General features: G+C 52.0%; 2 protein-coding genes across 4 annotated transcripts; both read left to right on the top strand.

The window, feature by feature from the left end:
- Positions 1-6,610: 6,610 nt before the first annotated feature.
- Positions 6,611-13,489, top strand: SRSF6 (serine and arginine rich splicing factor 6). Of its 3 annotated transcripts, XM_074919992.1 has the most exons (9): positions 6,611-6,874; positions 7,199-7,305; positions 7,515-7,518; positions 7,863-7,898; positions 8,789-8,891; positions 9,121-9,323; positions 9,636-9,725; positions 9,843-9,899; positions 10,065-13,489. In XM_074919992.1, the coding sequence occupies exons 1-9, from the start codon at positions 6,768-6,770 to the stop codon at positions 10,204-10,206; spliced, it is 849 nt and encodes a 282-aa protein (XP_074776093.1). In that variant the 5' UTR covers positions 6,611-6,767; the 3' UTR covers positions 10,207-13,489. The 3 variants fall into 3 exon arrangements, with proteins under 3 accessions (XP_074776093.1, XP_074776091.1, XP_074776092.1); XM_074919990.1 differs by lacking the exons at positions 7,515-7,518; positions 7,863-7,898 and having other exon boundaries at positions 7,199-7,347; positions 8,764-8,891; positions 9,121-9,329; positions 9,843-13,475; XM_074919991.1 differs by lacking the exons at positions 7,515-7,518; positions 7,863-7,898 and having other exon boundaries at positions 7,199-7,344; positions 8,764-8,891; positions 9,121-9,329; positions 9,843-13,475.
- Positions 13,490-26,509: 13,020 nt separating this feature from the next.
- On the top strand, positions 26,510-49,799 carry L3MBTL1 (L3MBTL histone methyl-lysine binding protein 1). The gene is made up of 22 exons (XM_074920295.1): positions 26,510-26,619; positions 26,862-27,024; positions 29,150-29,373; positions 30,081-30,225; positions 30,379-30,517; positions 31,188-31,311; positions 31,896-31,983; positions 34,044-34,135; positions 34,779-34,883; positions 35,725-35,860; positions 36,821-36,921; positions 37,964-38,115; positions 39,102-39,178; positions 39,621-39,706; positions 40,281-40,391; positions 40,655-40,769; positions 41,014-41,113; positions 42,041-42,238; positions 42,564-42,610; positions 43,537-43,694; positions 44,537-44,599; positions 45,532-49,799. The coding sequence occupies exons 2-22, from the start codon at positions 26,889-26,891 to the stop codon at positions 45,664-45,666; spliced, it is 2,532 nt and encodes an 843-aa protein (XP_074776396.1). The 5' UTR covers positions 26,510-26,619; positions 26,862-26,888; the 3' UTR covers positions 45,667-49,799.
- Positions 49,800-51,561: the final 1,762 nt, after the last annotated feature.

Here is a 51,561-nt window from a genome sequence, read left to right on the forward strand (position 1 = left end):
AATAACTTCATCAAAATTTGCCAGTGTGGAAGATCTCCACTGGCCCTACGGCCAGTCAAACTGGAGTCCATGCTAACGTCCCCCAGTCCCGTTCTGCCTGCGGGGTACAGGATCAAATCAGAGATTTTCAGCAGGACAATCACTGAATGAAAAATAAGCTGAGAATCCTTGCCCTGCTTTTCTAGATATCTGGATAGAAAGCATATATATATAAAAAGAGACATTTCAGATCAGAGTTTTTTTAGCCTAAGTTCAGCCAAAGGTTTCACACGCATTCTGTGACATGTGTGTTGTGTGTCTGGGTTTAACCCCAGCCGGCAGCTCAGTCCCCCCTCTCTCACTCGCCCCAGCGGGATGGGGGAAACAATCAGAAGGGTAAAAGTCAGAAGACTTGTGGGTTGAGATAAAGTCAGTTTAATAGGTAAAGCAAAAGCCGCGCACACAAGCGAAGCAAAACAAGGAATTTGTTCACCGCTTCCCAAGGGCAGGCAGGTGCTCAGCCATCTCCAGGCAGGCAGGGCTCTGTCACATGTGATGGTGACTTGGGAAGACAAACGCCATCACGCCAAACACCCCCCCTTCCGCCTTCTTTCCCAGCTTTACACGCTGAGTGTGACGCCACAGGGTCTGGGGTAGCCCTTTGGCCAGCTGGGGTCGGCTGTCCCGGCTGTGTCCCCTCCCAACGCCTTGTGCCCCCCCAGCCTGCTCCCTGGGGGGGTGAGGAGCAGAAATGGCCTCGACTCTCTGCAAGCCCTGCCCAGCAGGAACTAAAACATCCCTGCGTTACCAACATTGTGTCCAGCACAAATCCAAAACACAGCCCCAAACTAGCTACTGTGAACAAAATCAACGCTGCCCCAGCCAAAACCAGCACATGGTATTAACCCAGCTATATCTAAGCACTTCATACAGATAGATCGATTGATTTTATATAAGTATACATAGAATGACCTGAAATGACAGGTCTTTATATACAGCCCCCAAATTGAATAGTAGAAGAAATGTGGGTTCAGGGTGTAATTAGTGCTTTGTCTGGGCACAGAATGGATGGCGTTCCTTCTGTAACCTTCCTCGGGGCAGGCAGTTCCTCCACCTGGAGTGGAGGGGGAATTCTTGCTGGAGTCTATGACCATGTAGGAGATGCAATAGTCCACATAACATCAGCCAGTGCTACTGGTAAGGAGAACAAACACTTTCAGAGCCCAAGGATATCCATTTCTCCCTGGATGTGTAAGCCCTAGCTGTATAAACACCCGTTCAGACTGACGCTGGGTGCCCCTGCTCAGATGGAGGGTCCATTTCAGAAGAGGGAGCAAGAGACTGAAAGCCACTAAAGCCCACATGCACCTGTGCTTGCCTGCTGTCCTGAACTGGGCACTTCAAAGACCATGCTCAGAGGGGACCCACATATTGAAAAAAAATCAGTAGTAAAAAAGTCACATTCTAGCCACTAATCCACAGAAACAGTCACAGTCCGTTCAAGAGGACCCGTTTTGGTCCAAAGCCCAAACTGGTGCTCGTGAGACAGTGGCTGGGCTGACTTCGCCTGGTGGCTCTGAAGGAGCTGCTAAGGCACAGCAGATGAATGAGCTGCTTGAACAACAGCTCCTGGGAGCTGTTAACATCTCCCGTGCCTTGGCTCACTTAGAGACATTTTTTAGTTTGTGCTGTGACTGGATGACAATAGCTCTTGGAGCTCTCATGTTTTAACAGGTTATTGCAGCTGGAGGACTAAAAATCCATAGGAAATCATCCATTTAAAGCATGCTAATTTGCACGGCCTGTCTCTCAGACAGCTCTTCTTTGTCAGTCTGCTTTCTTCCCCCCATCCTATCGAAGAGAATTTTATCCCCTGCAATGCTCCTTGACCCTGAATTTTGGGGAGGAGGAGCCATCTGCAAGGAGGACCGGTGTAGGCAGACCCTGCCAGACAGCCGCAGGGAGACCTCAGGCCCTCTGGTCTCCCTAAGCCTCTGTTCACCACAAACAGAATGAAGATGCAGGTACATTTGCAGCGAAATATCCAGTGATGATGGGTATGAGCACAGCAGCGAAATACCCGATGAACACAGTACCCAGATAGTCCTGCCGACGACCTGAGCTGAATCTGCCCACGTTTTGCATGTGAACCCAGACTTGCCCTCCAGTGTCAGTGCCTATGGGATTCACACGAAGGAGCTATGGGAAAACAGAAAACCAGCCAGGCTGCCAGCCTGCCCGTTTTTACCTCCTCAACAGCACCCGGGTTCAGAACGGGGTTCTCCATCAGAGAGATGTGACAAGCACGAGGCGATGGGAGAGGGAAGTGTAACAGAAACAGTCAGGCACTTGACAGCAGCATTCTGAGATGCCAGTCTTGCAACAAACAGCTGGTGCATAACAAATTCATGATATGCATATTTTATACTGTTTTCACAAGACACCCGCATATGGCCATACCCGCTGCTGGCAAGACTGGAGAAAGAACATGAATTTCACACTGAGGGCTCCTCTGACAACAGATTATAGGAACTAATCACTAGCCAAATATTAGCCCTCAACAAGACAGACAAATTACATGTGATACTTTTTATTGGACCAACAATAAAAGACCATAAAAGGTTACTAGTGTTCTGCTTCATATCTCACAGATTATGATTAATTACAGACTTCAAACCTTTGTAGAGAGAGATTAGAGCCTTTCACCCTTAGGAGGAAAAAAGATGAATTGTAATTTCTTACGATGCTCCCTCCCACCTTCCACTGTGGAAGTGGTACGGAAAGACTGTAATTCTTCTTTCTCCATTGTCTTAAGTGCCCAGGAAAAAGCACCAAAGGTCTGAACTACAGAGTTGCGATTTCCAGTTCTGCAGCACCAGCTCATTTGGCAGATCGGGCCATAAAATAATGCATTTTAAATGTTTATCCTGGGCTCCCAGAGGTCAGGAACACACATCCCTCGGTGTGTGAGAAAGGCTATTGATTCAGAGGCTGAACCTGCTGCTGTGTATGACCATGTACATCAGGAATAGGACTGTTAAATCAAGGGCATAAAAATAATAGGACACAACAGAGATAGACCAGGGAAATGGCCAGGGACCATTGATCCAGAGGATGAAGAAGATAACTGGATCTTATCTGCGCCTCCTTTGAGCAACATCCAGCAGCCTGCCTGGACTGCGTAAGAGGTGAGGGGTCATCTCTGGTCACTATGTTACTGTTTTACAGGCACTTCTCGCCTTCCAGGGTTACCAACAGACCATAAGGAAAGGAATGAGACAGCACAGGGCTGAGGCCATTCTGATTACAGCCATGGCTGGTCAGATAGGTCCCTAAATGTCCTTGGAACAGGGGAGTTTTTGTCATTCTCCTTCTAGGCACCAGGCTGGTCCTAACCCAGCCATCAAGCCCCCCAACGTGGAAGAAGGCTAGAGGAAGAAGAAACAATGTGAAAAACAGATAACTGATTATGGGGAACAGTGAAAAAAGGGCAGGGGGGTGAGGATTTCAAAGATTTGAAAATGGCTTGAGGGGCCACTGTAGGGTGACACGGAGCACAGCACCCAGTGAGACCCTCTATTCCTCCTCATGTACAGGAACAGGAAAATGAAACAAGGCTGCAAGATACTAATATGAATCCTCCCTTGCTTTCCATGTGGCCTCAGCAAATCTCCCTCTGTTGCCACCTGCCAGGAGTTTTGAGGCGTCCTCCCAGGGAGGGACATCATACAATGGGGGGCCTTGGAAGCCTGAAAGACCCACCAGCCAGCACTGTGTATCAGTGTCCCATGGAACATGGGGCTTCACATCCCACATGGCCACATCCTCTGTATACTTCTAAACAGCATATGAAGTGCAGTTACTTCTTTGGAGAAACGGGCACTGCACATGTGGAGATACCCGTGGGGCTCCTCTGGTGATGGATGTGCTCAGTACATGTACGATGGAGAGCTGGCCTGCAGGTCCCCGCTGCCCCAGGCCCAGGCGGCTCTGCTTGCCTCAGCAGCAGGATGTGCTGTTGCTAGTAACAAGCCAGACCAAGCAGACACAGAATCAGGCACCTGTCTCTCCCTTCCCTTCTTAGACACCCCCTTGACACAGCAAATTCATTCCTAGTGTCATTTGTCCCTTTCCCAACCCCTCTCTCTTCTGCATTGCTTTGTGTCTTACTCGCTTGCGGATTTTTTCCAACCCGACACTGCTTTTGGCAGTGCTTTTCCCTGACTGTCTCATTACAGAAGGACCAACTCACTCGTTTGCTTTTGTTTGCTCCTGCTTGTCATCCCAGTGCTCAGGATGGGTAGGTCCCAAGCTCAGTTCTTTGCATCCACAAAACCAGGCCAAAAAAGTGCAGGGACTGCCTCTGCTCAGTCATGTTCCATATGGCCCTTAGCTGAACAGACTGGTTTTTATCCATTTCTAGGGCATCATGTGGGGAAATTCTCCCAAGAAAAGGCAGTGATTATAAACAACAGCTGAGGTCTCAGAGCTCAGAGGATGCACGGACAGCACTTTTGTCATGAAGAATTTATTTTCCCTGTTGGAATGGGGAAAGAAATTCCTTATACTAAAGGGCAGCGACGTTGAAATGAGTGTCATCTCCTATGAGAGAGCAGCTTATATGGGCTATGAAGAAAATACAGAACTGCAGTTCTTTCGGGAAATGCAGTTATTTAAGGCTCTGATCCTGAAGAGCACCCACTTGAAGGGAATCCCTTAAGAACAGGCTTAGCTTTCCTTTCTTTCCTTGAACTTCAGTCCAGGAATCCACACTATCTTCAACCAAGCACAAGATGTTTTAGCAAGAACTATCTCCTTGGGTTATTTCCAGCAAGTCTTAGCATGCAGCTCTCATACTTCATAGGTGCCAGCACAGACAATTTCAGATGAATGCTCATACCCAAGGTTTTCAAAATTTGGGCCAGTGACTCATCATCCTCTTATGAGAACAGAAGTGGAAAACAACAGAATATGACTGTAGCAGGGAGAAGGCCTTTATAATCAGACATTATAACCTGCAGTTATCTCAGAGAAGACACAAATCACTTGAATGGATTTTTTCATATTGTAAGTTCTTGGTAGAAGCCATCCTTTAGTTTTGTGTACACAACACTCAGTGCAGTGGTATTGCTGTCATGGGAGAGTCTCAGAGATACTACTACATTTTAGCAATAAATAGCTATAATACTTTTCCCACTTTCTGAGAAAGCACTGGTGCTTCAGAACTTGTTGTCTAAACAGAACAGCTGAAGGTTGAAGACTGAGTGTGAGATACATCCCAACTCTTCCAGGAAAGCTTTTATTTCAGTAGGCTCAGGGCAAGGTACAGCATAGCTTGTGGTGTTCCCCTCTGTGCCAGGCTATTCAGGACAGAAAAAAACCCCTTTTGAATTCTCTACACAGACCTGATTAACGTTACAGCCTGGCTAATGGTTGAATTTACCTAAGTCAAAATATGTCCTGGTGATATTGTATGAAAAAAATGACATCGGGCCTGTAAGTCTTTCTAAAACAGTGAACTCATGAAATCTTTCAAGCACTGTCCACTGTAACAGAAGAGGTCGCTCACTGTCGCACTTTATGAATCAAGCTTTTATCAAATGAGAATAAATGAGACTCAAGAGACTTCCCTCACTTCAACTCAAACCCAGAAGCTGCTTTGCTACATGTTAACTGAGAGCCACATCCTGAAAATTGAAGGCAGTCACGGTGTCTTTGGTGGGCTGTTACCGACACTGATGCTCACAGTATTGTAGCATGAGGTGAACTCGAGCTGCTTTTTCTGTGGCTGGGAAAACTCCAGGAGTACGAGTAAATGTGCCCTTTCCACTCTAAATATTTGAATTGTATAGTGTACAGTACTAAAATATTGTATGTATTAAATATTTTACTTCTATCAATGTACAAATCAGAGTATACGCTATAAGTGTTAAAATGTGAAGCCCAGCAGACCGAAATAGTGGGTTTATTAATATGTCGTGAGGATTTTTCTAATTCAGAACATATATCAAAGGAAAACCAGGACACAGAACTCGGTAACTTTGGGCTGCTACGCCGGTTCGCTCCCATGCACCCGTGCCTAGAGAGCAACCCCCAGCAGGCCGGGCTGGAGCTGCCCGCCCCCGGCCGCTGCTCTGACCGCTGCCCGCCCGCCTTCCCGCCAGAGCCCGGCGCCGCCCAGCCGTCACGCAAACCTCGGGAGGGAGCGGGCCCGGTCCGAGCCGACAAAGCCGACCTCGGCCCTCACCAGCTCAGCCGCCACCCGGCGGGCGGCGGGACCGCTCTGGCCTGCAGCCGCGGGGCGGGGCGGCAGCAGCGGGCGCCCGGGGCTGAGCGCGGCGGCCCCCGCCCGGTGCCCTCAGGCCGGCTCTGCCCGCCCGGAGGCACCGCCGCGCACGCGCAGAGCGGCGCGGCCCGGCCCCGCCCCGCTCGCCGGAGCCCGCCAGCGCCCAGCGCGTAAGCACGCACGCACGCACGTACGGAGCCCCTCACGCACGCAGCCCCGCGCATGCGCACAGCTCCCCTCACCCGCTGGCGGAGCGCGATGACGCCGCCGCGCGCTCCCCGGCCCCGCCTGGCTCGCGCCGCAACTTCCGCACCGGGCCCCTCCCCCCGCTATAAAAGCGGCGGCGGGCGGCGGGCGCCATTGTGCTGCGGAGCAGGTCGCGGCGGTGGCAGCGTGCGGGCCTGCAGCGCCGCTCCCCGCGCCTCTCTTGCCGCTTCTTTCTCTCTTTCCCCCTCCCCCTCTTTCTTCTCTTCTTCCTCCCCCTCCCCCCTCCGCCGCGGACATGCCGCGCGTCTATATCGGGCGCCTGAGCTACCACGTCCGGGAGAAGGACATCCAGCGCTTCTTCAGCGGCTATGGCCGCCTGCTCGAGGTCGACCTCAAAAACGGGTGAGCGCTGTCCCGCGGCCCATAGGCCGCTGCCGCCCGGCGGGCGCCCCTTCGCCCCCCTCCTCACCCTCGCCCGCCCCAGCCGTTGCCGCTCCCGGGGCCGGGCGGGCCGCGCCCGCCGCTCCCTTCTCTTCCCCCTCCCCCATGTTGTCGGCCGCTCCCGCCCGCGCTGCCGCGTGGCGCCCGGCTCAAGATGGCGGCGGCGCGGGGGGAGCGGGGGCGCTGCGGCGGGGCCGGCTGCTATTGTCCCGGCCCGGCCCGCGCGGCCCCCCTGCCCCGGGAGCCGCGGGCGGGCGGCTGACTGGGCCTTTCTCCTTCCCGCAGTTACGGCTTCGTGGAGTTCGAGGACTCCCGAGACGCCGACGATGCCGTTTACGAGCTGAACGGCAAGGACCTGTGCGGGGAACGCGTGATCGTGGAGCACGCCCGCGGCCCCCGCCGCGACAGGGACGGGTACAGCTACAGTAGTCGCAGTGAGTACGGGCCCATCGTTGTGCGTGGTTATTCGGCTGCTTCGGGCAAGGGGCAGGAGGAGGGGAGGCGGCTCGGCTGTGTTGGCAGGGCAGAGCCGGGGGTGATGGAGCGGCTGGGACCGAGTCCCGTGGGGCGGAGGGGGGACGGGGGTCGCTATCTCGGGGAGCACGGTGGCGGGGGATGCCGGGTGCATCGCTGGGAGCAAGCTGTCTGCTGACTTAGTGCTGCAGACGTTTTTTCCCGGCACCAGCGCTGCACTCGGATATCCCCTACGAAACTTAAGAGGGCGAATAGCGAAGTAATTCTGGCTGTAGATATATGGCCTTCTAAAAATGGTTTCTTGTTAATTAGAAACTATATGCTCCCCTAATGTAAGGGCTCCAGTGTTCTTGGGAGCATTTAGATGAAACAGTGATGTTGCATCGCTAATGTTAATGAGTAAATATTGTTGCATAATTGGGGTAGAAGCACTCAGCTGTGAACTTTCATGTGAATGTTTCAGTTGAATATATAGGAAGGGTGGGGGGAGGTTTTCAAGCAGGAATCTGTTGTACTAAGTGGGGGATATTGAAAATATTTCTGTGTTCAGCTAACTTGTAAAGCTTCTTGAGCTGAACTATATAGAATTTAACTGGCCTAGTACTGTAATTAAAAGTACTGAGGTGCCTCTTTCAGTAATCTCTAGAAGCTTGGTATTGGGGGGGTGGGTATCTGTCTTTTTAAAAAGAATCAAATGTATGTTGTTTAAAACTGTTGCATGTTCAATTCAAACTTTTTAACAAGTCCTTGATGTTTCAATTTAAAAGTGACCAGTGGGGCTGAGGCTGTGTCCACTGAGGCTAAGATGACTGCCTTTCCTGATTGGCCATGGCTTTTCCATACATTGTGTGACCCTTGCCCTATGACCCTTTGGCTGACCTTACCGGAAGCCATGACGACAGCAGCCTTTTGCCATTAGACGCAGGGTGATGGTGAGGATTCCAAGGGTTAGACAAAACTGGTTAAACTGAACTAGGTGACTGTTACCTTGCGTGTTTTGTGGCCAAACCACCACCAAAAACCTCATACTGTGATGTAAGTACTTAGTGTAACTAGTAAACGTTTTTGTAAAATGTAGAAATGCATGTAATCAGTTAAGTTTTATATTTTACAATGTTCTGTAAAATAAAACTTAGCAAGGTGAATCTAATAAGGAGCAGTCACTCTCTAACAGATCTTAGGAGTTCAGACTTGTAGGATTTTAGTCTGTTTGATTTGCCATTAATATAGATTATGGCAAAATTGCGAAGTTTATTGGAGGCTTAGAGAAATAAAGTCCTACTCCAGTAAATATAACTGTTTAACTAACTTTTTCAGAACATTTAGTTTTCTTCATGCTAGGAGACAATCTAACTTTATTTCTTTGTACAATAAAGGTGGGGGTGGTGGCGGATATAGCAGTCGGAGACAATCTGGAAGAGATAAATATGGACCGCCTGTTCGTACAGAGCACAGACTGATTGTTGAAAACCTTTCCAGTCGCTGTAGTTGGCAGGATTTGAAAGTATGTATTGATGTTCTATCATAGAGCCTGTTGTGACTAGCAGGAAGCACCAACTTCCTTTGATATCAATGTTCATTTTGATTTAGATAGAAGTAATTGAAGTATTTGTGCATGAATGTTTGCGTGCAATTAGTGCTTCTTGTGTTTGCTCAGACTTGTCTTAAGCTAATGTACTTGCAGAGCATGAGCATGTGGCATGGTTATATAATTCTTCATCTACTCCCTGAAGGATTTCATGAGGCAAGCTGGTGAGGTGACCTATGCAGATGCTCACAAAGAACGTACAAATGAAGGAGTGATTGAGTTCCGATCTTACTCAGACATGAAGCGTGCCCTGGAGAAACTGGATGGCACAGAGATAAACGGAAGGAAGATCAGGCTGGTTGAAGACAAGCCACGGTCAAGCCATAGGCGATCTTACTCTGGCAGCAGGTCGAGGTAACTTCTGGGACACGTCAGTCTCAGCATCAGGGCTACTTACACTGTTTAGGAAGAAGAGGATGCCTGAAAACGGAGCAGGAATTATTTTATGTAACACAGCAAAGTCAGTTTGGGGGGGTTTCCACACATGAAACATAAGATACAATTCATTGACAGTATATCACATCTAAGTGGATTAATAGTGTGTCTTGATGTGATCATACTTGTTTTTGAGGAGTTGTTTAGCAGCTTTTTTCTGTTAGATAGCATAGTGGCCACACCAGACAAAGAGTAGGGGGCAAATTGCATTTTAAATGTTTCTAGGTCACGATCTAGAAGACGGTCTAGAAGCAGAAGTCGTAGAAGTAGGAGCAGCCGCAGCAGGTCCCGTAGTGTCTCCAAAAGCCGTTCCCGGTAAGTGATACGTTGTTTTCTGTTAGTACAGGAATTGCTACTTCTTTACTGATAGATGTTTGCAACTGCTCTAAGTACACTTTGGTACATGCAGAATAAACTGTCTCTTCTTGAAAGGTCTAAATCCAGGTCACGAAGCAAAGACCGCTCACGCTCCAGATCTAAAAGCAGGAAGTCTAGATCAAAGAGCAAATCGAAACCCAAGTCTGACAGGGGTTCACGCTCTCACAGCAGATCCAAGGAGAAGTCTGAGAAGTCTCGGTCCAGATCCAGGTCCAGGTCTCGATCTCCCAAAGAAAATGGTAAAGGAGATGCTAAGTCTAAGTCCAGGTCAAGGAGTAGGTCTCGTTCCAATTCTCCGCAGCAGCAGCCATCTGCCAAGGCTCGTTCTGAGTCGCCACCCAAAAGAGCTGCATCGAGGTCCCGCTCCAGGTCTCGTTCAAAATCTCGCTCACGATCAAGATCTAGTTCAAGAGATTAAGACTAGAACTCTCCTCTTATGTTGCACACTATTACGGAACATTTTCCTACTTGTCAGGCCATTAGTGTTATGTTAGTACTTCAGAAGTTGGTTTTTTCTCTTGCAGGAGTGAATGGCCTAAGAACTAAGTAATGAGGCATAAAGGTTTAATTTGTATCCCAAATTTGAAAATACAAGATCGGATGGTGGTACAAAGCAGGAAGTGTCCCCCTTTTGTAGAAATTCAGCTAAAACATTGATTTTATAGCATTTCTGCAGGAGTAACTTTACTCTTAAGTGCAAAGTGGTTTTTATATTAAAAATAAACAATATAAACAGGCTTAAATCTGGGCTTTTTTGAAAGTATCGTTTTTTCCTATTTTTTTTCATGGTTTTAGAACTATGGGTATCATTAGCTTACTAGGTTACAGCTTGCTACCAAAGGCAGGATTGCCTTGCTGGGCAGGTCAGATAATTTTCTGGTTTATCTTAACTTCTGGAAGCAGGCTGCAAACTGTATAAACCGGTAACAATACTAGGGAGATTTTAGACCAGCAATAAACTCAAGTTGGAGCATTTGTGTTTATCTTAACTTGCCAAAAGAACATTCCCCCCCATACTGTGACTGTATTAAAGGTACTCTGGAACCTGTATCATACAGTATTGCTGAAAAATCCTACGTTTCAAACTTGAAAGAATGAAAGCTTTCTGACATTTTCTTGCTTGAATATCAAGTGTCACTGTTGTCGGACACTAACGTGTCTCCTGGGTGTGGTCCAAGTCACTAGTATGTTGTATGGTTTGTCAGCCTCTAAATACCTATTGGATATGAAAACTAGGTAAATAAAACTGTCTTCCCTCCCTTTTCACTCACTTATGTTAACATTTTACTTCAGACTAGGAGAACTATAATCCTATTGTGTGTAAGTCTGAACTTTATTGGAAATGTAATCTCTTTGAGCTAGAGTTCTAGTCTTAACAAAGGCTTTGCTACATCACAGTTGCCAATTCACTTAAATTGTGGAATAGGACTCATCCTAAAAAGTCCCCTTTATAGCTAAATTGATTTTTGTAACATGCAATAGCAAACATTAGAACTGCCTTGTACTCTTTATACAACGTGTAGTTTGACTTGTATAAAATTAAATTGGTGACTTAAACTCTTTGTGTTTGTTGCAGTGTAATGGGATTCTTTTTCTGCCTCTCGTGCTGGGGAAATCACAATTTATCCTACTTACCTCTTTTGCTGGAGTAATTTTGTTTTAGTAAGACACTTGGAGCTCTTGAAGTGCACTTGGTTTTGTGCTTGGGAGCAGCTGGCCAGCCAAGCGCTGTCTGGCCCAGTACATTGTCCTTTTCTGAGGGGTGAGTGGATGTGAAGCAGCACCTCTGGTACGGATTTTACACCCCTGCTCAGGTGAATTCGATCGGGCACAAGGACCACAGCAAGTGTATGTTCAAATGTGACTTGATGCCACAACTTTTCTCTCCTAGAATTGCTTTATGATCTAAGCAGTTCTCTTGAAAGTTAATACTCAGTTTCTTGCCATTTCCTTGTCATATCTAGAAAGCTTTGTGTCTTGCATATGAGTAGCAGTGTTAGTAAAAGCAGGGATCTCTGAAGAGTAGAGTTAATTTTGCCTGATGAGCTCACATTCCGAAAGGAACTGGAATGGAACATGGTTACATGATCTCTGTTGCAAGAAGGGGGGGAAGTGTTGCCTTTATGTTGTATATTTTCCTAGACTCTTTATATCTCAAGTGGGGAAAAGTGGCTGTATTAATGCTGCCAAGCTTCCCTGTGATTATTCATAAAACCAGAGTCCTACAGGCACTTCTGGCATGGCTTAAGTCCATGCTTCTGCAGGGTGAATTTAGTACTAAAGTTTTACACTCTGCACCTGGAAGGAGGTGATTTCTGTTTAGTTAATTTGTGATAAGTAATTTTTTTTTCACACTGAAGCTGTTCTAGTTAAGGTGTACTTTAGCATAATGACTAGAAAAATCAGATGCTGTGATCACTGCAGGTAAGACCTCAGCACTGAGTTTCAAATGAGTACTGGGGACTCTACAGTAAAGACTCTGCAAGAATAGTTTAATGCAGGTTTACAGCCAAAAACTACACTTGGGGAAATATTTACCTCCCTTTAACTGTTGATACAAAAGCATTATATCCCTTTGACTTCATTTATGCTGGTCATGGGTAGGTCAGACCATGGAGAGCTGCTCTGTGATTGCCCTCCAGGGGTCTTCACTAACACGCTGTACTCCCGGAAATGAACTGAACTCCGAGATCAGTAGATTAAGAGGTATATACGCAAATTTTCAGTGTGTCTATATCTTTGCGGTAAGAAAACTTATGTTAACAGCTGCTTTTTTTCACATGCTTGTAGATACTAGTAACAACTTGTTTCTAAAACTGATTTCCAGTGTCAGCATGAAGAATGTCTTGGCCTTACAGTAACCGTTAGCACCCATCTTGGTTAACGATGCATAACGATGGCTTTTACTAAATATATTCTTAGCTTTCTGAAATGAGGTTGTTATGACAATGGTTATGTTTGAAATCATCTTTATTCATGAATTACAGGGAGGGCCTAGATTAGGTTTAACCAACTCGCCTGTACTCCTTCAAATACCGAAGATTTCTTTTTCTGTTACTGGAGCCTCGTGCGATGTCTCCCTTGCCTGCTGTGCAGAAGAGAAACGGCCCTTGACTCTGCAAATGAGGCAGGAATTGTTTGGCATGACTTGCATCCTTCTGGATTTGTTTCCTCTGGAAAGCCAGTCAGGTTTCGGTAGCACCAGTTACCGAGCCAGTGCAGGGAAGTGCAAGGTTTGTGATAACTCTGAAGAACCCACCAACAAGACCCAAACACCATAATCCCTCCAGCTCTGTCAGCACTGTTTTTTGTAGGAGTGGAAGACTATCAGTCTGGAACGTATTTGTGATCACAAGTGTGATTATTTCTGGGATCTCTTGTAGGTGTTACAAAAGCGTGGTTTGGATAAATGTCTTAAACTTCAAGGGAGAGTAGAAGACCGTAGAAGACTTGCATGCTTGCAGCTGTGGCATGTGTTTTGCGTTGGCCTGCAGTAGTAGCAATAGTTGATGGCAAAGCCATCTGGTGTTGCTCATGTCTCAGTTTTTAATCTAACTGCAGAGCCATCTTTTCATGGATGTGCTTTAGTATTAGGCATTCTTTTTTCCCTGGATTTAGTATAACCAATATAAATTTATTCTTAATAAAAAAGAGAAACATACCTTCTCATTAAATGCAGAGTGCAGGATTGACTTTAAATGTTAGTTTCCTATAGCAAATTGTGAAGGAGAAATCAATGCCATTAAAAAAAAAAATCTCAAACTTGAAATCTGGGTCTGTATTTGGGGCCTGTTCCTAGCTTTTTCCTGTATTTAAAAAAGTAATCTCTCTACAAGTTCTGTCCTTAAATCAATGACTTCCATGATGTAGAATACCTGCTTTAAGGTTAGATGTTGAAAACGCCTCTCCCCTTTAGTGTGTCTCACTTAAACCCTGGCAGATAGTAGGAAAGTGTTTCTGATTCATATCGGGGGGAAGTCAGTGCTCTTCATGAAGCCACCTATAACCTTGGAAGCAAATTGAAATCCTCCCACCGTTTCCCTTGGACAGCAGCGATGCTGGCTATCACACAAACGGAAATCTGCTATTCAACAAAGTTCATTTTTGCCGAGTTTCTGGGTGACCCATCACTTGTGTGCGTTGAACTTAATCTCCTTGACTACCTGCATCAAAAGGTCATGAGATGAGAGAGAATTCTATTTCCCAGCTCAAAAAGGTGTTTTCTTCCATGCTTTGGCTTCTGGCTTAGTGCTCCGATGGAGAAGAGAACAAATGCCAAATGCACCTCGTCTGGTGAGGAAGCAAGTGACAAAATGTGATTTATTCCCCATCTAGGTAGGTGCTTGGGTCCCAAAGTGGGAATGAGGTAGTGCTTGAGGGTTTGGGGACTGCACTGAGTATCTAGCTGGTAAGGAGGGTCATTTGATTGTCCCGAAAGTCAGTCATGGGGGCTGATGAATACTTCTTACCTTAGCCTTTACATCCACTACACGGGATTCTCAGAAACCGGTAACACTACTAGCCGAGTCCATGCAACTGGTTCTGCTTCAGCAAGTCCCTGTGGCACCCTGAAGAGGAATACAGTGTGCTTTAATAGGCAGACACGCAGGCCTGTTTCATACCAAGTGTTCAAAAATCTTAATAAAAGAGGAGCTGGATGAAGATGACTTAAAACATGCTGTTGCAAAACATACCCTCTGAAATGGCTATTTACATTACTGAGAGGAAACAGATATGCTATCTTAGCTTGCTGTAAGGAAGAGCACAACTTCTCTGTTTGATGTACACCAAAATAAGTAGCAATATCACTGTGCTTAGAGTGGAACTGTGAGTGGCTAGAATGGGTGGCACTCCTTTTTCCTACTATAACAGCATAGCTTTAGCATCCATTTACAAATGAGGGATTAACTCTGTCCCAAATGAGATTATAACCATCTCTGCATGAGCCATGGGGAGGGGCGTTTAAAAGATGATTGTGCTGGATTGTAAATCCACACATGGAATAATTTGAACTGTTTCCAATTCCTACTTAAATTTAGTTTGGGTTGGCATTGTCACATCCACAGAGCAAACGTAAGTCAAAGAACGAAAGCTGGGAAAGTAGGAGTTTGGCTCATGAGCCTGGAAATCCTGAAAATTTAGCTGAGCTGGTGTTTAGTATGTCCTTGGCAGATGATGCAAAATGCTGTGGTTATTTGAAAGAGACACAGTTCAGATGTTGATCAGATGGTAAAGTTCCTGTGACATAATTAGCAGATCTTTGCTTTGTTTCATGTGCACTTTGTAATGTCTATTTAATGTGAATAAGAATGCATTACTTTAAGAGGTGAGAAACAAAAGTAATACAAATAGTGCTTTGCGAAGTGGCCGCTATTAATGGTTCAAGAATTTTAACTATCTATTCTTGGAATCATAATGGTATCTGTTAACATCGTGATCAGCCCTTTTCCCCCATGTTTTGTTTTGTGGAAAGAATCAAATAGCAGAATGTGGGCTCTTAACTCTCAAAGCTTCTTCACTCATTACTATTTTTGCTAAATGTGTATGTAGATGATGGAGGGGAAGTTTTGGTTGTTTCTTGATCCAATAACAAAATGAAATAAACTGCTCTGAAGTGGCTCATAAACAATTACCCTTTTAGCTAGATCTGACCATGACATGTCTAAGTTGGTCGGATGAACACAGGTGTGCTCCTACATAAGAGGGAATGGATCACAGCAGTTGGCATGATCCAGACCACGGAAAAAGTAGTGGCAATGGGAAGCTGTCTGCAGCTAATACATGCTTTGGGATGTACTGTACAACGGTTTGCACTAATACTCAAGTTTTGAACATGATTCTGGGTGACTCTCTGACTTGAGGGCTACATCCTCTTTTCTCTTGTTCACAGAAAGTGACTTCTGCAGGGGGGGTCTACTTTAGAATATCTCAAACACTCATTTTTAAAAATCAGCATTTTTACTCATTTTAAAAGCAAATGCTTAAATTTTGTTCCAATGTTTTGCCTTTGGACAAGAACTGAGTATAGTGATTTCAGTCCAAAATACTGAAAATAGTGGAGGAAAACTGTTGGTGATGCCGGGGGGGTTGGAGGTGACTGGAAGATGCAGCCTGTGCTGTCATGTGGATGGAGTTGTGGGGGAACTGTTTGAGCAAATTTATTACTGGTGTGTGCAGCTCCTGGAGCAGGATTATCCTGTAAACATGAATAAGAAAAGTATGTGCTGTTAAGTCAGTAGGTGTAAATAGATCACTTCCGATCTGCCAGGTGTAATCACAACGTGCAGTTGCACCCAGGTGATCCGCTAGTCGAAGAGCAATGTTCCTCCTAGAAATGGGTGAAGCGCAGAATGCTTTCCCCTGCGCAGCATTTGTGTTCCTTGTTCTGCTCAGTGTCAGCATCCTTGCTCAGCACCAACTCGAGAGGAAAATAATACAGCAAACAGTCTCTCATCACCGTGGCCCAGCAGTGCTGCTGTACAATTAGCCTGGGGGCAATGGCAGGGTGCAAGAGCTGCCCTGGGGTGGCATCTCCTCTTCTGCTCAACTCTCTGGTACAAGCATGGCACTCAGTGTGTGGTAAGTGCTGAGAGTAACTGGAGAGATGGGAGAAAACACTTTGAAAGAGCCTATCCACTTACTTCATCTGTGTCTATTTGCTGATAATTAAGAATTAATGCTCTGTGAGCTGAAAGCGTAATCCCTCATTTGCCATAATTTAGATGTCAGCTATGTGTGTTTGACAACCCAGAGCAGAATTGGTTTGTAGTTCTCCGTACACAAAAGTCCCCTAGAGAGTGTGAAACTGAGGCACAGAATTGCAGTGACTTGCCCAGTGGGAATAGAAGCTACAAATGCCAGTTTGTACTTCAAACTTACTGCTGTTGCTTCATGTTTTGTAAGGTCTCTATCAGGCTTTTGGGTCAGATGAGCACAGGATGTGACTGCGGGTGAGGACAGGAGTGGCAGGCACAGCCACCTGCAGATGCTGCGAACCTGAGAATAGCAGAATACATGGGGATGAATCCTGGCCTAACGTGTCCCGGAGCATCTCTTGTTAAGTGCAGACCTGCTGCAGTCTGCACTAGTTAGGTCTAGTGGTATTAATGCCGCCGCAGAGTCAGATAAGCCATGTCAGAATAAAATAAGAGCATTACTAAGAGCTAAGTTTAAATAAAACTTAATAGAATCAGAGAGTCTATTCTCAAGTTGGCAGTGACACATAAGGATGATCGAGCCCAACTCCCTGCTCCTCGCAGGACTACCTAAAACTAAACCACACGACTGAGAGCATCATCCAGGCATGCCTTGAACTCTGACAGGCTCGGTGCTGTGACCACTTCCCTGGGGAATCGTTCCAGGGACCCACCACCCTCGCAGGGAAGAACCTTTTCCTAATGTCCCATCTGAACCTTCCCTGACGCAGCTTCGTTCCATTTCCTCGTGTCCTACCGCCGGTCACCAGAGAGAGGAGATGAGCACCTCCCCCTCCGCTGCCCTCCTCGAGGAAGTTGTAGACTGGGATGAGGGCACCCCTCAGCCTTCTCCTCTCCAGGCTGAACAAGCCAAGTGACCTCAGCCGCTCCTCCTAAGTCTTGCCCTCGAGACCTTTCACCATCCTGGTCGCCCTCCTCTGGACACCCTCTGGCAGTTCCCTGTGCTCAAGGTGGGGCTGTGCCCGTGCAGTGTGGAGTGGGACAGACACTTCCCTTGACCGGCCAGTGGCGCTGTGCTTGATGCACCCCAGGACAGGGCTGGGGCTTCTGGCTGCCAGGGCTCACTGCTGACTCTTACTCAACATCAACCCAAACCCCCAGATCTCTTTCCGTGGGGCTGCTCTCCAGCCTCTTATTGCTCAAGACTCTTCATAAACAGAGGTTGCAGAAATGGAAGTTGAGGCACAGGAGGGAGAAATGGTTTGGTATTTCATCAGCCAGAAGGCTTACTGGGAAGCCAGGGATGCCTCCTCTTTTTTTGCCTAAAGTACCTGTTTCCTAGGGATTCATCATTCTCAATTAATGATTTTTTTTTTTTTTTTTTTTATGGTAAGCATAACCAGGAACAGGAAACCACTGGGAGAAGGTGAGTGCTGGGTTGCTTTTCAAGTGGCTGAATTTCACTCTGCTCCTGATGTGAATTTGAACCTCCCACTGCAGCATAAAGGATTTATATGGGAAGAACTTTTTCTGTCTGTGCCACTTTATTTGAAAAGGGGGAAGAAGGCAGTAGCTGCAAATACCTGTTACTTACTTCCCGATTTTCAGGATCTAATTCTTTCATCAGTCTTTGACTTCATCTTTTCAAATGTATTAAAAATTTCAGAGTACAGAACTCAAGGTGATGAAAATCCGGCAGATACTCATGCTAGAAACAAAGAGTTTATTCCTGCACTCCCCCCCCCCGGGTTCGGTAGGGCAGGACCTGGCAGCTGCCTCTGCCCAACCAGTCCCACACGCAGCGAGCACTGGTCTCAGTGGCTCTTTGTACATTCCTGGTCCTTGTGCTTCCAGTCTTGGCTCCTTCCATTCCCACCTTCCGCAGGTAAGTGGGACAGACATTGTGCAAGTGTCTAAAAGGCACGTGTCTTGCGTGGCTGTAAAATACTAAAGGGCGGCCAGGGAAGCTGCCCTGGTTTTTGACCAGAGCACTCGTGCAGTGCTGCTCGGCACCCTGCAAGGGCCAGCGCTGCCTTGCCTCTGGAGAACGACTTCGAACAATCCTTTTGCTTCCCGGTGATATTGGGGATTTTGTTTTCTCGTTCTCTGGTGATTCCTCTAACCCGTGGTACGAGAGCCGAGGAGGAGAGGCTCTGCCCGCTTCGCCGGGGCAGACCGTGGGCCTGGGCAGTGGGTTTGGCCTCCGGGGCCACCCGAGAGGAGGGCACGTTGCCACCAGCGATGCAGCCCAATTGCTCCACGACCTGGGTGAGGTTAATTAATATCAGTGACCGAAAGCAGCTTCTGGCTGTCACGCTCCCCTGTCCAATCTAACCCGAGAAACAGTGGGAAATAGCGTTTCAGCCGCCCCGCAGCCCCACGCAAGGTGAGGGTGGGGGCCGCCGGCACCCCGGAGCTCAACGCTCACCTTAAGGTGCCCGGTGCCCGCCCCGGGCCCCTCGGCGCTGCGGGGACGAGCCAGTGCCCGCCCGCCCCGCCGCGGCCCGAGGGAGCGAGGGAGCGGCGGCCTTGGGGCGCCGGGGCCGGGGGGCTCCGCGGGCCGGGCGTTGCCATGGCCACCCTCCCCCCCAGCAACCCCGCCCCCCCGCCAGGCAGCTCCCCGAAATCCTGCGGCGGGATTAAACACCGCCACTGCGGCGTGGAGGAATACACGGGTTGCCATGGCGACGGCGCTCATTAAGTGCATGCATTTCCAACCTGCCCAATTACCGCCCCCTCCCCCGCGCACACACTCACGCACACTCACTCACACTCACACTCACACCCGGCCCGCGCCCCTCCCGCCGCGGGCTCCGCCGCCCCGCTCCCGTGTGTCCCCCCCCGCCCGGTGCGGCCCTGCTCGGCTCGCAGCCCCGGGCCGGGCCGGGCCGTGCGGGCGCCGCGGCGGCGGCCCTGCCGTGAGGCGGCTCCGCGCAGCGCACGCCGGGCCGGGCCGAGCAGCCCCGCCGCGGCTCGGAGCAGCGCCCTGGCCGGGCCCGGGCCGCCGGGCCCCCGCCGTGGAGGTAAGGAGCGCGGCCGGGCGCTGCGCACCGCGGGGGCCGCCTCCCCAGGCGAGGCCGAGGCCGGGCGAGAGGGGCCGGGGCTGGGACGGCGGGGCCGGGCCCGCTCCGCGCCGCCCCCTGCAGCCGGGGCGGCCCCGGGCCCGGCGGGGGAGGGACGCTCCGCCATTGCCGCCTTTTACCGAAAGCCACCCCGGGCGGGCGGGGCGGGGCGGCCCGGGCCCGGCGGCGCCGCGTCCTGGCCACGGCGGGCGGCGCGGGGAGGGGGCCGGGCCGGTGCCGGCCGGGAGCGGAGCGGGCCGGGGGGGCCGGGGGCGGCCCGCCCCGCGGGGGGATGGCGGCCCCGCTGCGCCTCGGCTTAGGACGGTAACGTTCGTGTGCAGCAAAATGTTTTTTCTCAAGGCAAGCCGCTACGCCCGACAGATTATAAAAACATATTTAAAAAAGAAGGGACGTGCGGGTGCTTATCTCCTTTGGCCAAGCGCTGCTGGTGCGGCTGCAGGTCCCACTGGGCAGACTGGTCCCCAGTGTGTGGTGCGAGGCGCTGGCCGGGCATGAACTGGTGGAGACGTGGCATGGAACTTGCCTGGCTTTCCCAGGGAATCCTCTCTGGGACAAACGGGGGTTGGAAGCCCCTGCCAAGGCGGACACTCGAGCATGTTCCTTCCGATGTTTCTCAAACCCTGCATGAGCACACGCTGTCCTGGGGCCTGGACGCGGCACCACTGCAACCCCTGGAAGGGTCCTGCTGCGTGGAGGGCATTAGTCCAGCCTAGCAGGACCAGAACAAACAGCCCAGGCAATGGAGAGGATGCTCCATGTGGTCTAGGCCAGGTTCTGAATTTACTTCTTTACCAGTTATAAAAGAAGATAAAAGACTGGACATTTTAAATATTTTGGGATCGTGTTTCAGTCCTCTTTGGACATTTTTGCCTGCTTATACGTGTGATTTGGACTTGTGGAAAGATGCCCTGTGTTGTGCCCTAACTCCGTGGGGGGCTGGATGCTGCTGCAGGGCCGGCACTATCAGTAGGCAGCAGAGTGGAAGGTGGGATGTGACTGTCCCCTTTGTGCCTCTCAGCGGTGGCTGGGGTCTGCACCCAGTCGGAGCTGCCTGGGCTTCAGGCTGCCTTCTGGCCTTGAGCTTGGATGGTGTCACCTTGAGCCCTTTGGGGTGGCACATGAGGTCACTGGTAACTGCTCATTTTCCCCACCTGTGGGTCTGAGCAGATCCACAGGCCCAAGAGCTAGTCCCGGTGGCAGTGACACTCCTGGGGACAACAGGTGACACCCAGCCTAAGTGTCTCTGCTCTGTTAGCTTTGTCTGACCCTAAAGCTGAAGGCACCCTGCTGCTCTCTTGTCCTTCTCCCACCAATCCCTGTCTTCACAGAATCTATTCGCTGTTTTGAAATGTACAACACAAACAGCCTCTTACTGGTGGAAGGACATGTCATTCTCTGTTGAGATGTTGGTAAATACCATGGCTGATTCCAAACCTCACCTCATGCTTCAGCAGAACCTAGGAGGACTTTGTGGCCCCTGGTTCATTCCAGAGAGGCAGAGGCATTGCCTCCTGGATGTAAAGCAACAGACACATTTGGAAGAGAAGAGGCGTGTTGTGTTTGCCTTTCTCTGCTGGACCACCTGCCTGTGCAGGGGGTGTTGCTGCGTGTGCTCCTGTGTGTACATGGAGCATATACTTTCTGCAGTGCCATCTCTTAAATGCCTGCCCAGTGCAATGCCAGAAGATGGGAAGACCCAGGGGAGCAGCTCCCGGCCCACCATGTCTCCAGTGCTCTGGCACACCACTTGCAGTCTTAGCATGATACTAGCTGGTCCTTTTCTTAAATGTCCAGTTTTGCCACTGGAGGTAATTAATAGTCCATATCTCAACTGTTGTTAAGGACGGGAAAGTCCTCTGTTACAGCTGAGGAAATTCTTGAAAAAATAATTGACAGAATCACAGGCTGGTTGAGCTCAGAGGCACTTCTGGAGGTGACTTTGTCCAGCCCTCTGCTCCAGCAGGGCCACCTAGAGCTGGCTGCCCAGGACCGTGTTCAGGCGGCTCTTGAGTATCTCCATGGGTGGAGCCTCCACAACCTCCCTGGGCCGCCTGTGCCAGCGCTCGGCCACCCTCACGGTGCAAAAGTGTTTCCTGATGTTCAGAGGGACCCTCCTGGGTGCCAGTTTGTGCCCACTGCTCCTGTCCCTGGGCACCACTGAGAGGACCCTGGCTCCGTCCTCTCTGCACTCTCCCTCCAGGTCTCTGTACGCGCTGGGGGGAGCCCCCTGAGCCCGCCCTGCTCCGGGCTGAACAGTCCCAGCTCTCAGCCTCTCCCCGTGGTGGATGCTCCAGTCCCTTCATCACCTTCCTGGCCCTTCGCTGGACTCTCTCCAGTATGTCCCTGCCTCTCCTGTACTGGGAGCCCAGCACTGGACCCAGCACTGCAGGGGTGGCCTCCCCAGTGCTGAGCAGAGGGGAAGGATCCCCCCCCTCCCTCCCTCCCACTGCTGTGACACTCCTCCTAACGCAGCCCAGGAGACCGTTGGTGCCTTTGCTGTGAGGGCACGTTGCTGGCTCATGGTCAGTGTTGTGTCCACCAGCACCCCCAGGGCGTTTCTGTCAAGCTTTAGCTTCCCAGCTGGGCAGCCCCCAGCATGTACCACTGTGGATTTCAGGAATGTTTGAAAATCTGAGAAGCCACAAAGCCAATAAACGTGTTAATATTTTTTGAAATACAGTTATTTTAAGCCAATTTTGTGATGAAAAGAAACATGTATTTTGACCAGACTGCATCAGACCAGTGCTGATGGGGCTGTACGGTGTCTGCTGGGAGCTGCTTTTCCCCCTGCTCCTCTATAGCCTGTTGCATGCAGCATTTCCCTCCTCTTTCGAAACAGCAGATCATTCCCTGGATTTGCTGGGGCTTTGCAAGGGGGTGGATGTGAGACTGCGACAGAGTTGGAGGCTTGTGTGTATAGCAGCCATAGAAATGTTTGCTTCCCAAGCCCCAGTGTCACTGGTCCAGAGTGCTGGTGTGCCAACACCCAATGTTTCTTGTTTGATGAGCAGAAACTTTGTGAGCAGCGTTGCCTTAAAATGTGTGGTTTGTAGCCAGCTTCCTCTGCACGTGTGAGTATGTGTGCACAGGTCAGCTGTCCCCAGCCACTCTCTGGTGCTGGGGAAGTTCAGCCCCTGCTCAGTGCTCATGCCTTCCCCTGCGAGGTGAGGGGCGATGCAGAGACCCTGCTCTCTGTGCAGATGCTTCATTTCCCAGACTTGAAGTTTTGACTCTGGTAGAGCCCACTGTTACAGAGACATCAAACCTTGCTGTCAGAACTGCTTGAAATAAGCTGGTGAGGTCTGACTGCAGACAGCCAGCCATAAGCACATACGTACTCATACATGACAAATGTGATTGCAAGAACTGCTTTAGTGGATCAAAGCAGGCCAAGAAAGAGAGCGCTTCTGGATGAAAGTTTTCTTGAAACATTCCTCCTTCCAGCCAGCATGTGGTGGTCTCTGGAGGGACCGCGGCTCAGGGTGTATGTGTGGCCAGGGTTTCCTAGCGTGGCTTTTCTCCTTTCTGGCTTCTCCAGAATGGGAGCCCGAGGTCCTTGGTTATCCCTCTGCTGAAGGCAGAAGAGAGGAGTGGGTGTGCAGAGTTTTAGGTCCCTGTGGGCCTAAAGGAAAGACTAAATGGCAGGCTTGTTGGGGAGGCAGACTGACCTACTTGCTCTGTAAGACATATGGAGTTACACTTCAATACCTGGAAAAAATTGAAAACTCAGGGCCTCACTGATAACTCTAAAATAACTTTCACCTTTACAATTGCTTGCTAGTTTCAAATCTTAGTGGTGAGGTTTGTGAAAGCTGCTAAGTGTTGGTCTAATTCTGGTCGTGTTGAGGCAAGCAGAGTTTTATCAGATGTCACTGGGGCACCTGTAGGCCAAAAGCTTTTTAAGATCCCAACTAAATAAAAAATTTAGAAAATAAATAAACCTTTTGTTCATAGTCTAGAGCGGTCACCAGAAAGGGAACATGTTACTTTGTTTTGCTACTTGTGCTAATTTTCAGGAAGCATGTTTTTCATCCTGGGAGGTTTTCAAGGCCAGACTGGATGAAGTCCTGAGAAACCTGGTCTGATCCCATAGTGACGCTGCTGTGAGCAGGACGTTGGACTAGAGACCTCCTGAGCTTCCTTCCAGCCTGAATTATCCTGTGATCCTTAATGGGTCCTACCAGAGCTTGCAGGAGACCCCTTGAAATGATCTCTGAAGTGGCAGTATCTGCCCATCTCTGGCTCCATGCACTGAAGCAACTGTACTTGTCCCAGCCACGGGCATCCTCTCCCTGACATGTCTTAGAGGTCCTGCTCTCAGGGAGCAGGGTTGTCCAAAGAGATGTGTGCCAGTGCCTTTTCCTGCTGTGACAGTGATGCTAGGGCAGATCATAGCTGTGGCTGTGCTCCCTTTTTCTCATATGCTGCTTCTGACCTGAGATATGTCACAGCAGGTTGAGCTTCCAAGGTTTTTTCTGCCAAGGTTCTGAAAACTGTGAGCTGCAAACAATGTCTCCAGTCCTGATTCTCACTCCTCCGGGTTGGGGATGGAGCTCTGCAGCCAGGTCGTTCCTGCATCCATCCCACCAGCAAGGTTCCAGAGCATTGCAGGGGCTTGGGGCTGTTTGTGCAGGGATTATCTCAAAAATCCTGAGTTAAAAGTTGAACGATGTGTGCTATGGTTGATGTGAGCAGTGTTGGTGGTAAATTGTTGTTTAACACTGTGGAAGCCCTTGATAAGAGGGAGGAGAACCCTGAGAGTTGCTGGGTTTCACTTGTGGCAACGATGTGCTTACAGGTTCACACCAACAATGTTCTTGCTGCTCATGTGTGGTCTTGAAACAGCTTTGGGCCTGTCTCCCCGCCATGGATCTTAAAAGGAGAGAAACATGACTTGAGATGTCTGTAAGCGTAAGGTTTTCTGGTGTCCAGGACCTCAAAGCCTTTGCTCCCCTGCGGAATGGAGCAGGACGCATGCTGGAAGGGCTGTTTGCAGAATTTGTGCTCCACATGTGCTTGAAGGGCAGGAGTTGAGGCAAGGTGTTAGGAAAGGTTTCTGCCAACAAGAAAGAGGTTGCTTTTTCCAGAGGTGCCAGGGGAAGCATGGGTACTGCTGTGGAAGGGCAGATAAGAGGAACAGGAGTGACTGTTGTAGGGCAGGGCCATGGTCTGGATGGGCTCATCAGCCTCTCTCAAGCTCCTTGGAGGGCTCCTGACCCTCTGAGGTTGGGGAACATGCCCCTTGCTGCAGTGAGGTCTTCCCCAGGAGGTTGTTGGAGGAGAGATTGTCTGGAGATTAAGTCCTAAATCTCAGTTATTTAGTTCTTCCACTTTAAGGAATAGTTCTGCAATCTATAATCCAAATTCATTCTGTTCACCCTGAACTCATAAGGCACAGGAGAACCAGTCTCAACAGCATCGTCAGGCAGCCCCGCAAGGATTTGGAGAGTGACATGTGGTAATTACTGCTGGTTATTTTCTGTGCAGTTATTTGCTTTTGTGTTCACATTATAGACTTCTGTACAGAAATGAGTTTGAGCATCACCCAGCTTGGGCACTGGATCTAGTTATTTCTCTTCCTTTCTAGGCATTTCCAGTTTGAAGTTCTGTTTAAATAAGAAGAAGCCAACAGCTCACACAAAATGAGCTATCCTTGAAACATTTGGCCGAAGTGATGAATCAAGGACAAATACCAGAGTGCCTAAGAAAGCAAATAGGTTCCTAGTGGGTATTAGGAAGCACCGAGATAGGTTGGCTGCCAAATTCCTTTTGGCTTTCAGTTGGAGTCTGGTGTCCAGCTGAATTACTCAGTTCCTTCAGTTCTCCTGACACTTAACAGTGCTTTTTTGATGTTGCACCTGGGGGGCCTTAAACGTCCATGCCATCTGTCAGTTGAACATCAGGTATTTCTGATCACAAACTGGCAGCACTGTAAGAGCAAGGAATGAGTAGGTCCTCCCCTAACATGAGCACACCATCCCACTCTTTACCCTCTGGTTGTAACACCTTTTTCCTAATGTCTCAGGTTTTAAAATTCCAGACTTCGCCCTTTGTAGCCAGATTCTTATTTAACTATGCTTCACTGAAATGATCATCCTGTTTTCCACATGACTGTCTTTCAAATTCAGTTGCATCAAAAGCAACCAAGACATCAACATGGTGCTCATAGTAGCCCTGCCTCCATCCTAGCAGCAAGTGCTTTGAAGAGAGTGTAGAAAACAGGGCAGGTCCAAAATCCTTCCTCAGCCCAGTGTGCTCAGACTCCAGCAGTCTCTGGGACATTCGGACCGTCATTTTCAGTAGGCATGGAGACACCCCCTTCCCTGAGCACATCTGATGATACTGCTGGTTTTCTGCTTAGCTCTGCCTGTCCATTGTGTTTTTCACTAAGGCAGAAGCAGCACCAAGAGCCCTCCCTCATCAAGGTGCTCTGGGCACCTGGAGGCAGTGCTGTTCTTCCCTCTGGCTTGCAGACAGGCCCTGGTCTGGGGACATCCTGGTGTAGACCGGATCCTGCCTGCTGGGACGCAGCAGGGGTCAGCTGCTGCCCCAGGGACAGGGAGCTGAGGGAGGCGGCTGGCAGGGCTGCTGTGGCCAGGTCCAGCTTAGGAGCTCAGGTCGTCAAGTCAAGGTCTGAGATCAAGACAGGATGCCAGCCTGGCTGGAGACCCACACTGCTGCAGCATGGCATAGACAGGCTGAGGGTGGGTTGGCGTGGAGCCTCTGGGCCCATGGGTGGGGGTCCCGGGGGGGCTGATCAGGGCCAGTAAGGGCCTGGCCTCATGCCTACTCCTTGAAATTATGGCTAGTGTTGAAATTGCCAGTTCTGTGAGAAACTCAGCTGCATGCAGTGGACTTTGTGTTCCCACCACCCCAGTTAACTCCTCTCACTTGTGAAATTCTCTCTTACAGCCAGTTAGAAGATCAAGGGACAACTGGAACGGGAACTTCAGAGACCTCAGACTCCTCCAGGGTGGGATTTGCCAACCCTCAGTCACAGTCTGTGTCAGAGTGGTGTAGGCCCCGGTGGGAGCCAGGAGCAGCCATAGCTTGGGGACCTGCTGTGCTGATACCATCTTATGGTGGTGCCAGGTAAGAAAAAACCCTCAGCACTTAGAGGCTCTGAGCTAGAATCTCGCAACAGGAGCTTTACTAGGTCATGTTGGTACCAGCTGTGACCTTCATAGTGTTCTCTGTTGGGTTCAATGAGCCTTTAATACATCTTACAGGGGTTTCTACTGGGAGATGGTGGAAAGGGAGGGATCGTTCTCCATGGTCTCTTTCTCTTTTGTTGTGTTTGTACTCGTACCCAACTTGATTTCTTTCTTGTCCAGTGTCTTGCTCAGTGCCCAGGCAAGGTGATGGACAGCAGAGCAGAGATGGAGGTTGTGAGGAGCACAAAGGGGAGTGCTGCTGGGGAGGTCAGCGTCCACGTGGTCACCACCGAGAGCACTGTGCAGAGCACCCACCTGCCAACAACTGCCTTCATCATACCAGGTATGCGGAACTGCGCTCTTAACTGATGCCTCCCCAGGCTTCTCCCACCGTGCTGATACCTCCCACTCCTTGTATATCTGTGCTTCTCCCAAACCTTGGGAGTCAAAGCTGTGCTGCTGTTGCCATCTTAGAGGTTCTCTGTGGCTATCCATCACTTGGACAATTTGTGACTGATCAAAACTTCTTAATTTTTAAACCAAAGCCCTGATGGCCTGGGGCCCTGTGCCAGTGCACCACAGTGTGTGGGGTGCCTGCTCTGCAGAGCATGTGGGCTCCTAGGTTGCTGCATTATCACAGAATTACAGAATATCTCGAGTTGGAAGGGACCCATAAGGATCATTGAGTCCAACTCCCTGCTCCTCGCAGGACTACCTAAAACTAAACCACACGACTGAGAGCATCATCCAGGCATGCCTTGAACTCTGACAGGCTCGGTGCTGTGACCACTTCCCTGGGGAATCGTTCCAGGGACCCACCACCCTCGCAGGGAAGAACCTTTTCCTAATGTCCCATCTGAACTTTCCCTGACGCAGCTTCGTTCCATTTCCTCGTGTCCTACCGCCGGTCACCAGAGAGAGGAGATCAGCACCTCCCCCTCCGCTGCCCTCCTCGAGGAAGTTGTAGACTGGGATGAGGGCACCCCTCAGCCTTCTCCTCTCCAGGCTGAACAAGCCCAGTGACCTCAGCCGCTCCTCCTAAGTCTTGCCCTCGAGACCTTTCACCATCCTGGTCGCCCTCCTCTGGACACCCTCTGGCAGTTCCCTGTGCTCAAGGTGGGGCTGTGCCCGTGCAGTGTGGAGTGGGACAGACACCTCCCTTGACCGGCCAGTGGCGCTGTGCTTGATGCACCCCAGGACAGGGCTGGGGCTTCTGGCTGCCAGGGCTCACTGCTGACTCTTACTCAACATCAACCCAAACCCCCAGATCTCTTTCCGTGGGGCTGCTCTCCAGCCTCTCATCCCCCAGTTTGCGCGTGTAACCGGGATTGCCCCGTCCCAGGTACAGAATCTGACACTTGCTCTTGTTAAATTTCATACAGATGGTGACTGACCATCTCTTTAGTCTATTCAGATCTCTCTGTAAGGCCTCTCAACTCTCAAGGGGGTCCACAGCTCCTCCTAGTTTAGTGTCATTGCCAAACTTAATGTGCATTTGACTTCTGCAACCAGATCATTTATAAGAACATTAAAGAGCACTGGCCCTAAAATTGAGCCCTGTGGAACCCCGCTGGTGACTGGCTGCCAGCCTGATGTCACCCCATTTACTGTAAATCATTGAGCCCAACCCATCAGCCAGTTGTTCACCCATTGTATTGTGGACTTGTCTAGCTGTGTGCTGGCCATTTTGTCCAGAAGAATACTGCAAGAGACAGTATCAAAAGCTTTGCTAAAATGAAAAAACCCCACATCTATTGGCTTTCCTTGGTCAACTTTTCATAAAAGGAAAGTTAGTTAAGCAGGACTTTCCCCTCGTGAACCTGTGTGGCTATGACCAATGACTGCATTGTCTCTCAAGTGTTTTGCAGTAATTTCCAGAATAACCACCTCCATAGTTTTACCAGGCACTGAAGTGAGACTGACAGGCCTGTAGTTACCAGGGTCATCCTTCTTACTCTTCTTGAAAACTGGAACAACAGTTTTCAGGCCAGCTGACCAGTGTCTTTCAGGAAGTGTGTGAGCAAAGCATAGATGTGTGTGAGGTCAGATCAGGGGTGTTCTTTAGAAGCAAGTCTCCCATTTTCTCCTGCTCCCAGTGCCTTCGTTCTCACTGTGGAGAGGCCCTGGGCTGCACAGTGTGTTCCTTTGAAAAGGAACAAAACTGGAGGATGCAGTCCAGAAGCTCGCCTTCACAATCCTGCCACATCAGAGCATCCTGATCATGGGAACAGTCTGAGATTATGCTGAAGTCGGAACCCTTGAATGTGGATAGTGTTGGTGCCATTTCTGGCTGCAGATGTTGTTGGGTCATGCTGCCTGCTTGTGGGTTCTTTAGCCCACAGCACTGAGCCCTCGACTGGGAGACAGTGTCCTCTCTATCATTTTGTGCTGCCTTTGAGCCTTATTTGCGTCAGTTAAGTGTTCTGTGTATGCCTCTGGTTGTTTGTTTCCTTTCTTCCCTTCTCAAGCAAATGCCACTACCATCAACCTTCCCGCGAGCACCTTAGAAATTCAGCGATTTCCCCGGGAACCACAGAGAAGCACAGGGGCTGAGAGGCCAGAGAGGGGAGCAGGGAGTGAGCCCATCACAGCTACTGTCATTCCCCAGATCAGCGGGGTGCAGACCTGCAGCACAGTCCGTGTGCTGGAGTGGAAAGATGGAGTGGCCACTTTGCCTGGGAGTAACCTGCGGGTAAGTGTCTGCCTGTCCCCAGCCCTCCCCACAGCTGCTTGCCCGTGTAAGTGGTAGTGCCCCAGCGTGTGCCAGGCAGGGACCACCAGGATGTGACGTGGCCCCTGGCAGTACCTGTGCCCCAGCTGGAGGATGCTTTGGCTGTTCTGGGTGTGTGAGGCTCTTCTTGTGCCCCATCCCTTTGCCCCTTCATCTTGTGAGCTTAGCAGAGAGCACACACATGGTGCCTGGAGGGCTGCAGCAGCTCTGCCCTGCACAGGGAGGCAGAGGGATGCCATGTGCTGTGCAGGGCATCTTTCCTTTCCAATCTGTGCTGGAGCTGACTCTCACCAGACTCCTGCACTCACCCTGTAAACAGTGACCTTGTGCTCATCAGACAGTGGGTACCTTTAGGTGTACCCCTGAAATAGCTTGCACAAAGTGCACTGATTTCTCAGCTGCTACTGAGCCTCAGGGCACTGCGTCCTCCTGCCATAACCCTGCCCCTTGTGCTGCCAGCCGGTGCTGGGTTCACCTGGGTGCAGGTAGTGTGCTTGCCCTGGCAGGCTCAGCGGTGGCTTTGGTGCTGTGCTCGCCTCTGTCATTGGAAGAGCTAATGACCAAATCATGTCTATCTCATTCTCACAGCTCACATGCACCTGCTAGAGTCAAGTTACGTTTCTATCCTTGTTAACTATTTTTCCTTGTTTTCTGGTTCCATGACATAGTTTCGAATAAATGAGTATGGGACGCTAAAGGTGGTGAGTGCTGATAAGATGCCTCCAGTGGAAGCTATAAAGGAGGGTCACGTGGAGAAAGATGGGGACTCAGAGGTGGCACCCACCAGCAGGGACAATCCTACTGTGGCTCAGGGTAAGGGCACTGTGGTGGCACTTCTGGGGTGGGTACCGTCACCCAGCAGGCATTGTCTGGCTGAGGCCCTGAGTGAAGCAAATGTCTCCTGCTTCCTGCTCTCCATTCCTGGGTGCACTTTGTGCCTCACTGCTCCTCTTGCCTCTGACTCAGATGTACCCGAGCAGACCAAGCTGCCGTCAGCAGAAAGCATGTGCCACTGTGATACCTGTGGCCGGAGACACGTGTCGGACGGTGCCCGGGAAGGCAGGGGCTTCTGCAGCGAGCACTGCCACCAACAGTTCAAAGAAAGGTGAGGGAAGGGGAGTCTGCTCCGTGCTGAGCCATATCCATCTGTCTGTCTGCTCTCCCTCCCCTGGCTTTCTTGCTCCGGTAAGGGATGCAAGCAGATCTGTCTCTGGCAGGTGCTGGGGACCCCACTTGTTTCCCTCTTTCCTGTAGGCAGAGTGCCCTGGCTGCAGGGGGCAGATGAGGACTTGTCCCAGGGGACAGCTGCAAGCACAGGAGCCAGACTTTTCTCCTGCCCAATTTGTGGCCTCATAAATATGTATCTGCTGGTGCAGGGCCACAGTGGGTGCTTCCAGGCTGAGCAGCAGTGGGAGGCATGGGTCACAAGGGCATTTCTGCCCCTCTGCTTACTGATGTGTGACTCCTGGGACTCATTTTCCAGCATCTCTGTGTAACTCTGATGCAGCTTAGAGCCCTGCTACAAAACTAGCTTGCTTTTGATCCATCCCTGGGTTCAGGTTTCTGACACCCAAGAGTGTGAGGGTGTTTCTGGTCTGTACCCTTGTTCTAGCCTCTTGCCAACTCCTGCATTAAGAGGAGCATGTACATTAGTCAGCAGGCATGGGAGCATGCGTGAGTAAGAAATGGGGGGGACAGGGATTCTCCAGCAGCCACTCCCTTGCTGAGACTCCAGCCATTGCCACCACAGTGGTTACTCTCTTTCCTTTGTGCAGGTCCGTCATTGTGGAGAACTCTGCCAGCAGTACCAATACCACTGAAATCCTCAAGCCGGTGAAGAAACGAAAGAGGAAGGACTACCAGAGCCCTTCGGAGGAAGAATATGAATCTGAGCAAATGGTAGGAAGAGGACAGGGAGTGCATGTGGGTGCCCATGCTGATGTCAAGGGTGAGCCATGGGACACTGCTGTATGCGCAGTTCTCATCCGTGCTTCTCAGCGCTACGTCAGCTGTATGTTGAAGGGGTAACCTCTGGGCTGTTAATGCCAAAAAAGACTTGGATCTGTGGAGCATGAGGGCTTCTAGACACTTGGCTGGCTGTTTGGCACGCCAAGCGTCTCAGATTGGGCAGTGCTAGACACGTCCTGACTGAGCTGTAGGTATTGGACGCGTTCAGCTGCTCTCTTGACTCTGGGCCACTAAAGTAAATGTTGGAGCAAGAGAGTGTCTGTGTGTGTGATGTGTATCTTGGGGAAGGGAGAGAGACTGGCAAGTCAAGGAAGCTCTACTTGCCAGCTGTGACTAACAGATCCACTCCACATGTGATTTTCTACCACTCAGCACCAAGATCTGCCTGGGCCAAGCATCAGTCAAATCATGGATGTTGCAGAGCACAATATGGCCCTTGGCACCAACACACAGCATAAACCTCTGTGCAGACCTCCAACTTGATGGGTTTCTGTTTTGTTTGATCTCATGTCTAGGAGGAAAAGCAGGAAGAGAGGAAAAACTCCGCGGGAGACTCGTCCATCAGCAATCCGGAGGCTGATGCGTGGAACGGGAGTCAGCACGGTATGGAGGGCCAGGCGGGCAGTGGGGTGTGGGGTCCTACTGTGGGGCTGGGCCAGCATTTTGGTGCTCCAGCAGAGTCAAACTCCCAGTGCAACGCACTGGTACATGTTCCTGAAGGCTTGTGAGCTCCTCTGCTTGCTTGATCCTGCTCTCTCTGTCCCTTTCCATTTCTCTCCTTTCCTCTCTTTCTATCTGTGGTAGGGTGCACCCTTACAGATACAGCTATGCCTTTTTCAGGCATTGGGCTGTACTGTACAGTGCTTTCTGGTCCCTCCCCTTGGGAGCTGAATGCATTACTTGCTTGTGGATACCCGTGTTTGCTCTGAGAGGCATTATCCTGAGCGGTAACATGATTCTGTGCCACGTCTGGCTTTGCCCTGCCTTTGGACAGTCTTAAAGGGAACTTCCTTCATGTAATCAGGAGCTCACAAGTTTGGGAGCTGCCTCTGTAGGTCTGGTGCCACTGGAGCTGAGAGATTTGGGGTTGTCTCATCTCATGGGGATCTATTCCTGGACTGTATCAGAGAAGATCTCGAACACAGAGCTGTCAACACAGAGGAAAGGGAGACAAGCTGAGGGATGCAGTGTTTGTGTGTTTGGGTTTTTTTCCTGCAGTACGGTGGGGGCAAGGGAGAAGGAAAAGTTGGGAAAATACTGAAAATAAACATTTAGGGGAAATCCTTTGTCTTTGATAGTGTGAGGTCATACTCAAAGTAATTCTAAAATTAAACTGTTGCAGCTTCATACTCCTCTCCATGGCCAAATGTAAGGACAGTAGCAGGGGCCAGATGCCATTAACCCCTGATGCCATTAACCCCTGATGTCATTAACCCCTGATGTTAACACTGAGTTAACCACTATTAGAAAGGGAACTCATACTTGCTTGCCAGGTCCTTTTCTCCACAGTCTGAGCCCTGAGCATGCTCAGAGCTTGTATGAAGCATATAAGTAAGCAGTGCTGAGCCTTGTTATTTCAGCATTCCCCAAACATGCCTGCCACTTTTTTCTGTGTCCTAAAGAGTAATAAAGGTGTTCGTCACTCTTAAGTGTTAGCAAAGCATGTAGGTTAGTAACCTTGCTCACTGAAGTTCAGCTTTAATTTCTTCCGCACGTTCCTGTTTTTTCCATCTCCACTTCCCCTAAGCCCAAGGGAGGAAGGAGTTGGTCTGTTTTTCCCCTGCATTTCTGGCCTGTCCTACCCAAGGCTGTGAGCCATGGCTGACCTGTAGCTGTGAATTACGCAGTGCTGGAATAGGCACAGCAGTCCTGGAGTCAGTCCCTTCAGGCAGTATGAAGCAGGGAGAGAAAGTGGCTGGAGAGCAGAAGACTTGGGTTGTGTCCTGTGTGCCTCAGGCAAGGCCTTTTGTGGCCTTCCCAAAGGGGTCAAAGGCATGAAGGATCCCCTCACTGCCTATGAAGAGACAATGGTGTCTTCCTTTTGTGAATGCCATAAGTGTAAATGCATCTTTAGGGCATCAGGGTGGCCCCGGTTTGCCAGGGGGGGCTCAGGTGGTTGTTTCAAAGCAGAGGATAGCAGAGCTGGTGCCTCTGGAGTAGCGGTGGGACGTGAGCCTCCTGCTGGTTTGACTGGCCCAGAGTCACTTGCAGCTGGGAGTGATTTCCAGACCTGTGGATGGGTCCTGCTGGCTGTCCCAAACCCATTAGTGGTGTGGCCATTTCAGATGGCTTGGCTAGAGGAGGACTGGCTGCAGGGGTGTCCTGGTGCTTTGCACAGGAGAGCTTGGTCCCTGGGCTCCTTGGGTGCCTTACCAGAGCATTGTACAGTGACACAAGGCATTTGGGTCATGGGGGCCACTTGGCTCTGTCCCTCCTCAGGCAACAGGTTCGGTGTGTCCAGAAGGGGCTCTGGTAGGATGGTGCTGAGCTTTGCTGGGGCACAGGACTGTGCCTGAGAGCGGGATGCAGCCCCGGCGGGACCCATGCGCTCGCCCACCCTGCGCACTGCCCCGAGGCAGGGACAGGCGTGGGGGGGGACGTGGTGGGGGGCTGGAGTGGTCCCTCAGCAGCGCCTCTTGTGTGTGCGTTTGTGCTGCGCTCAGGTGCCAGTGAGGAGAAGAAAGAAGGCTGGTCTTGGGCGTCCTACTTGGAGGAGCAGAAAGCTGTCGCTGCCCCTTTAGATCTCTTCCAGGATGTGAGTTGGGATTTTCCTGTCTTTTTCCCTCTTTCATCTTCTCTTTTTCTTTCCCTTTTTTTTTTTTTTCCCACCCTTCCTCCTTCTCCTCTCTTCCTTGCTTCCTTTTTGGCGGGACTCTGAGCAATAAGCAAGCTCCCATCTTCACCTGGATGTGACCAGTCAGCCTCCAGTTTTGATTTGCCCCGAGTTGCATTCCCTAGCAGGGTGCTGTCCGCCTTCCCAAGCACCCCACATTTGCCGAGGACACCCCTGTGGCTCTGGTGGGGTGGTGGAGCCTTCCCAGCCCTTCCTCAAAGCCAGGTGTGGGCTCTTCTGAGGCCACGCTGCTGTGCTGCACCCCTGCTCTCAGGTGTCTGATTGCCAGGGTGCAAAAGGAGCCAGGCCTGTGCCCCAGTCTCCTTGGCTGCAGTGTTAGCCCAGGGACACCTGCCCTGCCAGTAAAAAGAGTGCAAACCCACACGGAGGTGGAATAATGTGTTTTTCTATGAGAAAAGAATTAAAATTTGGACGATAACATAACCTGTGGCCCACAATCTCCCGGTCCCAGTAGCTCCCATTGCTTGATGGTTGCTTATTGGGATGCTTCTAGACCCAGCTACCTGTGTTGCTTTTTACATTGTAGTTTAATTTTTGTTTCCAGTACCAAGTAGCTTCCCAACACAAGAATGGCTTTAAAGTGGGAATGAAGCTGGAGGGGATCGATCCGCAGCACCCATCTATGTACTTTATCCTGACGGTGGCTGAGGTAAGGTGCCTCTGGCTCCCGTGTTCCTTGGTTCCTCCTGGCACCCACACAGTGGGGGGCTCTGTGGGAGCAGAGGTGCTGCTGCCTCTCCTGCGGAGGAGACAGGCTTTGGGCCCTCACCTGCCTCTCACTGTGTGAGATGAGCTGGTGCTCCAGTGCCTTGGGCAAGCAAACGGGAAGTTTCCTTCCAGTTCTCAGCGCTGTGGAGCAGTTGCTATGCCCCAGCCTAGTTGGCCTCTCCATCACCCTGACACAGCAGGGCCATGGTGGGAGAGACTGTGGTGTTGGCAACAGCTTCTTATCCTCGAGCTGATGCCCCTTGAGATGGCGGGTGTGGAGTCACACCACTGCTCTTCCGTGTGTCTGTGGAGGCCCTGTCTGGAGTCTCTCAGCCATGTGGCAGCCAAAACAGCCTTGCCTCGCAGTGCTCCCCGTGCAGCCGGGGAGGTCAGTCATACAACAGTGACTGCTGGTTTTGCTGCTGGAGAGATTTCACCAAAACAGCATGGCATTTAGCCAGAATACTGCACCAGCATCTCCCCTGGGTGCAGAAAAGGGAATCCTTGCACTTGCTGGAGCCACCAAGGTGCTCCACGACGGCATCTCACGCCCCAGCCTGAACCTCCCTTCTTAGGGCTGGCTTGTGGTGGCCTTGCACTTACCCTGTTCCATGCCTTTTGGGACTGGCATGTGCTTCCTGTTTGGGCACTGCCTATGATTAGCTCTTGGCTTCCCTAAGTGATATACTGAGATTGTGTGCCAGAGAGGAGGTGTGATGCTCAGCCAGGGACAGCAGGAGGTTTCCATGGTCCTTTCCTTTTCCTGCCCTCCCTGCTGGTAGGTGTGTGGTTACCGGATGCGCCTCCACTTTGATGGCTACTCAGAGTGCCATGATTTCTGGCTGAATGCCGATTCCCCCGACATCCACCCTGCTGGCTGGTTTGAGGAGACAGGGCACAAACTCCAGCCCCCAAAAGGTAAGGAGTTAGCAAGTCTCGGTGAAGACACTGAAGACACTGTTGAAGGAGGAGGATGAGTAGTGGGCCCCCAAATGTAGAGTTGGAGATGGGGACAGTGTGGCTCCATGGGGCCCGGCAGAGGATGCTGCAATGAAGCTGGTGAAGGATCTGGAGCATGTGTCTTATGAGGAGCGGCTGAGGGAACTGGGGGGGTTTAGTCTGGAGAAGAGGAGGCTGAGGGGAGACCTCATGGCCCTCTACAACTACCTGGAAGGAGGGTGCAGAGAGGGGGGATGAGTCTCTTGATTGAAGCAACAAGTGCCAGGCCCCGAGGGAATGGCCTCAAGCTGCACCAGGGCAGGGTCAGGCTGGCTCTGAGGAAGGATTTCTTTGCAGAAGGGGCTGTTGGGCGTTGGAATGGGCTGCCCAGGGCAGGGGGGGAGTCCCCATCCCTGGAGGGGTTGAAGAGTCGGGCTGAGCCAGCGCTGAGGGATCTGGTGGAGTTGGGAACGGTCAGTGTGAGGTTAATGGTTGGACTGGAGGAGCTTCAGGGTCCTTTCCAACTGAGATGATTCTGTGATTCTGTACTGGGGCAGTTCCACAGGACAACCTTTCAGGCACCCATCATGCTAAAGATCTCTGCTCACTTCCATTTTGGGGCAATGCCCTGTCACCTGGGATGTCCCAGTGCCAGGCTGGAGCCAGCAGCTGTGCCCCAGGGCAGGTGGGACTGATGGTTTCCAGGGAGGAGCTGAGCTCTGGATTTCCATTCCACTGCTAATGTTTCTTAGCATCCCTTCAAAATCAGCCCTTAAGCCTAAGCCACAGGCTCTGGGGTTCCCAGGGCTGCCGTAGACCCTGTCCACCCACAGCAGGATGTGCCTGGTAGGGTGAGGGCTGGTCAGGGATGGCTGGGCTCGGCCTCACAACCTTCTGGCTGCTCTCTGTGAACTTGCTGCTCTCATTTCTCTTCCTGAGGGGTTGTAGGTTATAAGGAAGAAGAATTCAGCTGGACAAACTACCTGAAGATAACGAAGGCTCAAGCAGCTCCTAAGCACCTCTTCATTGTCCGAAACACTGTGAGTAGCAGCCTCTCCTTCCTGCCAGAGCCCGCAGGTTCAGGTGTGACTTCTTCCCCTCCCGCTGAACAGAATGCCTCTGCCAGTGCTGGGCTTTTCTCTGCCCACCCCACACTTCTCAAAGCTCACAGTGCAGATGGCCAGGAGAGTGTACTGTGGGAATTTCTTAATGAGCTGTGGCATGCTTTGCTGCTGAGGACCTGTAGCTTGGACACTAGTTTTGTGTGCCCAGAACTGGCGTTGGTCTGATGCACTGCTTCATCCAGGTCAGTCTTATGGACATGTAAATCTGTTGTGAAAGTACTGGTGAGGTGAAGTAACTGCTACTCTCAGCAATTATTTTGCCCCAAACTCTCAGTTAATGTTTCACAAGTGTAATTCTTTTGTCTCTGTTTTGAGTCTTCATTGTTTCTGTCTCTGCCTTTATTTTTCATATGGCAGCTTGGGTAAGAAAAGTGGGAATATAGCAGAGTGCAAAATGGTCATGCTGTCTTTGTCAGCTGCAAAGGAAACTCAAACCTACTGATAAATCAGCCTCTCTCAGTCATTTATTGTGACTAAACCCTACTGTTCATGGCTGTAGCAATCCCACTAGTGTGCGTGACGCAGCATTTTGCACAGATTTTGGATCCAAGAAATAAAGGCAAGGTAGGATGAAGGGCCCCATCCCAGCTCCTCCTGCCAAGCCTAGGGCATCAATCGCAGCTAACATTGGAGGAGTGTGACCACAAACAAGTATTTTGTGACAAAATTTGAATCAGTGTAAGTTGGAGGCTGTTTTTCTCTTGGAGGTTCTGAAGATTTCTTTTCCTCTTTCTTTGTGTGGTCAAGCTGAGTTACTTACCTGCTGTCTCTTTTCTTGCATACGCAGCAGGGCTCTGCCCTTCTGGGATCCTGAATGGTCCTGGGCCTGCCTGGAGGCCAGGGAGGATCTGGTTTTGGGAGGGTTTGGGCAGGTGCCTCCTTGCAGCAGGCAAGAGAAGTGGTGAGGAGGGTGCTGGGACCATGGCTCTGAAAGAAACTTTCCCTTCTCTTCTCCCAGCACGAGGCTTCCCCGGGCTTTGAGGTGGGCATGAAGCTCGAAGCTGTGGATCGCATGAACCCTTCCCTGATCTGTGTGGCCACAGTGACTGATGTGGTGGACAATCGCTTTTTGGTGCACTTTGACAACTGGGATGATACTTATGACTACTGGTAAGTGCACAGGGGCTCTCGAAGTTCCAGTGCTGGGGACACACTGTCACTGCTTCAGCAAGAGGGATGGGGGTGCTCAGGAAAGCATGGGACAATCCCAACATGCTGCTGCAGACAGGCCACCAGTGGTCCAGTGAGGCAGAGGACCACCCCCTTGTGCTGGGGGACACACCTTAACCTGTTCCATGTCACATTGCCATGGCCCTGTAGTTAACATGGGGCAAAACCAGGCATAATCGCATGCTGTGGGCTCGCCCTGAAACACACCTGGGAGTGGGGCCACCTGCAATGCAGAAACTGAAGGCCTGATCTTAAAAAGAGCTCCTGTGTCTGTAGTCAGGGGATTGTGGCCAGGGCAGGGGGATGTCCCAATTGAGGCCAATTAAAATGGCCAGTTAATACAATCAGGGTCCTGAGAGCAGCTCTGTTTCCTTTGTGGCTGAAGCCCTCTGACCTCTGACTTCTCGCCCCGAGGAGCTGCGGGCCTGCAGTGGTTTCTGTACCCAGCTGCTCCTCCAGTGCTGGTGCTGAGCAGCTGCCTGCTCTGTCCCAGGGCAGACCTGCGAAGCAGCAGCACCTGAGTGCACTGTGACCTACTGGGAGCCATGAACAGGATGTGAGCCCCCGAATTGCTCAGCTCTCACTGCTCTGAGCTCTGAAGAGCATGGCCTGTCTCCCTGTTTGCAGCAGAGGGTTGCAATTCCCTGGGCAGCTCTGTGGCAGGGCCTGCACCTCGGGTGTGTTTGTGTCCTGCCCCTCTGAGCTGGAGTCCCCTGCTCTAGCCCTTGCCTCTCCAGGGCCCATGGTCCCCTGGGTCTCTCAGGGACAAGTGTGCTCTAGAAGACCTTGGCTTCTGCAGGGGCTTCTGCTGGTGGTGCAGGCCTGGGTGTGCTGCCAAGAGGCTGCCCTGGGCCCCCACTGCCCGCACTGTCTGGGGTGATTAGCCAGGTATCACAGCCCTGTCTAAGAATTCGGGTGTTTTCTAGGTGTGACCCCAGCAGTCCATACATCCACCCAGTTGGATGGTGTCAGGAGCACGGCAAACCCCTCACACCTCCTCAAGGTGAGTCAGTGGCCTGGGAGCAAAGCCTTCAGTCGTGCATCCCCCTGGAGATGGGCTTCTCAGGGTGGCATGGGGAACCTGCGGGGACAGACCCCATGGCTCTTGTTTGTCTGCAAGACCAGGCAGTTTCCTTCAGCAAGGCCACAGCCAAGGAGGTGGCATGTTCCCGTTGAGGCTTCTGTACACGTGTTCAGGTGCAGCATGGTGGTTGTGTCAGGCTGAGTGGAGACATGAGGAGAACCCAAGATGTTTGTGCAGGCCCAGATGTTTCTGCTTCTTTGTATCCTGGATTTCATGGTCCATGAGAAGATAGTAGCACTTCTTGATGTCTGTCAGGTTCCCGTGTGCCTGGCACGAACTTGATTGGTCCTTCGGGATAGCAGAACATTCTGGGATATTTGCCATCTTCTTATGTCTGACCTCTGCATCTTCCCCCTTGTAGATTATCCTGACCCTGACAACTTCACCTGGGAAAAGTACTTAAAGGAAACCGGAGCATCTGCTGTCCCGGCCTGGGCCTTTAAAGTGGTGAGTGCCACATCATCTGGTCCAATGTGTCTGGGCAGGAATTCAGGTTTTCTTCATTGTCAGGTCTTTGCTTTTATGAAAAGTCAAGTGATGTTCAGTATGCTCCTGCCACAGGTCTGGTGTTCAGATCTACACTCAGGGTTCAAGAGTCAGGGCTATTTTTGGCAGATAGTTCAAAACTGTGAAAAATGGGAAGTATGACCATGCCCTCGGCTAGACAGGGGTGGGAATGATGGGGAATCATTTAGACTTGCTTTGTAGTTGTTGTCTTTAACTGCAGTGACAGCAGCTGTGTCCAGCCAAGTGTGGCTGTGATATAGATCCCCAAAATGTGTCTCTTAGAGACCTTCTTCCCGTGGGCACAGCTGCCTCATCTTGTCAAAACACAGCTCAGATCCAGGAGGCCTGTCCCTACTCTTTCCTGTTGCCACTGAGCTGGGATGGCTCTTACCCAGCCAGGCCAGGACTGGGAGCTGGGCTCAAGGAGTGTATGCTGCTGGGAAAGCTGCCGAGGGGTGTGGGAACCTGAAGCAAGGCCCCGCTCCCCTCTGACCTGGGTTCTTCTTGGCCTCAGCGCCCACCCCATGGCTTCCTGGTCAACATGAAGCTGGAAGCAGTAGACAGGAGGACTCCTTCCTTCATCCGAGTGGCCAGTGTGGAGGACGTGGAAGACCACAGGATAAAGGTGGGTGCTGGAGTCTCAGTGCTGAGCCTGTGTGCATGCACTGGTGACTTGCTCCTGTGCTTCCCAACTCACTGCCTGTGGCAAGGTGTGTGGAGGTCTGTGGAAGCACACCGTGCACAGGTTGGCATGTCCCAGTGCCTCACTCCAGGAATGGGGGAGACCCTTGTGTTCAGCTCTGCCCTGCTGTTAGCTTGGAGGGCTCCAGAGCTCCTCAGGGAGGTGCTCTGAGGTTTGAAGGGTGACCAATCTGCTTGTCTCCTCAGATCCACTTTGATGGCTGGAGTCACGTCTATGATTTCTGGATTGATGCAGATCATCCAGACATCCACCCCATAGGCTGGTGCTCAAAAACTGGACACCCACTGCAGCCTCCTCTCAGTAAGTCCTGTGCCTGGGGCAGTCCCTCACACCAGGGCCCAGGTGTGCCAGATCCCCACTGTCACTGCCGCCTGCTGTGCACAGAAATGGGAGGGCAGATGCTGACCGAGAGTGGGCAGGGAGGAAGGGCTTTTTCTTGGAGTTGTCAGCTGGAAAAGTCCTCCCTGTGTGGCACAGGCAGGGAGCCCAGAGCCCTGGGTCTGCAGCCATAACAGTGTCTCTCCTCTTTCTCCTTCTGGTGTAGGGCCAAAGGAACCAGCCTCCTCTGCCCATGGGGGCTGCCCAACCCTGGGCTGCAAGAACATCCCTCACACCAAGAGCTCCAAGTACAGCTTTCACCACAGGTGAGTTCTCCAGCATGGCTCAGAGGGGCACAGCTTCCCTGCCCATCCTTCCTCTGCTCCCCCCTGCCACCCCCACCAGTGAACAGCCCTTCCTTGCACCCACCCCATGCACAGCCCTGCTACCCTGCTTAGGGGCAGCCCTTGCTCTCCCCAGGCCAGGCCCCAAGGCAGCCTGGAGCCCGTGTCTACTCTAACTCCTGTGAACCCCCACTCTGCGCCCCTCCTGAGGCACTCAGAGCCCCTGGCAGTGCCCCATGTGCCTGCCTACCCACGGGGACGTATGGGCTGGGACGGGACAGTGCCTCTAAAATGCTGTTCACTGACTCCAGCTTTGCGGATGATGTTTCTTTCACCCGTCATGGATGTCTTTCACTGTGAGGTTGTGAGCTGGGAAGTCCTGAGAAGGAACAGTGCATCTCCTTCAGCTCAGTCAGTCACTTGTGTGACCTTTCTGGGGAAACCAGGCATGGTGTAGTGCTGACTCCAGCACAGTAGGCTGGTGTCAAGAGGAGCAAGTACGGTGGAACTTCTGTGAGGATGGGGAAGGCAAATCTGTCTCCCAGGGGTTTCTCTACTGGCCACACTTGTGACACTTGCTTCCTCCTCACTCTGAGACTAGCTTGGATGCCTGTGGGGTCAAGGAAAGGAAGATGGAGACTCTGTGAATCCCAGTGACCTGCTTGATCAGGGCTGTAGTGACTTGTGCAGGGTCACCGTGATGGCAGTGGAGAAGGTGTTTGTACCATGAGGGACTGGGTGTGCCCAGCCCCTTCCCCACCCCAGGATTTTGTTCAACACATCTTTACTCTGCTTTCTGTGGCCAGGGCTATGGCTTCCTGTGCTCAGGGGCAGAGGGGTGGCCCTGCTGCCTCGGCTCCCATGCTGCTCTGAGCCGGGTCCAACGCTTGCCTCCCCTCTGTTCTCTAGGAAGTGCCCCACACCGGGTTGTGACGGGTCAGGACACGTGACTGGGAGATTCACGGCCCATTACTGCCTCTCAGGGTGCCCGCTGGCAGAGAAGAACCAGGGCAGGCTTAAGGCGGACTTGTCCGACACTGAGGCCTCAACTCGCAAGAGAAACCTGATCGGCTTCCCTCAGCGAAAGAAATCTCGGCACCACGGGAGGTAGGGGCGAGCCCGATGAGCCCCGTGCAGCCGCGCAGGGCCCCTGAACCGCGACTGCCATCCCTGGGAGGGATGGTCAGGCCGGAGAGGCTCCTGACCGCGGGGGAGCACGGTTGCTGGCAGCTGGCGTTTGTCCTTCCAGCTCTGTTGGGCACCTCTCTTGGTTTTTCTTCCCATGTTTTGTGTCTTTAGCTGTCAACCCTTTGGGTCAGGGTCCAAGAGGTAATCCTTGCTCCCACTGCCAAGGCATTGCTCTGTGCGGTGTGGAGGAGGGCCCTCGGGCCAGTCCCAGCCCAGTTGGAAATCAGTCTTCCTGTCTCTTTAGAGGGCGACCTCCAAAGTACCGGAAGATCCAGCAGGAAGACTTCCAGAGTAAGTGCCATCTTCTGCCACGGTGTCATTGCAGGGGTGAGGCTTGAGGAGCTGGGGTGGGGGCTGTTGGAGGCAGGTCTCCCCTGGCTCACTCAGTCTGGCCTCGTGCAGGTCAGCACCGGTGAGGAGCTTGTGGTCGCCTGCCAGTGTTGGCCATATGGCATGAAACGTCCCTGCCTCTTACCAGAGCTCTGCTGGGCCCCTCGTCACATCTCTTGGTTTGGCTGTGAATCTCAGAGTGCTGTAGGGCAGGGAATTGGGATCCCCTCTCTGTGGCAGGGCATTTTCCCCAGCACTTTGTGCTCTTCAGACAGGGATGCTGTGCCTTCATCCTGTGACTGCTGTCCCCCAGAATATTGGTGTGGTTGTGAAGTGCTAAATTATCGCTGCAGCACAGAAACTGATGCTGAACAGTTTACTTGGCATTTAGTTCTGATGACTGACATAAGATGTTTATTCCAGCCAGTATCCATTTTACCATGGACTGTCCTGCTGCCTACCCCAGCACTGGGGGTGAATGAAGAGGATCTCTTCTTGGGAGCCATCCTTGACTCCTTGGAGCAGAGAGCAGGGGAAAAGCTTTGTTAAAAATGTGAAATGAACTGAATGATACAGGATGGCATTCTGGTGTGAAATTTGACATTGAAGTCTAGTTCAGTATGGAAAATGGATTATTGAAGGTGCTGAGAACAGTGCAAAGTCCAGCTTGCCTCTGAACTTCCCATGCCATCCCCAGTCCCACCAAACTGAGCACTTGGATACACTGATGTCCTGTTAATTCAAGGGAGAACCACTAGCTCTTGATACCTGGACCCCTGAGACCGTCAGCTGCCAGCCCAGGGCCCTCCCCAAGGCATGCAGGATAGGATGGGATGGGATGTTCTCATCCTTCTACCTTGTATCACATCTTGCATTTTTGTTACCAGCTATTTCTTCAGACAATATGCACCAGTCTCTCTTCATGTCTGCCCTGTCTGCCCACCCCGACCGCTCCCTGTCACTCTGTTGGGAGCAGCACTGCAAACTCCTGCCAGGGGTGGCTGGCATCACAGCAACCACAGTGGCCAAGTGGACCATTGATGAGGTAAGATGGTTTTGAAGACTGCATGCTGGCTCCTAACCTGCTGTCATGGCTGGGAGCACTCTACCTGGCTATGCGACACCACAGTACATACACCAGGCACGGAGGTGCTTTGATGGCCACTGGGCTGGTGAGAAGGTGGTCCCCTGGACACACTTGAGGGGTACTGTGTGGACAGCTGCCAGACATGAGTCCTGATGGTAGCTTCTGGGAAGCACAGATAGAACTATCGGGTTCTTGCTTGGCTTGAACGTGACACTAGCCCAGGGCAGGCAGGTGAAGGCAAACAGCAGTCTCTTCGTTAACATGTTATGGTTTTCCAAAGAAATCAGTTTTATCTTTGCCAAGTTGAAAAATTAAACTGTAGACTCTGCAGATGAGAAGTCACTTCCCTGTTTATCTTAAAAAGAAATCTTTACCTCCAGATTTTTCATTGTCACCTGTATTCACTTCCTTGGGCATCTGCGATGGCCCCTCTTAAGGCCTGGGTCACTGGCACTCTGGCACCAGCCCCAGCAGGCGGCCCTGCCCGATTTCCCCATTACACCCCCGTGTGCCCCTCTCCTGCCCGCCCCCCTCAGTGAGAATTGTCTGGCTGTGCTGGATGTGGCTCGTTGGAGGTGGAGCTGCTGGGGCATTTCTGCTCGGGGGCTGGCAGAGCCCAGCACGGTCCCGTGGTCTGGGGGTGATCTCTAGGCACAGGAGGGTGCTGCAGCACCCAGCAGCCACATGGTACCTTACGGGGTGCAAAGTGCTTCTGTGGGAGTGAGGATGTGGGCTTGTGGTGAGGGTCTCCAGCTGGAAACATTGCTTCTGCCTTGACGTTTTTCTCTGTTTATTCCAAGGTCTTTAGCTTTGTTCAGACTCTGACGGGTTGCGAGGACCAAGCCAAGCTCTTCAAGGATGAGGTGAGAAGGGCTGGAGGATGAGTGTGGGTGGCTGCGGACAGCTGTTTGCTGACAGGGCAGGGAGGGACTGGCCAGGGGCCTTCTTGCAGCAGGTCGCTGCTGGATACTGAGAGCCCGTCCAGCACCAGGCAGTGATCCCACCCTGCAGCCCTGGGGGCAGCAACCCCACTGCAAGTGTTCTGCTGTTTGCCTGGGCAGATACGGAGGCAGGAGGGGAGGTGCTGACCCCCGAGGAGCTGTGCTGCTTGCTCTCCCAGCATCAGTGAGGGGAGGCTGGGATGGCGGAGCGGGAGGCTGGTGCTGCAGCCTTAATAGCACCATCACCTCTTGCGGGAAGCTGCTTACTCCTCCCTTGGTCATCCTTCCCCACCTGCATTCTCTCAGCAGCACAGCAGCGTGGTGGCATTGCTGTCTGTCGGCCAGGTTCTTTGTTTTCAGGCCCCTCTGTAGACAGACGCGCAGAGCAGCTGCTTTCCGGCACGCGCCGTACACCCGGGGCAGGCTGAGCACAGCAAGTGTCCCAGCCTGTTTGTAAATGGCACCTGTGCTTTAAGGGTACTTAGGCACACAAAGCTGAGCTGAGGGCAGCCTCCACGCCTGCCTGGAGCCAGGGAATGGACGGGTGTTTGCCCAGAGCAGGTTGCCTGCTGGCTGTGTGCTGTGCCTGTTGTGGTCTGGCACAGATGCCCAGGCCAGCTGCAGTGTGAGCTCCTGGGGCGGCCCCTGAAAGGGCCTTTCCCTGTCTCTGCCCTGTTCCTGGACACGTGAGCTCCCAGCTCTGGCCCTTGCCCTACTCCCTGGGATCATCTGTGGCACCTGGCTAAGGGTGAGCACGACTGTGCGTGTCCCCAGGCTGTGCCTGTGCTGACTGTCCCTTGGAAGTCACAGCCCCGGGTTTTAGCGAGTGCCTTTGTCCCTGCTCTCCTCTCCAGATGATCGATGGTGAGGCGTTCCTCTTGCTGACGCAGGCTGACATCGTCAAGATTATGAGTGTCAAGCTGGGCCCGGCACTCAAGATCTACAATGCCATCCTCATGTTCAAGAACGCTGATGACACCTTAAAGTGACTTTTCTTGGCCCGATCAGGACCCTCCCTCAGCACTGGTGCTGCCAAACTAACTGGTCAGGACAGAGATTCCCCCCGACCAACCACAGCTTGTCGTGTCCTGCTCATGTCCTCTCGGATGCCCCATCTCCGCTCTCCAACCAGTCCATCTCCCATCCTCTCCCCTCCCCTCCGCGCTGCCCTTCTCCTCCAGCGCTGGGTACAGGCTGACCCTGAGCCTTGGGCGCAGCTGCAGGGACGGGGGGGTGGGCGTGGGACTAGTCTGTCTTAGCGTGACAGCTGCCCCCCATGTCCTGCTGTGCCTGCCCCGCTCTGAGGGGTGTTGAGGGATGGGGGAGCAGTGCAGAGGGTGCAGCAGCTGGGGGCTGACACCACTACTCAAGTCACCTGGAGAAGGGAAGGGACTGACTGTCTGCGTACGTGCTTGCACCCATTTAAAGGCTGGTCTTGGCTTTGCTCAGCAGCTGAGAGATAGTTTTTTTCCCTCAGTGTGTTCCTCTGGGGGGGGCTTGTGCTAACATTGTTCCCACAGGATGGTTGCAAGGAGCTTCAGCTCACTTTTCCTTTTTCTCTGGATTCTTTTGACTTTCCCCTTCAATGCCAGATGATGGATGACTTTGCTCTGCCCCTTTGCTGCACTGGGAACCAGTGACCCACCTCTTGCCCCTTCCAGGGAGCAATGTGCCCTGGCTGCTGCTCTGTCCACGACCAGCGTCTGTGCTTTATTCCTCTTTACTGTAATGCAGCAGCCCCGGGGCCCATGGGGCCAGAGCTGGGTGGGTACAGAACAAGCTCCATTTCCTCTTGCACTTTGGGCTGTATTGGCTAGCATGTCTCTGGGAGAAAGGATGCTTGATTAACTATCCATTTGCAGAAATTAAAAAACCCTCTGCAAAGGAGATCTGGGCCTTCTTTGGTCCACCTATTAGAAGCAAGGCCCTTTCTAGAGCAGGGACAGCTGCCAGGGACAAGAAGCATCCATTCCTCCGTAGGCAGATCCACGGCTCGCTTTTGAAGGCGTTCCTGAGTTCTCTGACTTGATCCTGCCAAGCTGCCTTCTCCCCCTTTTTTGCCCTCACAAGGCCCCCGGGTTTTGCTGTCTGACGAGCAGCATCTTCTGTCCCTGAAGCAGAGCTAAAAGAAATTCGGCAGTTAAGTTTTTTTTCTGTCCTTTTAGTAACACAGCACCTTTTCAGCAAGGGTGCAGGCACTTGGGGAATGCCCGTGTAACACTGTCCCTTGTCATGGAGGAGAGGTCGAGTAGGCTAGGACTCCAGAGCCAGGAAAGCCAACATTGCCCGGGGGGTCCTGGCAGAGTCCCAGGCGAGTTCTGGTAGTCCCTGTGTGTCCTGGCATCCCCCACGCAGCTCCTGCTGTGGTCTGTCACCCTGCGCACGCCTGCCGTGGGTGCTGTTGGCGCAGTGGTGGGGCAATGCAGTGCTAGAGGGTGGCCACCTGCCCCCAGGGCTCTCCATAGTCTGCAGTGATGTGATCTGAGTCCCACGTCCACTGTCTTTCCCATTCCCAAGAATGACATATCAGTAGCAAAACAAATTTTCCCACTTTCCCAGTGCCCAAAGACGGGGATGAAGGGATCTTAGCAAGTGCACCAGCAATGTGTCGGAGCAGCGCTGCCTTGGGAGCCGCTGTCACACCTGGGTCAATCTGTTCTAGGCTTCCCATGGAAATGTAGCATTTTGACTCTTTGTTATTGAATATTTGGGGTCACATTTGACCTGCTCTTGAAACGTCTGCTGCTTGCTTTTCATGCAGGACTTTCAACTAGTCCATGTGTTTGTTTTGTCAATGCTTGGGTTTGATTTAGGCAGCTCTCCCTCTCCCTTCCTTTTCTTATCTTCTTCCATCTCTTGAAGCACTGCAGTGTGAAGAGAGGGGAGTGGGAAGGAACAGCCGTGTCCCTAGGTCCCACAGTCACTCCCCAAGTCACCCTTGGTCTGCAGTAAATGGTCCTGAAGTTGGTATCTTCAGTTGATGGGGAGTCTGTTTCTGAGCCACTGTGTGCCAGGGGAGAAGAGGAGGAGACCTGGGACCTCCAGCTGTGAGACTCTGTGCGAGCAGTGCTCAGCCCTCTCCGGGTGTGATCTGGAACAGAACAGCTCCCTTGCACAGGATGAAGTTATTGAGATTGTAAGGAAACATCTTGTGAAAGCAGCCTGTTCTCATCTCCCTCGTGCTGTCATTCCTCCTGTTGGGCAGGGACTAAGCACTGTCCCTGGGTGCTGGGCGAGGAGCTGCTGTCCAAGTGCCAGATCTGAAACTAGCCCCGAGGCTGGGGAGCCTTGTCCCTGCCAGGGCTGCCCCAGAGAGCAGAGGTGAGGGTGAGCTCAGAAGATCCCTGCTGAGGGGCAGAGGAGCCGTGAGCCAGGCTGTGGCTGGCCCACAGGACACCCGCTGCCACTAGCTCCTGTCCTGGTGCTAGATGCAGGCCTGGCCACCAGCAGAGGTGTGTGCTGTGCCAGCCCTGGGCCACAGCCTCACCTGGGGGCTTCTGGCCTCCCACAGGAGAGCAGATGCAACCCGACGGGCCTGCCAAGGTGCCCCCTTGGCTGGGCCTGGGTCTGGCTGCACAGCTGGAGCCCGGGTCCCCGCGGGATCTGGGCTCTGCGCTGCGAGCAGCCCCACTGGAGGGGTGATGGGAGACGTCAGGGTCTGTGGCACATGCTGACCTGCTGTCCTGAGCAGCTGTTTGGGTACAAAGCTGCTGGATTCATCTGGGTGAGAGTTACAGGGTTCGTAGGTGGTCAAGGGCTATTTACTGTTAAAACTTAAAACCTTCTTGTTTCCTTTAAAACCAAACCAAACCCAAAGCATCGTGTGTGTGTGTATGTGTGGAGGGATGTTTGTGGAAGTACCATGACGCCACTTCCCCTACTGTTGGTGTGTTGCTGTGAGCGTGGTGGTCTCTGTGGCTGTGGAGGCGGTGGGCTCTGGTCCCAGGGTCACGGGCAAAGTGTCCTCCGTGAGCAGAAGTGTTCTCTGGTCCCAGCAGGGAAGACAGAAGGAAGGTTTGCTGCAGCCCTGGCCTGGGCAGGTCCTCCATCTCCACAGAGATTGATTGATTGGGATCAAGGGCAGCAGTGACCAAGACAGAAGCACCAAAGGTTTTCATCCTTGCCCTGTTGCCTGACCAAACTCCTTACAGGGATGTCCACTGCCATGTCACTAAGAAACTGGAGAGGACAATGGGGCTGAGTCTGGCCCACAGTTTCCTCTCTGGGGTCTTTCTGTAAGATGTGACTACTGCCAAAATTTCTAAGTCAGTAAAGAATCTTTTAAGTCAAGTGTTTTTTTTGCGTGGAGGCCCCCAAGCCTGTGCTCCTGCCATTCCTGCTGCTGCAGATGGTGGTGGCAGGGCTCAGCTGGAGCCCTGGGACATGTCCCACCACATGCTCCAGCCTTGGGCACAGGGTGTCTCCTGGAGTGGCTTGTCCACAGGTGCCTCTGAGTGCATGGGAGTGGTTGGAGCCTCTCAGGGAGGTGTTTCCCCTCGTGGAAATGGGCAGCACCGTGATGGTGCGACGCCAAGGTCTCCATTTCCGTAAGAGTAGCCAGCCTGGAGCTCAGCGGGGAGGGTGGCCGTGAGCCTTGGCAGAGCACGGCTGCCTGCCCCTGCCTCCCCCCGCTGCTTTCCCTGCTGGCTGCAGGCACTTTTAGACAAGAAACCCTCCAAATTGTCAAGGAGGGTCAAGGGCATGGGGTGGCTGCTGCCTGCAGAGGCAAATGTGGGGACGTGAGTGCAATGAGGGGCGCTGGAGAAGAGGAGGGGGCTACGAGAGGGATGTGACAAGGCCACTTCTGCTCCTCTGTCCCTCACTCCTCAACCCTGGGAGGGGACCCCCGGAGCAGGGCTGCAGCCTGGTTCCCCTCCTCCCCTGCCCTCGAGGCCGGGGGCTAGCTTGTCCTTGGAGGGAGGAAAGGGGGGGTGTATTTTGGAAGGAGTGTGATTATGATAACAAAAGCTTTTTTGCACTTTCATTCATTTTGCACTCGTTTTTAATTTATTTTTTCTGCGTTTTTTGATATTCGCACCTCTGTGTTTTCATAACAAAAATACTTTTGTTGTAGCCAGTGAAGCTATTCTGGAACTTTGTGTCCTGACTATACAGAGGTTTAAAGGTCCTATATATATAAATTTATATCTGTGTAAAAGTAAATTTATATATATAGATCATGGTGTGATGTATTTCGTCAGTGTTTTAAAATAATAAACGAATGTGAGCAATGGAAATCTGTGCAGTCCGAGCCCGGTTATTCGGCCCTGCCGCCACCCCTGGGGAAAGGCGCTTGTCCCTGGGGGGACAGAAGGAAGCGGACACATGGACATGGACACACACACGGACACACACACAGACACACGGCCCGCAGCCGCACCCCCCTGCCAAGCCACGCCCCGTGGGGGCAGCAGGTGACCCCAGGGTACACATGGGCCTCCCAGGGCAAACAGACACACAGGACACGCTGGGGAGCTCATGGGGTAAAGGGGAGTTCACAGGGAGCCTCGGGGGCTCTCTCAGCTCTGCTTCCCACATCCACGCTGCCTGGGATGCCCCCTCCCCACAGTCTCTGACCTGTCACCCCGCCCAGTGGCTCCAAAGATGGGGACGAGGACAGGAACATGGAGCTGGCCCTCACCAGCCACTGCCAGCTGGACGGTGCCACCGGGCTGCGATGGGACGTACAACTCTCCCTGGGGCTGGCAGCTGCAGGCAGAGGCGTTCCCTGAGCCTTGCCCCCCAACGGGTAGCCTAGCATGTGTCTGTAGGGGCTAATTCACAGGGTCTCTGAGGAGCTGGCGAGGCTCAAACCCTTCTGAAGGAAGCTGTAATCCTCTGCCTGGACTCCTGTCACAGCTGCTTTCTTCCCTCACAGCCTCTTTTCTAGTTCCCCCAGGATGTGTCAGATGCCAAGGGAGGAAAGCAGGCTGTGGCTGGGGGGATGTCTCACCCCTCACCACCAAATCCACGGGCTGGCTGACAGGAGACCATTCGACCAAAGTAACCTTGGTGAAACACTGGCGGCTGTAGCGGCCCCCATTGCCTTTATGCATTGGAGAGGTTGAAATCATCTCGTTCCTTAGGGAGGAAGTTGAGAGCTTTGACCTGGCCCTCCAGGTACAGGAAACAGCCAGCACTGGAGTGTATGATGGTGCAACGGAAAATCATGGAAGCTACTTCAGCCACCTCCTGCCCAGGCAGGACAGGGAGGACAGGTGGAGGGAGATGGAACTCTGTGGGGAGAGGAGAGGGCATGAGAAGGTGTGAAGGGCTTTGACATGGTGCCAGGAGCCACCAGGATCTCCAGGATTGCACCAGCTGGCTCAGGCAGAGCTGACAATGGTCCCCACCTCTCCAAGCTTGGGAAGAGGGGAAAAACCCTGCCCATCACGTGCATGAGGAAGCCAGGTGGATACGTACATCCTGCTCTGCCCACGTGGCATCTGACCCCACATGAAGGGGTAACAGCACATCCCTCACCTTGCACCGTGACATCCAGGGTTTCTCTGCGAGCCAGCATGGTGCCTCCACCCAGGTAATGGCAGCTGTAGGCACCTGTGTCCTCCCGGGTGGCATTAGAGATGGAGAATTTGGCCCTGCTGCCACGCAGCTCCAAGGTAAGAAGCTGACGGCCATCCTTGTACAGCATGAAGGTCCCTTTGTCACACTGGCAACTGCAGCAGATGGTGGTGGAGCCTCCTTGTGGGATCACCCCAGGCAGCTTCAGGAAGATGGAGATTGTGGGGACACCTGCACAGGGAGAGAGATGCTGCCAGACAGACACCTGGCCCTGTGGTCAGCCTGGAGCTGGCTCCAGGCCCCATCTCCACATAAGGGTGAGTTTTGTTCTGTGGGGCTGGCGAAGAGCCCTTGAAGATGTG

This window comes from Athene noctua, chromosome 16 (assembly GCF_965140245.1).
Source record: "Athene noctua chromosome 16, bAthNoc1.hap1.1, whole genome shotgun sequence".
NCBI classification, from domain to species: domain Eukaryota; kingdom Metazoa; phylum Chordata; class Aves; order Strigiformes; family Strigidae; genus Athene; species Athene noctua.

What these genes read in the sequence shown, in the direction of transcription:
- SRSF6 (XM_074919990.1), top strand. Translation starts at nt 6,768, where the DNA reads ATGCCGCGCGTCTATATCGGGCGCCTGAGCTACCACGTCCGGGAGAAG. An exon ending in GAGGTCGACCTCAAAAACGG is followed by an intron (nt 6,875 to 7,198) that starts GTGAGCGCTGTC and finishes TCCTTCCCGCAG; the next exon opens with TTACGGCTTCGTGGAGTTCG. An exon ending in TACTCTGGCAGCAGGTCGAG is followed by an intron (nt 9,330 to 9,635) that starts GTAACTTCTGGG and finishes AAATGTTTCTAG; the next exon opens with GTCACGATCTAGAAGACGGT.
- L3MBTL1 (XM_074920295.1), top strand. Translation starts at nt 26,889, where the DNA reads ATGGACAGCAGAGCAGAGATGGAGGTTGTGAGGAGCACAAAGGGGAGT. An exon ending in AACTGCCTTCATCATACCAG is followed by an intron (nt 27,025 to 29,149) that starts GTATGCGGAACT and finishes TCCCTTCTCAAG; the next exon opens with CAAATGCCACTACCATCAAC. An exon ending in AAGTACAGCTTTCACCACAG is followed by an intron (nt 41,114 to 42,040) that starts GTGAGTTCTCCA and finishes TCTGTTCTCTAG; the next exon opens with GAAGTGCCCCACACCGGGTT.